General features: G+C 36.2%; 2 protein-coding genes across 2 annotated transcripts; both read left to right on the plus strand.

Moving 5' to 3' along the window:
• The first annotated feature begins 19,807 nt into the window (after positions 1-19,807).
• On the plus strand, positions 19,808-46,024 carry LOC131155318 (bifunctional bis(5'-adenosyl)-triphosphatase/adenylylsulfatase FHIT). The gene is made up of 5 exons (XM_058108360.1): positions 19,808-20,018; positions 20,117-20,226; positions 25,088-25,235; positions 45,518-45,616; positions 45,728-46,024. Exons 1-5 carry the CDS (start codon positions 19,848-19,850, stop codon positions 45,842-45,844), a joined length of 645 nt encoding a protein of 214 aa, XP_057964343.1. The 5' UTR covers positions 19,808-19,847; the 3' UTR covers positions 45,845-46,024.
• A 2,901-nt stretch (positions 46,025-48,925) lies between these two features.
• Positions 48,926-56,618, plus strand: LOC131155698 (probable E3 ubiquitin-protein ligase RHY1A). The gene is made up of 3 exons (XM_058109016.1): positions 48,926-49,362; positions 55,177-55,367; positions 55,975-56,618. The coding sequence occupies exons 1-3, from the start codon at positions 49,102-49,104 to the stop codon at positions 56,408-56,410; spliced, it is 888 nt and encodes a 295-aa protein (XP_057964999.1). The 5' UTR covers positions 48,926-49,101; the 3' UTR covers positions 56,411-56,618.
• Positions 56,619-72,089: the final 15,471 nt, after the last annotated feature.

A 72,089-nucleotide genomic window follows, 5' to 3' on the forward strand; every position in this document is an offset into this window, starting at 1 on the left:
CTCGACAACAGTTGGGAGATGACATGCTCAGGTCTATTATAGTAGGCTTCTTGACCATAAAATAAAAAAAAAAAATTTTAAAAAATTAAAAATAAAAAACAACAACAACAAATCCTAGTTTGCTTTCAAAGAGGTCTACTCAATCCTCAATCCAAGTAAAAAAGAATTTTTTTGGCTTGCTTGGCAAAAAAGGGGACAAATATGCTTTCAAAGAGATATGTTTAATTCATGTTCAAAAAAAAAAAAAATGAATGAAAGGCTTGACTTACGAAAATGCAAAACACAATCCTATCTAATTGCCAATAAAAATAACCAACCCGAATAAAAAAATCAAATATCTACTCATCATGAACCAGTACATTTCAAATCTACTTAGATTAAAAATACAAAAAAAGAAAGTACCATGTATTAGCACTTAAAGTTTTACTTCTAATATATTATATATATATATATATATATATATATATATATATATATTATGGATTTGTCTAGCAATTCTAAAATTTAATAAATTTTGGTTAATTAGTATTGGAGTATTAGGTAGATATCTATTTTATATCAATACATTAAAATAGTCTTGTATAATTAGAGACATTTGTTTTTAAGATTTGGAGAACGACAATTTTCTATATTATTATTCAACATTACATGGGTGTATATATATACATGAGTCAAGGAAACAAGATCCCCAAATTACTCTTAAATATCCACTCTATAATAATTACACAATAATTGGGAAATGGAAAGTGTAGATACTTCTCTAATACTCTCCCTCAAGTTGGAGCATGGAGATCCGTAATGCCCAACTTGCGTGATAAGTCATGAAAATGTTCACGACCCAAAACTTTGGTGAAGATATCGGCAAACTGACTGTGGGTAGGAATATGCTTAGTGAAGAAGAGGCTAGCCCGTAACTTTTCATGAACAATATGACAATCGATTTCTATATGTTTTGTACATTCGTAGAAAACAGGATTTTGGATAATGTGAAGAACCGCTTGGTTGTCACAATATAAGAGCATAGGCTGGGAATGCAGTACACCGAGATCATTTAAAAGAGTTTTGAGCCAATGAAGTTCACATGTAGTGGAAGCAAGTGCTCAGTACTTAGCTTCGGCAGAAGAGCGAGTGACTGTAGTTTGTTTCTTAGTGCGCCAAGAAATTAGACTAGTGCCCAACTGAATGAAAAAACTAGTGGTGGAGTGGCGAGTGAGGGGACAACTAGCCCAATCCGAATCAAAGAGTGTTGACAGTACAAAAAAATGACCCTTGGCTTAGAGATGCCTTAATGTAACGAAGAACACGTATATCAGCATCATAATGTGGTCGTCCGGCCTGGTGCATAAATTGACTGAGAATGTTAACTGGAAATACAATGTCGGGACGAATGATGATGAGATATATCAAACGTCCAACGAGTGAAGAGCAAGAAAGGTGTATATCAGGAATAGGAAAGGGAAGGACTGGAGAGGATGGAGGAGTTGGAGGTATGAGATGATAGGGAAAAATATTTTCTTCAAAAGTGACATCACGAAAGGTAAATTTTTTTTTTGTTTTCAAGATCGTATACACGATAAGTGTAACGTCCTACTAATAAAGTAAAATTTTTCCCCTATTTCAATTCCAATATTAACCTAAATAGCGGAAAGCCAATCATATAAAATAAATCCACACATAATACAATACTAGAGTGTCAAATCAACCCACAATATACAATCATCACTGTTCTCTCGAAACTACCCTTACTAACACCAAGGGTTTACAAAAACTTGCCACCCAAAAATACTCACTCTCAAAAAGGGTAGTACACCAGCCCCTCTACGTGCGAGCCTGCTCCGCTCACTTAGCTGGTTCACCTGAAAAATAATTCAACATGGGGATGAGCCAACACTCAGTAATATGAAACATGCTATTACTAATGTGTGGCTACTGAATTATATTTTCTGGTAAAAATAATCTGATTTAAGAATAGTATGAATAATTGAATCTAAAAATATTGATATTACATAATGTATAATAAAAACCATTAACTACATAACTTAACATGTCAATATGTATGAAATTACTTTTCATAATACTACTACTATTTTTGGAAATCTACTTATACTTATAATATCTGAGAAAATTTTCCTAGATGGCTGTATGTAATGATTTAACCCCTCATGATAGGGTTATGCAACGCGAAGGCGGGACCTATCCTGGCTGGCTGACCAGGGTAAGTCAACTGAACTCTGACAGTCTGATCGGCCCCCTCAATCCATATTTGATGGAGATCCTGTCTCGACGTAGGCACGATCGACCTCATACCACTTATTGTTTAAGTAAAGTGGTTGCACTCTTAACTGAATATTTGTAGCTACGGTACCGTGCTCTGCTGTCTGATCCATCAGGTCTAATACTATATAGGTAACTGATATCTATAATATACTGTTTTTACTCTGGTTTCTAAAATAACCATAACCCCATAGAATTTATCTGAAATTCTAAATAACCTGACTGAAAATATGATTTCTGTATAACTGAACTACTGTCTGAATATCTGTATATCAGGGCGTTATGGTACTGATAAACATATTATTCTAAAATTACTAAAAATGCTTATTTCTGAGTATACTGTACATTGAAAAATTTGTCATTCTATAAACATGCAAATATCATGGTATTTCTGTTAATAACTATAAACATGGTATTCACAAATTTTATAAATATAGTACTGTTCTGTTATCAACTCAAACCACACAAATAAATATTAATATTATCAAGTTTTGGAAACTGTAAATATATATATAATCTGAATAATAATTTGATAAAAACATATAGTTCGTACTGAAATCGAAAGAGGGTTTCCTAGCATAGCATATTTCTCTTATTTGACAATTGAAAAGCCCCTACTATATACTGGTCCAACACCCGCAGGGTTTTCTACTCAACACCCTGAAAACAACATACACTAGAATAGAATATCATTATTTCTTTGTCTCCATCATGTCCTACAACTGCCAGAAGACCAAAAACTGAATAAAAAGCCTTACCCTAATTCTGGGGAGAAATTTGACTCGATCCCACCAACGATTCGCCCCAGCAGACTTGAAGAGAACTCCGTTAGGAGTGTTGTGGTGGCCTCCAGATCGTCTATCCGGCAAACAATGGGGCCAAAATAGAAGAGAGATGAAGGAGAGACCGTAGGAGAGAGAGAGAGAGAGAGAGAGAGAGAGGAAAGTTTGCGTTGAATTTCTGCGATTAAACCAAGTTTAGAGCTATTTATACTACGGCCTTCGTCGATGAGTCTCGTCATCTCGTCAATGAGCTCCAGAAGGAGGTTCATCAACGAATACCACCTCTTCGTTGACGAAATTCAAAATTCAAAAAGTAGCCACTCGGTATTTTGTCATCGACGAAATGCTTCCTTGTCGACGAGGTCCTCATGTAACCTCGTCGACGAATCCCCTGTGTTCGCCGATGAGGCCCTAGGAAAATTCTTGGGTTATTACATTCCAAAATGCAACGTTGTCGATGAAGTCGGCTGCCTCCTTTTGTTACTGTTTCCATTTCCCTCCCCCTTTATTATTTAAATATCATTATTCTTCGGATCGTTACAATAAGCCTTATGATGAGCAAGATAACCTAAGAAAACACATCGAGGAGCACGAGGAGAGAATTTATCGCAATATTGGTGAGCGGCTTGGGCATAACACAAGCACCCAAACACTCGCAAGTGTGTATACGATGGTGGTTTCTAAAAAAGAAGTTCATAAGGAGACTTATGATTGAGGCTGGGTGAAGGAGTGCGGTTAATTAAATAAATGGTTGTGAGAATGCATTCACCCCAAAAAAAGATGGGAAGATTAGCTTGAAAACGTAAATACTGAGTCACATTAAGAAGATGGCGATGGTTATGCTCAGCAACATTATTCTGTTGAGGTGTATCCACACATGTGCCCTCGTGAAAAATGCCTTGATCATGGAAAAAAGTTTGAAGTGGAGTGAATAGAAATTCTCTACCATTATCAGTGCGCAAGTGCTTAATGATGCAATTGAATTGATTTTTAACCATAGCGCAAAAATTTTTAAGGCAAGAGAAAATATCAGATTTCATGCACATAAGATAGACCCATGTAGCACCTGAGTAGTCATCCATGATTATTAAAAAATAATGTGTACCAGAAAGTGAAGTTGTAGGATAACCACCTTATATGTCACATTATATCCGATTAAAATAAAATGTGCTCTTATTTGTATTCAAAGAAAGAGGTAAACAAGTGTGCTTTGCTCTAACACAAACATCACAAGGCAAATGAGAAGAAGAAATATTTAAGGTTTTCAGAATGCACGAAATAGAAAAGGTGACCAAGACGTTGATGTCAAAGAGTAGTGTTAGAAACGCACTGAGAGTGGAAAACTGAGGCGAAGGGAGGTTTATAGTGGTAAAGTTCATCCATACTTCACATGTTCCAATCAACCTCCTCGTTGATAGGTCCTGAAAAACACAAAAGGTACGAAAAACTATAGCAACACAATTGAGATTAGTGGTAAGTTTGATAATGGACAATAAATTAAATTTAAAGGAAGACACATAAAGAACATTAGAAAGAGAGAAATTAGGAGAAAAATGCATAGTTTCGGTATGAGTTATAGGAACAATGTCACCATTTGAAAGCTTAATGGGACATGACTGATTAAGAAATTTAATATTATTAAGAGAAGACAAATTGGAAGTCATATGATCAGGACGCACCAGAATCAACTATCCATTCAGTAATAGAAAAAGAAGCGGAGTGATAAGAGGCAAGGTTACCAGCAAAATTGGTAAAGTTGGTGTTCAAGGGCGATAAAAGATCCAAGAGTTGATGATATTGTTTGCTGATAAGTCCAGGGATAGCAATCTCAGAAGAAATTGAAGAACCTGTGACAGTATTTGCAGCTATCAAAGAACCATATGTGATGTTGGTCATATTGCAGATTAGTTTAGGCAAAGAAAACTGTCTAATCAAGTCAGATCCGATCTCTGTGAAGGACGGCTACTGCTGCTTTCACTGGAGAAGACGATTGGGACGACAAAGGAAGAGACTGCAAAAAAAAAAAAAGTGAAAAACTGTCTCGTTCTCAAGAATTGGCATGCCACGTACTTGGTTGAGACTGTGACACCCCGATTTTTGTATAATTTTTTTTAAAATAATAATAAATAAATATTCACTCGTCATCAACAACATTCACAAATCGGCCACGTCAACAACCCTATTACCATTCAGATGACCCGACCCGCACTGGGTACCAGGTAAAAAGTCATTTTATTTATATAACCTAACAACGGAAGACAGTATATACTTAACAACTAGTATACAATACTCAGAGTATCAACATACATATATAAATACATTACCATCCCATATTGAAAAAAAAAAAAAAACTCAACTCTAGGGGAATTACATCTCCCCTAGTCCAAAAACTCACCCTGTGTGTCAGGGTTTCAGCTCCCTAAGATCTCGGAGCTCTATCGTTTGGCCTATCTCTATTCACTGAAAAATTTAGATAGTTTGGATGAGACATATCTCAGTAACAAGGAACAAATTATTTACAATGTGTGGCCATATAAGTTTAGTTATAACACACTTTACTTTTCAAATCAACATTTCATTTGAGAAAAATACACTGATAACATATTCTCATAATCATATAGATATACAACACAAGTTTTATAAGCTTAAAAACCATTCCTCAAATTCAATCATTTCCAACACATATTTACTCGCGAAGTTCCTGAGAATAGGAAAGATTACCCGCCCATACAGGTAGTTTCCCTCTCCCCTATCATGTTATGCAGTCAAGTATGGCCACATCTGATATCTATCAGGGCACTCACCTTACTCAGTAAGCCCTCAAGCGGAGAGTGTCACTTCGCCTCAATTATTTATATTATTGTCTCACACAGATCCATTTCTCAATTTTATCATTCTCTATTTCTCAATTTCCATTATTTCTTTCATTTCTCATTTTAGCCCATTTTATCATTCTTTCACTTTCCATTTCCATTTTACTATCCGGCTCATGAGTATCCTTGGTATCTAGTACCAACATCGTGTCTATAACTCATGGCTGCCCCGAGGATCTTTCTTTCCACGCCATGCTTCCCCCCATGGTCAAGGTTGTGCAGCCCGAAGGCTGGATCTAACTGCGGTTGGCTGACTCAGTTAGATCAAAATATCATATCACATATCTTGCGTCTATAGTACGACTGGCTAGCTTATAGCCCTGATCCGGACTCAGGGGGCACAACAACTCTACTAAACAGTTCAGTCGACTGTCACGCCACACGTTCCAAGAGTCCATGTGGTTGCACTACACCACTAGCAACGGTACTGTGCTCAATATCACAACCCATCATTAGGGTTTCTATAACCATCCATCAGGGTTATCATTACCACATACTCGCAATCATTATGCGGTATTGGCATTTCATCAATCACGTTTCAATTTTATATTGTAGTATTCATATTTCCCATTTCCACATTTCAGTATATACGTTTCAGAATTCACATTCTCATTTTCACGTTTCAATATTTCCATATCAATTTACATCATTAATCTCATATCAGTATATCTCAATATAAATGTTCTCATCATTTTTGGTGCACATTTCATAATCTCATAATAGTATATATCGTGTTTCACGTATTTTGACATTTCTCAAAATACCTATATCAGTAATTTGCAAAAATCTCATTTTTCATGCAAATCATTCCTTCTCACATATAAATATCATATTTCATTATTTTCTACTAATCACATCAATAATTCTTATATTTCACATTTTTCAATATACATCATATGCCACACAGTTTTCATCTAATATTCATAATATATTAATTTCACACTCCAAAATATCACAATTTAATATTACTCAAATGCCATATAATTTATCTGATATTTATATCATAATAATTTTCAGACAAAATACCATATGCTCATTTTCACCTATTAATTCAAATAGTAGCTCTAAAAATAATGTTATAATTTATTTCCCTTACCTGACCTACTGAGAGTCTCGTTAGAACCCATACCCTACGCCTTGGTGCCCGAAACTCAAATCCTGCAATTTGCATTTTCCCCAGATTAATTAACTCATTTCCCCAAAATAATACCCATATAACCTCCCTAGGCTCCATATACCCCAAATTAACATTTAAACCAATATTTAACACTCAACTTGATTTTCTGAACTATGCATGCGGGGTCCTGAAATTACACCCGCGGCACTCACCCAGACCCTAAATGTCAAATATCCTACTTTAACCTTAGATGCTCAATATTCCAGCATTTCTAAATCAACACTAATTAAATAACAATTAGCCCCTTAATAACCTCTTATCCTAAATTTGGAGTTATGCCTACGACGACCCCACAAGAAATATGCTCCGCTAGATTTATAGAGAATCATCCCTAGATTCTCATGGTAGTGTCCGATTGTCGATTGAACTTAAAATTAGCAAGAAATTGAGCTAAAAGCGGAAATTTATCTTATCCCAAGAGTTACGCCTATGCCACTCCGACAACCAATCCGCTACAGTAGAAATGACGGCAGTGGAAAATGGAGTCTAGCAGTGTATTCTAATTTTCGATCAGGCGAGTATCCGTCACGAAAATGAGGAGAGAGGGAGAGAGAGAGAGAACGCGAGAGAGAGAGAGAGAGAGAGAGAGAGAGAGAGAGAGAGAGAGAGAGCGTGCGAGACTTACAGAGGGGTGGGCGCCTACTTCTCTACAAGATTAAGCTATAGATGCTTCCTAAAAGAAATCTTTGAGGAAGCTTTGTAAGTTAATATAGTATAATATATTATATTATAATAATCTTATATTATATACTTATATATATATATTAATGTTATAATATTTTATTATTTTAATTAATTATTATTTAATTAATTATTAAATTTTTGTTAATTAATTATTATTTTTAAAAATTTTGATTTTAATTAATTACTTTTTTAAAATTTTTTAATTTTTTTAATTTTTTTTAAAAAATCATCCAATTAATCTTATATAACCATTTTTGGGGTTATCACATTCTCTTATCCTTATAAAAAATTTCATTCTCGAAATTTGTTATTCATCACATTTTCATCCTTAAAGGAAAAACACACCAATTTTATTAATTACCTTCACTTATGGCGGAGGAATACCGTGGTTACAAAGAGGGTTCTGGGAGATTACAACTATTCAAAACTCTCCCAAAGTCATTCACGTTTCAAAATTAAAAACTCTATCTATCCTACGTTACACTATACAAATAAAAATACACAATATAATTCCTTTTATTCTGACTATCTCAACTCTAAACTCCATTGAATAAGTGTGGATATCTCTGGCACATCTGATCCTACAGTTCCCAGGAAGCCTCCTCAACGGCATGATTGCGCCATAAAACTTTTACCAGTGGAATCTTTTACGTGCGTAGCTCCTGCTCCTTCCAGTAAAGAATCTGCATTGGCACTTCCTCATAAGTAAAAGTATCACCCAACTCCATTGCTTTATAACTGATCACATGAGAGGGGTCTGGGACGTATTTCCTCAGCATAGAAACATGGAATACGTCATGAATCCTAGACAGGACCATTGGTAATGCCAATCGATAGGCAACTGGACCCACTCTTTCAAGAATCTCGAATGGTCCAATATACTTAGGGCTCAACTTACCCTTCCTCCCAAACCTCATAACTCCCTTCATCGGTGCCACCTTCAGAAATATGTGATCTCCTATATCAAACTCCAGTTCTTGCTCATGAGTATCTACGTAACTCTTCTGCCGGCTCTATGCTGTTCAGATCCTGTCTCTGATGAGTCTAACTTTATTCTGAGTCTACTGTATTAACTCTAGCCCCAATATCTGTCTCTCCCCAATCTCATCTCAGTATAATGGAGATCAACACCTCCTCCCATACAACGCCTCATACGGTGTCATCTGAATGCTGGCCTAATAGCTTTTGTTATACACAAACTCGACCAGTGGAAAATACTGTATCCAATGACCTCCAAAGTCTAACACACATGCTCGCAGCATATCCTCCAGAATCTGTATTGTCCTCTCCATCTTCCCAACTGTCCAAGGATGAAAAGTTGGCTGAACGACAATTGAGAACCCAAGGCCCTTTGCAAAATCTTTCAAAAATGAAATGTGAATCATGGGTCTCTATCTGAAACTATGGACACTAGGACGCCATTGAGCCTAACTATCTCCTGAATATATAACTTAGCCAATCTGTCCATGGAGTAGCTAACTCTGATTGGCAAAAAGTGGGCAGTCCTTGTCAGTCGATCCACCACTACCCAGATAACATCCTGTCCATGCAACGCCAGCGGTAATCCTATGACGAAATCCATTGCTATATGCTCCGACTTCCACTCAGGAATGTGGAGTGGCTATAATGATCCCGCCAGCCTTTGATGCTCAGCTTTCACTTGTTGGCACGTCACACTAATCCACAAACTGGGTTATCTCCCTCTTCATGTTGCTCCACCAGAAGGACTCTCGAAGATCCTGGTACATTTTAGTACTACCTGAATGTACAGTATATAGGGACCGATGTGCTTCCTCCAGAATAACCTTCTTGATCTCAGGGTCGACAGGAACACATAACCTATTACGGAACCTCAAGGTTCCATCATCTGAGATGCTAAACTCTATTTCCTGACCATCCTATACCTTCCCCATAAGCTCAACTAGTTCTGCATCATTCATTTGAGCTACTTTATGTAACGCCCCGAACCTTTAAACCCGAGTCTGGCGCGTTATACCTGATAATATCTTGATAAATCATGATCCATAACATACGCAGCGGAAAATATAAACAAAATCTCCATATAACATAATACCAGAGTTTACTACTTCTAACTATAATCCATAATAAATCATCCAACACCTACATTTCCATAAATACTTAATTCTTAAAACATTTCAGTATTTTCACAATCATTCCTTACTCAACAACCTTAAAACATAAAGACACAAAACATAAATATTTACATACCCCAAAACTAACATAGGAATATACCCTTTTCTTTTTCTACTTCCCAATAATGCTATAAAAACCTCGAGCTTTCAAAGCTCGATCTTGGGGAAATCTTGAAAAAGATAAATAATCATATTCGAGTGAGACACATCTTAGTAAGAGAAGAAACAATATATTAAATACAGCGTGTAGCTAACATGAGGTATATAGATATCATTTTAAATATATTTGCAAATCATTATCATAACATAAAAACCATTTTCTGAACCTAAACAATCACATGCAGAAATTTACCCATGAGATTACCCAAGGATAGGGGTGATTACCTGCCCATACAAATAGCACCGCTCTACTTTGATACTTAGGTAACCCTAAGGTCACAATTAAAACATACCAGAGCATTCACCTTACTCAGTAAGCCTTCAAGTGTTAGATTAATCTCGTACTCACACAATTCAACAATAGTTTACCAGCAAAGGCCCTAAGGATAGGGAAATCTACCCGCCCATACAAGTAGGTTCCCTCTGTCCTAGTACGTTATGCGGCTACTGTCACATCTGTAACTACTAGTGCACTCACCTTACTCAGCAAGTCCTCAGGCGAAAGGTATGCCTCGCCCAATCATAACATGTTCTACGTACATATATATTTCTAATATCATAATACACCATTCTTTCTATCATTATTCAATTATTCACATCCTTTCATGTTCATAACTTAACATTTCATTGTGTTTCACTTTAAGTGACTCTTTCCCATTTGTATCATTCACGTTTCACATTTCATTTCATTGCATTGTCATTCCATTTTCATTTCATTGCATAACATTTTCATTTCATTCCTTCATACTACAGCTGCTCTTTTGCCATCATTTGTTAGTACACATAGAAATGCGTTAGAATCTATTAACATGACTGTCATTCAGCTGTCTTACATTTACATGGTTGCATTTAACATACACAAACAACATTGTCCATATCACATTTTATTCATAATGTCTTACTTACTTAGCCTGCATCTCATACATTTAACATATATTTGCACAAAATCTCATGCCACACAATTTAACAGTAAAATTCATACATATTTCTGTAAAATAGGTCAACCCACATTTAGCATTTAATTACTAAAAATATAATTTCTATTTCTTTATATAATTATCCATAAAATTCCTTCCACTTTGTTCAGTTCATTTCCACAATTACATAACTAAATAAGTGGTCCTAAGCTCAAAAATCATACTTTTACATGGTTGGCATTTTAATAATTCACACCAAAACATACATATAATATAACATAAAGTATTACCTTTAATTTCACAAAATTTGATTTAATATATAATTTCTCCTTACCTGGTTTCTTGAACTACGCCAACAGGGACCCCGAAAAATACCTACGACGCTCACCCGGACCCTAAATCAAAAATCTTAATTCCATTAAATCAACCCTAAATAAAATATTATTTTAATATTTTTTAGGTCCACAAATTCTAAATAAATAAATATACCCTTAAAAATAGCCAAATTACCAAATTTTCCAAATCTCACTCTCGCTTTGGAGTGGGTCTAGAAAATCCCATTTGGAACTTTACTTATGTCAAAATGACAACGACCACGATTAGGACCCTATGGCGGTGCCTGATCGTCGATTCAACAGAAGATTTAACAAGAAATTGAGAAATTAAGGGAAAATTGTCTTATCCTAGGAATGGTGCCTATGCCACTCCCATGACAAATTTGCTCTAGTAGAAATGTCGGTGGCGAAGTTAGGAATCCAACGACACCTTCCGTTTCCCAATCCGCCTCAAACTCGTTGAGAAATTGAGAGAGAGAGAGAGAGATGGCTGGCGCAGGAAAAACTCGGGGGGGGGGGGGGGTTGGCGTTCACAAACTTCTTCCTGAAGCAAAAGCTTCAGGAAGTTTATCTTTAAACACACACACACACACACACACATATATATATATATATATATATATATATATATTTTAAACTTTAACTATTACATATTATATATATATATATATTTATATCTTATTTCAATTAATTTTTTTTATTTCTTTCATACTATTTCTTTTTATTTATTTATTTAATACATTAATTTAATAATGTTTAACTAATTAATTGATTAATAATTTTAATTAATTAATTAACTTTATTTATAATTTTATCTATTTTTTTCCTAATTATTTTAATCATTTTAATTTTTAGGGTCTTTACACTTTAATTCTCTCCTGTAGAGTTGGCTGCAAAACCAAGTTAGCAATAAACGCCTGGTGATCACCCTCTACCAACTCCACACCGAGCCTCTCTAGATCCATCTGGATCGGATGCTGAATCTTTACTGCAGACACAGATGAATCCACTGATTTCTGGCTCAAAACATCAGCAACCACATTAGCCTTTCCCAGGTGGTAGCTGATAGTGCAGTCGTATTTCTTTATTAGCTCCAGCCATCTCCTTTGCCTTATATATAATTCCTTCTGCATAAAAAAATATTTTAAACTCTTATGGTCGGTAAATATCTCACACCTATCCCCATACAGATAGTGCCTCCAAATCTTCAGCGTGTAAACCACCACTACCAATTCTAGATCATAGGTAGGGTAGTTCTTCTCATATTCTTTCAACTAACGTGAGGCATAGGCTATCTCCCTCCCTTGATGCATCAACACACATCCAAGCCATTTATGGGATGCATCACTATAAATTACGAAGCCCTCTTCTCCTGAAGGAATCGTTAACACAGGCGCAGTGATGAGTCAATGTTTCAACTCTTGAAAGCTTTGTTCACATTCATCAGACCACTCAAACTTCACTCCTTTCCTGATTAATCTGGTCAGTGGGCCTGACAGTTTAAAGAAGCCCTCAACAAACCTGCGATAGTACCTAGCCAATCTTAAGAAACTCCTGATGTCGTGCACATTCTTTGGTTGTACCCAGTCTACCACCGCCTCAATCTTACTCGGATCAACCGAAATACCACCCCTAGATATAACGTGTCCAAGGAAGGTAACCTATTCCAACCATAACTTGCACTTCTTGAGCTTCGCGTACAACTTATTTTCTCTCAACACCTGAAGCATTGTCCTCAGATGTTCCTTATGCTCCATTAGGCTCTTCGAATACACCAGTATATCATCAATAAATACTACCACAAATTAATCCAAAAACTAGTTAAAGACCTTGTTCATCAAATCTATAAACACTGCAGAGCATTCATCAACCCAAACGAGATAACCAGAAATTCATAGTGTCCATACCGTGTTCTAAATGTCGTCTTCGGAACATCTTCCGCGTTGACTTTCACTTGATGGTACCCGGAGCGTAAGTTTATCTTCGAAAAGATCAGTGTCCCCTGTAACTAGTCAAACAAATCATCGATATGCGGGAGCGGGTATTTATTTTTGATAGTTACTTGGTTTATTTCCATGTAGTCAATGCACAACCTCATCGACCCATCTTTTTTTGTCACAAACAAAATAGGTGCTCCCTAGGGCGACACACTAGGCCGAATGAAGCCCTTAACTGCCTGTAATTGTTCTTTCAATTCTTTCAGCTCTACTGGTGCCATTCTATATGGCGCCTTCGAAATCAGCGTTGTCCCCGTAATTAGATCAATAAAAAACTCTACCTAACGATCAGGAGGTAGTCTCGGCAAATCCTCGGGGAATACATCAGGAAAATCTCTCACCACTGGGATATCCTCCACCCTCAGCTCTCCTTCTGATACTGCTTTCACACAAGCTAAATATCTCTAACAGCCTTATGATAGCAATCTACGTGCCTGAATAGCAGATAGTAACTGAGGTGGGGTGCGCACACATGATCCCACGAACTTGTACTCCTATCCCTTTAGGGGACTGAATACTACCTCTCTCCGATGGCAATCAATGCTAGCATAGTAAGCAGCTAGCCAGTCCATTCCCAAGATTACCTCAAACTCATGCATATCTAAAACCACCAGATTAGTTGTCAAAGACCTCCCCTGAATACCCACTGGACAGTCCCTGAGTACCTCTCTACATATCCCTACAACCCCAGTCGGTGTAGCAATAGACAGACTAATATCTAACTGCTGAGGTTTAAACCCACACAACTTAACATATTCTCAGGCGATAAAAGAATGAGTCGCCCCAGAATCAAACAAGACAGTAGCTTTAAATGACAATATTGAAAAAGTACCTATCACCACATCTCCTATTGCCTTAGCATCTCCCGACGTCAGTGCATAAACTCGTGCTGGAACAGTATTCCTTTGTTGTCCACCTCGAGGTGCCTGATAGCCTCCTCTATATGGTCGAGAAGTAGCCGCTAGCGCTGGTGGTGCCTAACAGTTCCTTGCGATATGCTCAAGCTGGTGGCCCTAATAGCAGACAACCTCCCTCGCTCGGCACTCTCCTGGGTGCCTCGTTAAACACCTGGGACAAGGAGGGGGCATTTGTCCGCCCTGTACTGCTCGATTTCCTCCTCATTGTCATCATCCCTCTCTACTATCATATCTCCTCCATAGCCCTCAACTGGACCCTGCCTGAAAATCAGAAGACACGGGTCTCTTCCTCTGGCTTTGTGCTGCTGCACCTCTCTATAGGCCGCTCGTAATTACTGCAACCCTGTCTACTATCTCTGAGAAGCTCCGAGCTTGGAAACCTACTACCTGCTCATATAGGTTCTACCTCAAGCCCTCCTCAAACTTCCTTGCCTTCCTCTCCTCATCTGGCACCAGATACAGGGTGAATCAGGACAAATCAATGAATCTCGCTGCATACTACTGCACCGTCAAAGGCTCCTGTGTAAAATATAGAAACTCTAATGTCTTTGCACTCCTGATTATAGCGGGAAAGTACCGTTCCAAGAAAATCTCCCTAAAGTGACTCCACGTCATCGCTATAGGGTCCGGCCTCTGCTTCTCTAATAACCTCACCGACCTCCACCAGCGCTTTGCTTCCCCAATCAACTTAAATGTGGCAAATAACACCCTATGCTCGTCTGTACATGAGAGAACTGCCAATATGTCCTCTATGCCATGAACCCAGTTATCTACTACCAGTGGGTCCACTCCTCCAGCAAAAGACGGGGGTCACATATGCTTGAACTGCTCGATCGTGCAGCTCTGCTCCCCCAAGCTCTTGGCCATCTCAGCCATCACTTGTTGGGTGACGCTACGCAATACTGTGTCAGGGTCTCCACCACCCATACAGGAAGGTCCTACTCCATCACCTCCCGCACTCGTGTTATTGTTCCCTGGATCCATCCTGCAAAGAGAGTAACTAATCTTAACATACAATTACTATCACACAACCAATACATTGCTATAATTCATAAATTACTCTTTCGCGACCATTTATCTTCACATCCTTAATCTCCATTTAAGATTTAGTCCTACCACTTAGAAATAACACCCAGCGATAGTATCCATGGTTTTCCTGGAATCGCCACCCCAGGAAAAACACAGAAACAACCCCGGTACTCCTGTCTCTAGGCCGCAAGATAGAACCCCCTAAATTCTCGCCTCATCCTTTAACAATCACTTAATCACATTTCAATCTACCCATCTCCTATTTCCCTCAAAATCCGCTCCTATACTCTGGTATTGTATTCTGTTGTCTACTAAAGTCTATAGAACCTAGCAACCTAGTCTCTGATACCAAACTGTTATGCCCCGACTTTCGTACAATTTTTTTTAAAAAATAATAATAAATAAATATTCACTCGTCATCAATAACATTCACAAATCGGCCATGTCAACAACCCTATTACCATTCAAATGATCCAATCCGCATTGGGTACCAAGTAAAAAGTCATTTTATTTATACAACCTAATAGCGGAAGATAGTACATACTTAACTACCAGAATACAATACTCAGAGTATCAACATACATATATAAATACATTACCATCCCATACTGAAAAACAATTCAACTCTAGGGGAATTACATTTTCCTTAGTCCAAAAATTCATCCTGTGTGTCAGGGTCTCAGCTCCCTAAGGTCTCAGAGCTTTATCGCCTAGCCTATCTCTGTTCTTTGAAAAATTTAGATAATTTGGATGAGACACATTTCAGTAAGAAGGAATAAATTATTTATAGTGTGTGACCATATGAGTTCAGTTATAACATATTTTACTTTTCAAATCAACATTTCATTTGAGAAAAATACACTGATAACATATTCTCATAATCATATAGATATACAACACAAGTTTTATAAGCTCAAAAATCATTCCTCAAATTCAATCATTTCTAACACACATTTACCCGCGAAATTCCTGAAAATAGGGAAGATTACCCACCCATACAGGTAGCTTCCCTCTACCCTAACACGTTATGCAGTCAGGTATGACCACATCTGATACCTATCAGAGCACTCACCTTACTTAGTAAGCCCTCAGGCGGAGAGTTTCACTTCTCTTCAATTATTTATATTATTAACTCACATAGATCCATTTCTCAATTTTATCATTCTCTATTTCTCAATTTCCATTATTTCTTTCATTTCTCATTTTGGCCCATTTCATCATTCTTTAACTTTTCGTTTCCATTTATTATCCGGCTCATGAATATCCTTGGTATCTAGTACCAACATCGCGTTTGTAACTCATGGCTACCCTGAGGATCTTTCTTTCCGCACCATGCTTCCCCCCATGGTTAAGGTTGTGCAACCCGAAGGCTGGATCTAACCGCGGTTGGCCGACCCGGTTAGATCAAAATATCATATCACATATCTCACGTCTGTAATATGACTGGCCGGCCTATAGCCTGATCTGGACTCAGGGGGCACAATAACTCTACTAAACAGCTCAATCAACTATCACGCCACGCGCTCCAAGAGTCCATGTGGTTGCACTACACCACTAGCAACGGTATCGTGCTCAATATCACAACCTATCATTAGGGTTTCCATAACCATCCATCAGAGTTATCATTACCACATACTCGCAATCATTATGCGGCATTAGCATTTCATCAATCAAGTTTCAATATTTCCATATCAATATACATCATTAATCTCATATCATTATATCTCAATTCATCTCAATATAAATGTTCTCATCATTTTTGGTGCATATTTCATCATATTATAATTGTATATATCGTGTTTCAAGTATTTCGATATTTCTCAAAATACCCATATCAGTAATTTGCAAAAATCTCATTTTTCATGCAAATCATTCCTACTCACATATAAATATCATATTTCATTATTTTCTACTAATCACATCAATAATTCTTATATTTCACATTTTTCAATATACGTCATATGCCACACAGTTTTCATCTAATATTCATAATATATTAATTTCACACTCCAAAATATCACAATTTAATATTACTCAAATGCCACATAATTTATCTGATATTTATATCATAATAATTTTCAGACAAAATACCATATGCTCATTTTCACCTATTAATTCAAACAGTAGTTTTAAAAATATTGTTATAATTTATTTTCCTTACCTGATTTACTGAGAGTCTCGTTAGAACCCAAATCCTACGCCCTTGGCGCCCAAAACTCAAATCTTGTAATTTGCATTTTTCTTAGATTGATTTGCTCATTTTCTCAAAATAATACCCATATAACCTTCCCTAGGTTCCATATACCCCAAATTAACATTTAAACCAATATTTAACACCCTCGCTTGATTTTCTTAACTATGCTTACGGGGTCCCGAAATTATACCCGTGGTGCTCACTCGGGCCCTAAATTTAAAAAATCCTACTTCAACCTCAGATGCTCAATATTCCAGCATTTATAAATCAACACTAATTAAATAACAATCAGCCCCTTAATAACCCCTTATCCCAAATTTGGGGTTATGCCTATGACGACCGCACGAGAAATCTGCTCCGCTAGACTTGTAGAGAATTATCCCTAGATTCTCGTGGTAGTGTCTGATCGCCGATTGAACTTAAAATTTGCAAGAAATTGAGGCAAAAGCAGAAATTTAGCTTACCCCAGGAGTTACGCTTATGTCTCTCCCACAATCAATCCGTTTTGGTAGAAATGACGACATCGGAAAATGGAATTCTGCAGTATCTTCTGATTTTCGATCGAGTGAGTATCCGTCACGAAAATGAGGAGAGAGGGAGAGAGAACGAGAAGAGAGAGAGAGAGAGAGAGAGAGAGAGAGAGAGAGAGAGAGAGAGAGAGAGAGAGAGAGAGAGAGAGAGAGCGTGCGAGGCTTACAGAGGGGTGGACGCCTGCTTCTCTGCAAGATTAAGCTGTAGCTTTGTAAGTTAATATAATATAAAATATTATATTATAATAATCTTATATTATATACATATATATATATTAATGTTATGATATAATATAATATAATATTATTTTAATTAATAATTATTATTTAATTTAATTAATTAATTATTATTTTTTAAAATTTAAAATTTTAATTATTTAATTTTTTTTTAATTTTTTTAATTTTTTTCTTTAGAATCATCCTACTAATCTTGTATAACCATTTTTGGGGTTATTACAGAGACCACTGGGAGCGGTGGCAGATGTGGCAAAAAACAACTGAAGCAATGAGGCAGCAACCACCAACTGAAGCACTGCAAAGACGATAGTCTGACGGGAGAGAGACAACGTTTGAAAAATGCCACTGGAAAATCAAGAACTTTCTGAAAAACGCTGGAGATGGAGAGCGCTGAAGATGAAGAACGGAGAGGCATTGAGAAGCCAAGAAATATCCAAAAACACAATGAGGGAATAATGTTTTTCCCGTGTCTGAGAGATGGTAGGACTTCCGAAGAAGAGGAGAGACCGTCGGACGAGTTTGAGGTTGAGATTCGGTGGGCGACGAGTCAAGAGAGAAACTGAGAGAGGTGATGATGACAGACGTCGGAGGCAAACATTGGAGATTGAGAGATTTGAAAGAGATGCGATTGAGCCGCGATGGAACTGAGAGAGTTGAGCACCGCTGATGAACTAAGAGAGACGAGTGGTGAAAGATAAAAGTCGGAGAAGACGAACAGAGTTGAAACGAGAGAGAGCTAAGAGAGAACTGTGTGCTTGTGAGTCGCTGGAAAATCAAGAAGCTGCTGAGACGACGCCGAAGATAAAACGTAAAATAGATTAGAAAGGAAGAGATGAGAGACTGCTGCTGCTGCCGGAATTAAAAGGAACCAAAGAGGACTGCCACTGTTGCTCTCGTTAGAAAAGATGAGATAACGGGGACGACGTTGGAGAAGATGAGAGACTCGAAATATGCTGTTGGAACTAGGAACAAAGAGGGATTGAGAGAGAAACCATCGGAGCTGCTGCAGAAGACACACCAGCCGAGAAGAGAGAACGTCGGAGAAGAGCGGGACGACCCCGAAAACGGGAGAAAACAGGATATTTGCAAACAATGGAGACGACACCAGAGCTGCAATTGAGACTAGCGAAGGAGACTGACTGAGATGAGAGGTTAGATCAGATTGCATCGGCAAAAACGACAGTTGAGCGGAAGAAGGTCGACGACGACGACAAACAAGGAGAAAAAAAAAAGGTTAAGATCTAGGGCTCTGATATCGTGTTAAGATTTAGAGAAAGACAATTTTCTATATTATTATTCAGTATTACATGGGTGTATATATACATGAGTCAAGGAAACAAGATTTCCAAATTATTCCTAAATATCTGCTCTATAATAATTACACAATAATTGAAAAATAGAAACTGTAATGTTTCTCTAATATTTACTAAAAGATTTGAGAAATTAAACAATTATTTGTATATCTTACTCTAAAAAATAAATCGTGAATTTTATCCATAAGGAGATAGTGAAAATGATGATTTAAAAAACAAAATTAGAATTTAGAAGCAATAAAATAACGTTTTGCTGGCTGCGCCGGTGTCATAGTAATGGTCAAGCCGCTGCTGCCGAATCTACATTTTATCAGAGGCAGCCTTCGAGCGATCACCACCGACGCCGCCGCCGCCGGTGCTGCAACGACCGGCTGTGGCCCGAAGGCGGCGAAACATTCATTCTACGTTGTTAGAACTGCGTTTTCTTCCCGATCTATAACCCCTAAGGCAAGTGAATCAAACCGAAAAAATAATTTTGATTTGGGATTATTCTCCGCAATCACAAAAATCCAATATCACTCATTTCGCCCATACAAACTGAGCAGATGGCATTGGAGTGTTACACGTTCGGCCCTTACAAAATTCACCCCAAGGAAGTATTTTATTCCACCCATCTCTCATTCGCCATGGTTAACCTGCGTCCTGTTCTTCCTGGTATTCTCTCTCTCTCCCCGAAGATATTTTTTTTTGGTTGTCTTTCACTCATCCACACACACCCATGTACTTGTAATCGTTTGGCATTTACATGTAAATGCTCTATCATCGATGCTTTCACTTTTTCTGGTAACAATATCTTGCAGCAAAACACAGACTTAGGGATGGTCCATTTTCTATGTATTCAGCGGGGTGAAGCGACGAGTGTTGATTCACTGGAAAGTTGTAAAATTGAAAGTTCTAAATTCCTAGTAGAATTTTATGGGGTCTAATCTTATAATTATTTATAGTCATGATTGTTAGCCCTTTGGTTTCATATGATTTCGTTCATGACAAAACAATTTATTTTTGCTAGGCACATGGCAAAACATTGATGCAAGGCAAGTGAGACAAACATGAACTAAATTCCACCCCAGCCCTTTCTGATCATAATCAAAATTTATTTTTTCCCTTTTTACATTTATAATTAATCAAGGATTTTGTTTGAGAAAAATAAAGAAATATAAAATAAGAAGGGGAAAAAAAATTACTTTTATTGTTCCCCCTTAATAAGCAAATTCAAGATAAAATGGTAAGGGTGAGAGAGACAAACACATTTATAGTGGGTTGGGCCAAGTTTAGAACCTATATCACTCCCAAGGATCAACCTTGAGGTTTCCACTACATCAATCCTCGTCACGCAGAGATTAAGCCATTTACTCTCCACAAATCACCGAGGTTCCAACCTCACTCCAGGTTCCTAACCTTGCTCAACCCAAGGACTACATATCCTCACCCATAATCTCACTTGTTCACACCCAATTGAAAGTCTTTCCTGAACACAATTTAACATAGAGAACTAGAAAAGCAAGATTTGAAAATAGAACTAACCTCCTGTTTGGTTTACGGAATTAGGGTTTGAATGCAATTGAAATTTTGACCTTGACTCCCATTCTCATGTTTGGTTTACGAAAATGAGGGTGGAATTACAATCCAATAGGAATGTTGAATCCCCAATTCAATGGAATGGTGATTCCTCCTCTTAATAGGTAGGAATCATGATTCCATTTTTGACTCCTTATTTTAGAGACAATTATAATCAACTTTAAATAATAATCCTCAAAACACAAGTTAACTATCTCTTAATCATACCACTGCGGACGAAGATAATAATAATGATGATGATGATGATGATTATTATTATTATAATTCTAATTATTATTAATATTACTATGAAACAATAAAAAATTATAATAATCAAGCAAAGACAGCAACAAATAGTAATAATACTATTATAAAATAATAAAAATAATAACAACAAAGTAATAAGAATAATAATAATTATAAGTATTATTATTATAAAATAATAAAAATAATAATAACAGAGTAATAAGAATAATAATAATTTCAAGAACAATTATATTTATCATAAAAAGTAATAATAACAACAAGAACAATAATAATAAAAAAGGCAAAAAATAATAATAATTTTAAGGAGAATAATTATTATAAAAATATTAAAAAATAATAAAAAATTTAAAATAATAATTACACTAATAATAACTGTTGTAAAAACGATACGAAAACAAAAATAATAACAATAAAATAATAGCAATTTGAGCAACAATAAAAAAAAGTAATAATGGTTTATTATTCTTAGTTTTGTTTACTTTTTAAAATAACAAGAAGATCCAAATGAGAACATTATTTATTGTTATTATTATAAAAAATGTAAAAAAAAATAATTTATGATCTTAAAACTGTAAAAAAATTCAATAAAAATAATGTTGAATTGAAGTCATATATTTGAAAAATTACAAAATTAAATAATTATGTATTAGGACTTAGGAGTACTTATAAAAAAATGGCTTATTTTTCATTCCATCATAGCTGCCATTGAAGAGTACCAAACATTGGAAAGAAATTGAAGCTTTGATTCCTATAGTCATTCTATGTTACTAACCAAATGCAGCAATTGCATTCCAAAAGTGATTTCATTCCTGCCTTGATTCCATTTTCCCCTTGATTAATTTCCTACTTCAATTCCATTCCACAAGCCAATTGGGGCGAGAGCCTAAAAAGTTACATGATCCACTTGGAGTACAAGTGTTGTTGAGGGAATAAAGAACTGAGCTAGCTCAAAAACCATGAAGCACAGATTGTGTGTAATAGTCTCTAACAACTACCACAATGCATGAATTTATAGGCTTCAAACACATGTGACCTTTTTAAGTTCTAATTGATTTTTCCCTCCTAAAAGTTAAGTTGCAAGGTCATACATCATCCAAATCTCATAATATTGTATCCAATTGAGAATATGTTAAGAGTAGTTTAAATTTAAGTACCTAGAAAAATTAAATCAATAGAGCAAATTTTTATTCAACGAATAATTCCAAGAGTAATATACATATAAAATATACACATGATCAACTCTTTCCTAAAAGTGAGATATTATGATCTTTAAGCAGCACGTTGATTTTCTATTCATTAAAGAGAATTGCGAATATCTCTAGTTTCCAACAAATGAGAGAATATACATGTTAGGGTGTTTGATTTGAATGATTTTTGAAGATAGGTAATGTCTTAATTGGTTCAAAAATAAGTGAAACGATTAGACATTAGAGTGTTTAGTGGTGGCTCTGAATTTTTTTAAAATTCCTCTGATAGAACCAAATATGGAAACATGTCTGATTCATTAAGTGGGGAATTCAAAGGTCTCTTTTCCAATTTTATCCCTTATAAAAAAATGAAAATAACAAAAAAACTCAACCCGAGTGATTAAAATTAAAATAATAAAATTTATTTTTGTATAACAATAAATTATATTATTTTTTTAATAATTATTAATTAAATATATGACAAGAAAATATTATTTATGTTAACTTAATTTAATTTATTATTTATGTTGGTTAAGGAGGCCCAAGAGCAGACTTTTGAGTCTATGTTGGTCTTGATTACTATTGCGAAGACAAGAGGTGTGTTTGTGGAGAGGTGGGTTCTTAACTACCTTCTTTCATTCTTAAGTTTTCAAATGTGCTTGAGGCATATTTGTTACACATTTTCTCATCATAGCTCTCAACTCAACTTCTAACAAAGCCTTAGTCCCTCTTGTTTGTGGCCAATTACGCAAGCCCTACTATGCTATTTCTCTATGTTAACCTTATCTCCTTTTGGTCTTTCCGACATCCTTCTTGCACTTAAGTTGATCCTTGTCATTTCCCCTCGTTCATGCAGCTATTGACCTTTGTTGCACATGGCCAACCATTTAACTTATTTCTATCATGTTGTCCACACGTTACTAGGCCTAGTTCTTTGACTAACTTCTTATTTTCTTGACCACACATTTTGTTTTCACCTTTTAATGTAGATTAATGCAAATCAAGGGCATATTGATGAAAAAGGGTAAGGGAGTGAGGGTAGGTGGGCTTGAAAGAGTTGCATGGCTCTACAAAAGAAAGAACCATTTTCTCTCAATGTATGGTTTGTAGATGTTTGTTGTTTTGGCTGTTGAGATACCCCTTTAGAAATCACGTTCAGCCTCAAAATCACTTTTATAGAAAACAGATCAGTTGAAAATTGTATTCTTGTGACAATCTATTGTACTCTTACTCCCCCATTTTCCTTCAGTCTGCCGTTATACATTGTAGCATTCATCTTCCAACTTGCACTCCAAATGTAAATCTTCCCTGTTTTCTAATTTCTATTCTATTTTTGTTTTTTAACACCGTCTTCCTTTCTTCCCTTGACAAATAAAAAATGATCCAGCTTCAGTTTGATCAATCCCTTCCTTTGAAGGACATGGAGAAAGAATAGTTGATGTTACAATTTTGATTTCTCAAATTTGATTTTCTTTTGATAGTTTAGGGTTGGAAAAAGCAACCATTAAATTTAAACCTCACACAGAAATAATCTCAGCTGGTAATGTCTAAGAGTGCTTGGGAGCATTGTTGCTCACCTGGGAAGGGTATGCATTACTCATTCTAGCATGATTGGATGAGGATGGAGAAGGATGAATCTTGACTCTTCACTAATCAGAAATCCCAAGAAAAGAAAAGAAAAAAAGGAGAAAAAGACAAGCTAGATGAGGATGAAATTGCCAAAATTTTTTCAGTTGGATGTCTAATTGGAAACAATGGAGAAATTACAATATTTGTGAATAACGTGTTTATCATTTTATACTTTGACAAAAGTACAAGGATTGGAGGTCATGACATCTTATCCAAAAAAGTTTTTATGCTTGGCCTCATTTTTGTTGCTTCTGGGGTGCTAAATGATAAATTTTTACAATTATTTTTTCTTTGGTTTCTTGTTTCCATATTATAATAGCTTTCATTTTCTAATTGGAATTTATGCCTCTTTTCTTTTGCAGGTCATATCCTTGTTTGGGCAAATTTTAATGATTTACTGGTAACTTAAATTTTAATGTGTGATGTAAGCGCAAAGGTGCTTTAATTTACAGTAACGGGTTGTGTTAGGGCTTGGCAAATTGTCGAAAAAGGTTAATTTTGTAGCAACTGCTGGCCATTGCACTGGTACATATTGAGTCACTCTGTTCCATTTATTAGTGATGATTGTGGAAGAGAAGCCACTTTTGTCCCTCCCTCTGTAACTTCTTCCTTAGCATTTAGTGATAGCCTCTGCATTGTTATTAGTGGAGCTACATCCTTCCACAAAAATACCATATATCTATATATATATATGATAATGCACAGTTGCACACATAATAGTTGGATTTTGATTTTTTTTTTTTTTGATTTCAAAATGCAAGTAATTTTGTATCTATATTGAAAATATGGAAGAGGCTTGTAGTTTTTATTCATCTTATGTTGCCCTGCATATGCTGAACTTTCCCTCGCTTTTAATTGATTGACTTAACACAACATACATGTACTAGTCTGCCCAAGGCGAGAAGTGAAACGCTTCGTTGATTTAACTGCTGATGAAACTGGTGATCTATGGCTCACAGCGCAGAAAATAGGGAATCAGCTTGAACGTCACCACAAAGCATCTTCACTCACATTTACAATCCAAGTAAGATAATCTCTTCTTTTCTGTTTGAATTTCAATTTGCAGTTACATTTTAATTTTATCCATCCTTTTACTAATGTGCTTGTTTTTAATACTTGCTACAGTCTACAATATATAATATCTCCCTCAACCTGTCATTATGATATTTTTGAAATTGGATTTTGTTTGATGCACAGCCGTAATAGATAACACAAACTTGTATGCATATTTAACTCGATATTTTTTATTTGTTTTGTTTTGTTTTGTTTTGTTTTTTTTTTTTTTTTGTGGCGGGGGTTGGGTGGTGGTATTGTAACCTACACTCAGTTTTGTTAAAATGATAGAGTCCTCTCCTAACATTGAAAAATTTACATTTCCTCTGTTAACTTTTAACTTTGCTACAACTTATTGTCCTTCCTCAATCATCTGTTAATAACTTAGAATATGATGGTCTCACATTTTAACTTTTTCAAGAAACCACTTTGACCCCCACTTATATATATTTTTTTCTTAAAAATATTTTGCTATCTTCTTCTTTAATTCAATTTATTCTAAAAACTCCTAGAAGAAGTGAAAGTCAAGCTTATGATTCTAATAATACTGGCCAAACCAAAATCATTGCTTCTAAGAGCTCCTTGATTTGATGAGGAGGCTGGAGAAGTTATGATACAATTTCTAGTTGTTCTAGCCATCTCTTTAATGGCTGTAATGAGTGGATGAGTTTGGGAACAGAAGCTGGAAACTTGTTTATGTCTTCTTCTTCAAAAGAGTTTGTTAGAAAAATGCAAATTTCGAGTGGCTCTTTGTCTTTTTGAATGGTTACTAGCTGCTGCTTTGCTTTTTGCAAACTTACTGGAACTGGCCCTTCTTTCTCCGCTTCTTTTACTCCAAACAGTTTGATAGAGAAATGCAACATGTCACACCGTGCACGACTTGCTGCTTTGCCATTGACTGTAGTGCTAGAATCAGCTCCCTTCATCATCATCATCATCATCATGTTCCTCTTCTTCTTCTTTTGAATGAGTTTGTTGAAAAATGGACAGTTCAAATGGGTCTGTTGTTTTGAACATGCCGCCATTGGAGATGTTGAACGACTATGGATGGAGATATTGGTTAAGTTCAGTGGGGATGTAATTGGTGTGACTCTACTCTTTTACTTTCCTTTTCCCATTTTCTTTTTTCTTCTTTTTTCCCTTGGATTTTGACCATTTAAATCAAATTTGTTTTACATATTGGGGGCTTTTGGTTTGAGGAAGCATGGGGTTATGGAACCCATGCAATAACAACAACGGTTTGAGTAAGGAGTTTTATATATTTGTGGTTGGTATTGGAATTGGGCTTGTTATGGAGGCAGAGGTGGTAGTTGTGACAGTGGTTATGAAGAAGGCTATGGCAGTGAGAATGTTTGTTGGGATTTTTAGTTCTTCTCTCTCCCCTTCACTCTCTCTTACACAAATGCAATGGTGTCAGGTTTGGGTGAGGGCATTGAGTTTTGTTTGCATAACTAAAAAAAGGGGCTAGAATTTCATTTAATTGGTTGACAATGTTTTATTGCTGTTGAATTTCATTTTGATAGGTATCTCCCACAAGTTTGATTGCCTTTTTTTTCCTGATAAAAGGGGAAAGATCCAAAGAGTACAACAAAGGGAGAAGAAGGTCCTCCAAGGAACAAAAGGAAAAAAACCAGAAAAATTATGAAGGTGCTGCCTGCCAATCCCTAACAAGATTGGGTAGTGAAAAACCCCTCAAAAATCTGAAGGAGCAGGCTAGAGAGAGGCCATGCTGCTCTATGTACAACCATTGAAGGTTTTTGCATTCCTTTCTATCCATTAGGTCCATAAAATAGTAAAAAAACTGCGCAACGCTACAACACTTCTCCCTTCTTGTGCTTTCCAAAACCCCAATATCTCACGAGAAAAAACTCACCCACCACTCGGTGTGGCACCAAAGCTTCACCAAAAACAAGAAAAAATGGCACTCCAAATATGGGATGCAGCCTTGCTATGTAAGAAGAGGTGAGCATTTGTTTCATTGGACTCTGGCACATCACACGTCAAGGTTGAAAGCCTTGTAGGGCCTTTTAATTTGAAGCAAACTGTGCATGTTAACACTGTTCAAAGTCATAACCCAGATAAGAGTCTGAATCTTAATGGGCACTTTGCCTTCCAAATGATGTGGCTCGAAGGAAAAAGTTGGGTATAGGAGATTTGAGGAAGATTTGATTGAACAAAATTAAACAAATCGCCTCACCCTCTCATCTCCCTACTGGATGGTGCAAAAAGATTCAGGATATTAAGTATAACAGTAACCTGGTCAACCTTTCTTCCATTGAGATTCCTAAAAAAGTAAAAACCCATTGACCCAAGAAAAAGAGCCCCCCTCAAAAGGGCAAAAATGCGCTGATTGGTGCATTGTGAAGGAAGAAAGTTTGGACAAGTGAGGCACCATCAACGCCAAAGAACCCTCACCCAGCCAAGCATCCTCTTAAAATCAAACCCTGTTCCTATTAACCACTTTGAAATGGGGGAGTGGGAAGAGAAGACTAGGAACCTGACACATGGACTTTTGAGGGCTAGCTTGAGAAACAATGCTGTCACTTCCTCTAGAGTCCATCCATTCCAATGAACTGTAAACTTGCTTTTAGGGTTTATTTGGAACCACTAAAGCAAAAGTGCTTTTAAAAAAGAAGTGCTGAATTTATTAAGTGCTGAACTGAAAAAGTGCTGAAAGTTATAAGTGCTGTTTGGTTGTGTTTAAAATAAATGGTATTTGGATACTTACTTTTTTTATAGGGTACTATATGATTATTTTTAAACATATTTTAGATTACAAACATTAATATTTTTAAATTAAAAATTTCATTAAAAAATATTTTAATTATTCATGATTAAAGTTTAAATATTTTCTATTAAAAAAATAATATAAGATTATTATTTTTAATTAAGAATAATCTTGTTATTAATGTTTATTTATAACATATTACTATCATATTAAATGATGATAAAAATAATATTATTAATTAAATTCAAAATTTTAATTTATTTAATGTTAATTTAAATTAATAAATAGTAATTATTCAATCCAGAATTGAATTATAATAACTAATATGCCATAATACATGGTAAAATAATATGTAGTTATTTTAAAATATATTTTAATTAAATAATAATATTTTTATGACTAAATTTAAATGATAATAATATTAATTTTATATTGAAAATTTTAATATTTTCTATTAACTAAATAATATAATATTCTTATTTATTAATTAACAATAATCTTATTATTAATGTTTATTTATAACATATGATTATGACATTAAGTTATGTTAAAATAGTATTAATAATTAAATTAAAACTTTTATTTTTTTTTAACGTTAATTTAAATTTATAGATGGTTCTTTTTTTTCATTCTAAAATTTAATTATATTTTATTAATAATTAATAGGTTATAATGCATAGTAAAATATATTTTATTAATAATTAATAGGCTATAATGCATAGTAAAATAATAAATGGTTAATTTTTAATTGACAATTTAATTCATAATTATGTTAACTGTAATTTTTAATTAGTATTTAAATATTTTTATTAATTAAGAATAATATAATATTATTTTTTGATTAACAACAATCTTGTTCTTAATTTATATTTATAACATATGATTATCGTATTAATTTATATTAAAATAATATTATTAGTTAAATTAGCATTTTTAATTTTTAATATTATTTCAAATTAATTGATGGTTTTTCTTCTTTATTTCATAATTGAATTATGTTTCATTAATAATTAATATATTATGTTGGTCCTAGGGTCAAGTCTAGAGTGGGGGTGAATAGACTCTTTTGTGTATTTTCGCTTTTCTCTACAAAATATAAAATCTTTGTAAGATACAAATGATTATATCACAATATATAGAATATAAATCATGCACAAGATATAAATTAAAGAGAAGGGAAGAAAAGCTTAACACTAATGTTAACGTGGTTCGGTCCTTGGCCTACGTCCACACCTTGAGTCACACCTAAGGTTTCCACAATCCACTAACACAACGCCTTCACCAGGGGAGAAGCCTTTACACCACTAGAACAAATTCCTCTTCGCTCATCTAGAGCCTTTTAGTAAGGTTTACCAAGAACCCTTGCAATTCAGTTCACGAAGAACTCTTATACAACAAGACGATGAATATGATTTACAAAAGGAAATGCTCTTTGAATGAGCTGATATTTGATACAATCAAAACCTCACACAAATCTCTCCAAGTAATGATTCTCAACTAGATTAAAGAGCAAGAGAGGTTTTGAGCTCAAGAATGATGAACTAAAATGTGATGTGCTTGGGAATGAAACGTAAATTCCTAAATTAATGTTTAAACAAGCTTTTGGACTTGTATTTATAGGAAAATTGAGCTACTAGCTGTTTTATGGTCGTTGGGCTAATAAATTATTTGTTTACTTTGAAAACTAACCGTTTGTAGCCGTTGAGTGTAGAATCCCGATGCAAACCGTGGACGGTTTCCTTCAGGCCAAAATTTAATTAACTCTTTGTCTGAAATCGTCGATGCACTTGGGCTAAACTGTCGATAGTTTGCTCTGTTTCTTCATTAACTTGTTTTTAAGGTGCATGAAAGAGGTTTAAACCAAACCGGGACCAAGTCTTTAAAAGATTTCAATACTAATATGATTTAAAACCTGTCCCATATTAAAATAAATTTGAGTAAACGATATTTTTATAAACTCTTTGTTTTGACTCTGAAAACTCATAAGTACTGAACTTATGACTTGGTGATATCCTATATACTCTTACGAACTATTATGCACATGCAATTTGCTTAACTCTTGCTCAATAAACATGTGTGAAACAATACCACAAGAGTTACATCAGTTCCTACCTCAAATACTCCCTATTACACTATGACTATTGGATGTGCTTGAGTTCTTCTGAGTGATTGTCCGCTTTGAATCCTACTCGAATGTCCACTCGATCCAATCTTTGCATTTGATCCAGTACCTTTATGTATTTGTCATTTGTACCTGTACTAACTTGATCTGCAAAGATATGTTAAACTTGGAACTACAATTAGGTTGATATCATAAAAATACATCGAATATGATTATATAGCCACTAAGGCTAACAATCTCTCCCTTTTTGAAGATGTCTAACCCGTTGAGTATTTACTTGATCTTTGTATTTGAATTTGTACCTGTCATATCTTGATATGCAAAGATTTTTACTTAGAACTACTAATGGGTTGTTATTATCAAAATATGACAATTAGGATCTTGTAGCCACTAAGGTAAACAATCTCCCCCTTTTTGATGATGGCAAACCATTGATGTTCTTACAAGATAAAATTACAAGCTCCCCCTTAATTTATGCATATTGTTGAATAAGATATAATTTTTCTCCCTCTTACTATATGCATATAAGGCATAATTAAAACATTCAACTAGATATTTTATATCTATTGGAGCTATATCATAGAATTATACAAATTAGAAAGTTCATTTTATATTAAGACAAATTAACAAATAAATTGAACCTTCATTAAAACATATTAAGTAACAAATCTGAACTTTCATTTATAATCGTTTTAAGCAACACTACAGATTTGTACTTAATACACCCACTTATAGCATCCAACCTACAACAGCAACCTACTTCTCCCCCTTTGATCATCATCAAAAAGAAAAAAACTATTCTTTTGGCTTAAAATGTTCCAAAATGAGTTAGGGGTTGGTTGGTACATAGTACTGATGTTATGATTAATTTCCCTAAGACTCAATATTTATGCAAGAAATATCCTAACTATGCATATTCATAAGTTTTACCATCATATGTTCATATGACTAGGAAGACATCTCTTGTCTACAAGAGGAAGTTACTTGGGCATGCTTATGAGATTTTAATTTAAAGTGGATGACCTAGGTTGTTTATCTCAGAAGTACAAGGTTTTTCTATTGCCACCCATAAATTTATTCCTAAAGAACAAGCTTGAATAAAGAGCTTGTGAGGGTGTGCATGCTACTTTATCCCATAAACTATAGCCAATACTTTTAAAAGAAATAAACCAATCAGCAAGGATATATACAGTTAAAAGATCATATTGGATTTATCATTTGAACTCATCATATTGACTTAATTTTCTAAAGTCACCAGCGTAGTAGTCAAGTAGTTATTATGCGTAATCTAGGATTTTATACCTTAAGTGCTATTGTGACAAATGTTTCCAATTTTGCAATAAACTTACTTAGTCATCACAATCCCTTTTTACCTAGGTATGGTTAAATATATAAAAAGCTATTTAATAATCATGGTTCTAAGGAAAGCCAATTGTTTACAAGGATTTAGGTAATTTGTTTAGGTACCCATTCTTCCTTGGGTCCCAAGGGGTTGGTTTTTTTAGCTACCCAAGCTAGCTTTCTTTCTTTACCTCTAGCACCTCTAAAGGGGGCAAGAGTAACAGATGTGACATTTCCTTTCACAATATAAGCAAGTCTTGTTTGTATGTAAAGGATTTGTCTTATGAATCATATTTCTATTTGATGAGGCATTAATATGACTATGAGATTTATAAGAGGAACCATAACTCAAGTTCTTTTTGTAAAAGTTGTTTATATTAACTCCTAAGAATTTATTGGAGTTTTCTTTTCCTCTTGTGATTTTGCTAATTGTATTACCATATTCTTCACCTTTCTTCTTCAAGAGAAAATTTTCTTTTAAAATATTTTCAATTTGATCTTTCAAATTTCCTACTTCAGCTTGAAGAATTTCATGGTCTTTTTGAGCATTTGAAACAAGCTCCTCATTTTTATTTTTAAAGGAGATATTCTCCTCTTTTAAGGTGGAACAAAGACAAGGTTCCTTTTGTTTGTATTTAGAAATTTTTTGCTCAAGATTCTTGTTCTACTTTTAACTAAAACTAAAAAAGTGTCACCAATAATTGGGGAAGTATTTACCAATCATCTATGTAGGAGTATAATCATTGTCATCGGAAACTTACCTCTTTGCTAATGAGCCGAGACAAGAGTGTTTGCTTCTTCTCTATCTCATTGTAGGTGGAAATGGAAAGTCCATCTAGTTGTCACAAGTTGTAGCATCAACATCACCATTCTTCTTAAATCGTATGTGTCTTGAGCTTTTCCCAGATCTTCTTTTGTGGGCTTTTAAATCCGCAAATGCGATTTGATACTTGTAATCGCTCAAGCTACAATGGAGACCAATTTTTTTTTTTGAAGTTAAGTCTTGTACTAACCTCTTTCAACGGTTCTGTTAGCACCACCGTGCTTTGGAAACATCTTCATTTTTCTTGGTGAAGGAGAAGTCTCCATTTGAGATGATCTTCCACATATCCAGATCACATGATTTAATGAAGATGGTCATTCTATTTTTCCACGATGGGTAGTTGGTGCTGTTGAACTTTGGGGGTCAGTTAATGGATTGTCCTTGAGAAATTGCAAGAGTGTCCCCACCTATATAAGCATTGGATCTTTCCGCTCTAGAAGTTACTCCGATAATGTGAGCGCCTTACTCTGATACCAAATGTTGGCCCTAGAGTCGAGTCTAGAAGAGGGGGGGGGGGTGAATAGACTCTTTTGCGTATTTTCGCTTTTCTTTACAGAATATGAAATCTTTGCAAGATACAAATGATTATATCACAATATATAGAATATAAATCATGCACAAGATATAAATTAAAGAGAAGGGAAGAAAAGCTTAACATTGATGTTAACATGGTGATACCCAAGGTTTCCACTATCCATTAACACAACTCCTTCACCAGTGGAGAAGCCTTTACACCACGGGAACAAATCCCTTCCGCTCACCTAGAGCCTTTCAGCAAGGTTCACCAAGAACCCTTGCAATTCGGTTCACCAAGAACCCTTATACTTTGGTTCACCAAGAACCCTTCTACAACAAGACGATGAATATGATTTACAAAAACAAATGCTCCTTGAATGAGCTGATATTTGATACAATGAAAACCTCACACAAATTTCTCCAAGTAATGATTCAGAGCAAGAGAGATTTTGAGCACAAGAATGATGAACTAAAATGTGGTATGCTTGGGAATGAAATATAAATTCCTAAACCAATGTTTAAACAAGCCTCTAGACTTGTATTTATAGGCAAATTGAGCTATTAGTCGTTTTATGGCCGTTGGGTTAATAAATAATTTGTTTACTTTGAAAAGTAACCATTTATAGCCGTTGGGTGTAGAATCTTGACGCAAACCGTCGATGGATTCCCCCAAACCGTGGATGGTTTCCTTCAGGCCAAAATTCAATTAACTCTGCCTGAAATCGTTGATGCACCGGGGCTAAACCGTTGATGGTTTGCCCTATTTCTTCATTAACTTGATTTTAAGGGGCATGAAAGAGGTTTAAACCCAATCGGGACCAAGTCTTTAAAAAATTACAACACAAATATGATTTAAAACCTGTCCCATATTAAAATAGATTTGAGTAAAGGATATTTTTATAAAACTCTTTGTTACGAACTAGTATACACATGCAATTTGCTCAACTCTTGCTTAATAAACATGCGTGAAACAATACCGCAAGAGTTACATCGGTTCTTACCTCAAACACTCCCCATTACACTATAACTTTGTTGGATGTGCTTGAGTTCTTCTGAGTGATTGTCCACTTTGATCTTTCCTACTCGAATGTCTACTCGATCCGATCTTTGCATTTGATCCAGTACCTTCATGTATTTGTCACTTATACCTGTACTAACTTGATCTGTAAAGATAGGTTAAACTTGGAACTATAATTAGGTTGATATCATCAAAATACATTGAATGTGATTATGTAGCCACTAAGGTTAACATATAATAATGCATAATAAAATAGTATATGATTATCTTCTAATGTATTTTTAAAATTATAAAATAGCCACTAAATTTTCCTATCTTTACAAAATTGACCCCGCCTATGAACAATGCCACTTATAAGTGGCCAAAAAGCTATCTTAGATTGCTTCTCAAAATTCACTTAAATCTTAAAAAAGTGATTTTGAAAAAACACTTTTTACAATAAGTGTTTGTTGTAGTACAAGCCAAACGTCATTTTTTTGTAAAAGCACTTATTTTAAGTGATAAGTGCTATAAGAACTTTTTTTTTAAGTGCTCCCAAATGGGGGCTTAATAACCTTGTGCCATGAGGTGTTTACATCTAAGGATAACCTCCGCATTTCTCTATTACGATGGTGTTTTTGGAAACCACATTACGAAGTCCCAACTCACCTTTTGATTTGAGTCTTTTGACAATCTCCTAGCCAACATGGTGATCTATCTTGATTTAAGTCTTTGACAACCTCCTAGCCAACATGGTGATCTATCTTCTTCTCTCCTACCTTGACAAAAGAAAGTGACACATCATCATCCTCTCGAGAATCCTAGCAATACTCTTGGGCACTCTGAAAAGAGAGAAAGTAAATACGGATGCTAGCCACGCTAGAGGGGGCAGCACTAATGTGGGTGGCATGCCCCCCTAGAGAAAAATACCTTTTTTTTAAATTTTTTTCCCGTTTCTCTATGTTCTAGCCTCCTACTGACCTTTGTAATCACAAAATTCCAAAAAACCATGGACTTAGTGTTTCCTTTAGAGGGAAGGCCAAGATACAAGAGTTGTCATTCCTCAATAGCACAACTCACCATAGCCTTGAACCCCTCTAATTCCTTGCCTCCCACATTAATGCCCACTGCCCCATTCTTAGACAAGTTGACCTTTAATCTCGAAATCCTTGGAAAATTTTTACTAAAATTATGGATTTTCAGAATTGTCGACATTGTCCTCAAGAAACAGCATAGTATCATCAGGAAACTTGAGATTCAAAAACTCTCCCTCCTCCCTGCCAACAAGAAAACCTTGATCTCCCCAAGCCCTGAGCATATGAGAGCACCTACTTTGAACACATGCCACTGGGGTAAACCAAATGGAGATGGCAAATCTTGTCCAAGCCCTCGAGAAGCTCTAAACCTTTGGGCTTCCCATTGACAATTACAGAAATGCTGGTCAAGCTTAGGCACCCTCTAACCCACTTCCTCTACACAACCCTGAAGCCTTTCCTACCCACTACCTTTTTTAAAAAGCCTCAATTCAACCTATCACAAACCTTCTCAAAACCCAGCTTAAAGTTCAACCCACTTCCTACCCTTCTCCATCATGAGTTACTCGGTGCTTGGCTCAATAATAGCTCAGCTCTTTCATTAAGATAATGAAACAAGCTTGAGCTTAGGTTTTAAGCTCGAAAACTAAATGAGCCGAGCTTGAGCTAGATGATACTTGGCTCGCTAGGCTTGGGAGCTAGCTCGTTTCCAAGTTGGCTTGTTTCAAACATCATGCCAAAAAAGCACATCCTCCCCATTTCCCACATTGAAATGAATGCGAGGAAAAAGTTCTCCCACTCTTTTCTAATGAATTTCCAAAAACTTGTACCATAGCCATTGGTCACCTCTGTGGAAGCCATCACAAGGCCATATTTAGAAGTAATAACTTTTTGCCAAAATAGATACCTATTCACTCTCCAAAAGGTACCAATTCCAATAAATGTCTTTTAAAAGTTATATGTCCTTCTACCTAATCACTCTTTAAAAAGTACTTTATGTGTCTTTTAAAAGTTCTATGTCCTTCTATTTCACCCTCTACAAGGTACCTGTTCCAATAGGTGTGTTTTAAAAGTTATCTCCTTTCATAAGAGATACCTTATTCATGATAAATATCTTCCAGGAGATCTCATCTAATGAAATGGTGTCTCTGTCTCTATATATTGAAATGGAGTTTATACATTTAACACATAACATTTAACACATAAACACAACAATAACACCATTTCTTCTTTTACTTCATCTTCCCATGTTTTAGAGAAGTTCTAAAACTTCTCATCTTACAATTGTACCTTACTCTTTTAAAAGGTACCTATTCCGTCTCTTTTTAAGAGTTACTTCATTTCATTAAAATCTTATTCACTCTCTAAAAGTTATGGATTTCAATTGGTGCCTCTTAAAAGTTATCTCCTTCCATAAGAGATGCCATATTCATAATAAATGCCTTCAAATAGATGTCTCCTTTTGTGAAAGGGTGCCTCTATCTTTATATATGGAGATAGTGTTTACATGTTTGACACAAAAGAACGCAAAAATAATATCATTTCCTCTCTTTTTCTCACTTCTTCTTCCTCTATCACTACAAAAAGGAAGGCCTTTAGTGACGGTTTCAAACCGTCACTAATAATAGCAAACCATTAGTGATGACTTAGTGATGGTTTCGGAGTGGTGACTAAAACGGTGGTGACAACTAATTATTAGTGATGGTTTTGGAAATCGTCACTAATAATAGAGTATTAGTGACGGTTTCATTCCGTTACTAAAAGCCTAAGACCATCACTATAACTTGCACAATTTTTTGATTGAAAATCATCACTAAAGACATATTATTAGTGACGGTTTTGAAATCGTCACTAATAGTATAACTTTTGTGACGGTTTCAAAACCGTCACTAATAGTTTAAATAATTAATTTTTTTTAAATACCCATTAATCCCTGTAAAAACTTGTAATTAAATTTTTGCACACATAATATTGAACCAGAATTAATGAAAAAATCATAAATTGTTCAGATTACTTCATATATACATAACAAATTCTTCAAAAACATCATATATACATGATTTGTTTAGATAACAAAAAATACAAAATAAAAAAAAAGCTGCATCCGACTGTAGTACTCGACATCGTCCTCATTTTTTGTGACAGACTGCAGACCCTACAAAGTAATAATTATACAAAAAATTAGTATACAATTTTTGAATATGTATGTACTATAAGTAAAAATGTTTTGATAGGAAGAATGATTGGACATAGTTAAAAAAAATGATACAATTTTAAATAGCCAAGTTTGATCAGTCGGAATTGACCCCCTGGTGGCGCCTTGTATGTTGACCTTTGGACCACTTGAGTGCTTAAAGCAACTAAGTTTGTTTAGTTAGCTTCTAAGGCATTTAATTTTCAACGGGGAGGATTTTTCGGAGCCGTCAAACTCCGGCACGTGGGTCTCGCCAATGTCACGATTGCGGTGGGGGTTAAAAAGCTCACAGGGAGGTGTTTTTGGGCACTGTTAGCTTTGGTACGTCCAGCTTGTGTTGGGGTTGACCCCACTCGGTTTGGACCTCGTATGCCCGATTTGGACACCTAAGTGCTTAAATCCACTAAGTTTTTTAAAGTTAGTTTGTATTCTAATGTTGCTTTTAAGTGCGTAAAAAGCTATTGAGAAGGAGTTTTTGGGCACCGTCAGCTCTGGCACGTCGAGCTCAATCTCATGGACGTGTCGGGATTGACCCTACTCGGTTTGGACCTCGTATGCCCGACTTGGACACCTGAATGTTTAAATTCACTAAGTTTGCTAAGTTTGTTTGTATTCTAACTTTACTTCTAAGTGCATAAAAAGCTCCCGATAAAGAGTTTTTAGGCACCGTCCGCTCTGGCACGTCGAATTTAATGTCATGGACGTGTCGGGACTGACCTCACTTGGTTTGGACCTTGTATGTCCAACTTGGGCATGTGAGTGCTTAAAATCAACTAAGTTTATTAAGTTTGCCTCTAAGCGCATACTTTTTAATCAAGGAGGAGTTTTGGGTACTGTCTGCTTCGGCACGTCGAGCTCAATGTCACGGACGTGTCGGGATTGACCCCACTCGGTTTGGACCTCGTATGTCCAACTTGGACACTTAAGTGCTTAGAATCAACTAAGTTTGTTAGGTTAACTTCTAAGTGCATAATTTTCAACCAGGGAGGAGTTTTTGGATACCATCAACTCTGACACATCCGATTCAATGTCACGGACATGTCGGGACTGATCCCAATGGTTTGGATCTCGTATGCCCAACTTGGACACCTGAGTGCTTAAATTCACTAACTTTGCTTAGTTTGTTTGTATTCTAACTTTGCTTCTAAGTGCGTAAAAAGTTCCTAAGGAGGATTTTTCGAGCACTGTCAGCTCCGGCACGTCTAGCTCAATGTCACGGACGTGTCGGGACTAACTCCACTTGGTTTGGATCTCGTATGTATGACTTGAACACGTGAATGCTTAAAATCATCTAAGCTTGCTAGGTTAGCTTCTAGGCGCATAGTTTTCAACTGAGGAGGAGTTTTTGGGTACCATAAGCTCCGACACTTCCAACTCAATGTCACGGACGTGTTGGGGCTGACCCCACTCGGTTTGGATATCGTATGCTCGACTTGGACACTTGCGTGCTTAAGTCTACTAAGTTTGCTAATTTTGTTCGTATTCTAACTTTAGTTCTAAGTGTGTAAAAAGCTCCCAAGGAAGAGTTTTTGGGCACTGTCAGCTCCGGCACGTCCAGCTTAATGTCACGGACGTGTCGGGACTCACCCCACTCAGTTTGGACCTCGTATGCTCAACTTGAATACTTGAGTGCTTACAAAAATTAAGTTTGTTAGGTTAGTTTCTAAGCGCATAATTTTCAACCGTGGAGGAGTTTTTGGATACTATCAGCTCCGACACATCCAACTCAATGTCACGAACGTGTCGGGACCGACCCCACTCGGTTTGTACTTTGTACACCCGACTTGGACACCTAAGTGCTTAAATCTACTAAGTTTGCTAAGTTTGTTTGTATTCTAACTTTACTTCTAAGTGTGTAAAAAGCTCCTGAGGAGGAGTTTTTGGGGTCACTCGGTTTGGACCTTGTATGCTTGACTTGGACACCTATGTGCTTAAATCTACTAAGTTTGTTAAGTTTTTTTGTATTCTAACTTTACTTCTAAGTATGTAAAAAGCTCATAGGAAGGAGTTTTTGGGCACCATCAGCTCCGTAACATCCAGCTCAATGTCACGGACGTGTAGGGACTGACGCCACTCGGTTTGGACCTCGTATGCCCAACTTGGACACTTGAATGCTTAAAATCAACTAAGTTTACTAAGTTCGCTTCTAAGCGCATAATTTTATACACGTAGATTTACAGACAAATTGCTTAGATTGTGCTTAAATCAAAGGGAAGTGAATGAAATTGTAAGAGAGTAGGGTGCGATCACAATTACCGCAAATCGTACTTCGCCTAATTGTTTCTCTCGATTTTTACATTTTTGCGTGTTTTTCTTATTTGGTAGTGGGAGTGGACTCAGGGGATCGAGTGGGGGGATCGAGTGGGGAGAGCTTTAGGGGAAGTGGGTCTTAGAAACAGGGGTGTGAGAAGTTGGTTGAGTCGTAGTCTGTGGCTACGTGTGATGTTGGTAGCTAGGAAGAGGAGGTTGTGGAGATTGATGAGCGTGAGTGTGATAGAGAAGGTGTTGGTTTTGTGGATTTTGCTGGGTCGAAGAGTTTGGGATTGAAGAATGTGTGACATGCAGCCACAGACTCTGACTCAACCAACTTCTCGCACCCCTGTTTCTCAGACCCACTTCCTTTAAAGCTCTCCTAGTCCCCACTTGATCCCCTGAGTCCACTCCCACTACTAAAGCAGCCCCCATTGCCCTCCTCTTCCTCCTCCTCCTCTTCCTGTGCAGTTCTTTGAAAATTAGGGCTTCTCGTAGCCTGGTTCTCTTCGCTATTGGCAAGCTATAATCCATCCCCAAGACCCAACCTTCCCCTACAAAAAACCCTGATAAGAAAAACATGCAAAAATGTAAAAACAAAGAGAAACAATGAGGCATAGGAACCTGCTTATGTGGGTAAGCAACTCACTGGGGGTCTCCCCAGCTGATGGCTGCATATCGGGCTAGGTTCGCAATGGCTCACTCGACTGTATCGGGTCCGATGCATGGTCCTGACTAGCCGTACTGGCCAACCTACGCCTCTGCCCTCGAAGACCTCTTGGTGCCATGTCTGCAATATTGTATACAACATTGAATAAGATAAATTGCATATTAAATGGATGCATAGTAAATATAATTTTAGTTATTTATATAGATCAGATACATGGTGACAACATAACATGCTTATCCCCTATGAAATGCAGTATGATTACAAATCCTCAATATTAGTATCATCATCACTTTAACTTGAAGAAGCTAAACAATTTTGATAGACAAGACCTTACAACCCTCCTCTCTCCCCTTCCCCCAACTAGACCTATTGGAATTTATCCAGTATTCCTTAAAACATCTGCCAACCTTAATATTTCAAAAGGAAAAATAAATGTTTCATTAAGTTGACATGCCCCTAAAAATAATATATACTGCTATTAAACAGGGAAAAATAATTTTTGCAATAGTTATAGAACTTACTCAAAACACACTTAAAAATAACATATACCAACCACTAAATAAGAATACAATAATTTGTTAATAAAATCAATCAAATTCACAATTCATCCCAACATTCACATTTTTAATATATAGAGAAGAGATAAGAAGAGAGAAGTGATGTTATACAATGAGATCACATGTGTCTTCACCTTAACGTAGGTTATCATGACCCTAGCAAAATGCTCACCAATATGATGGTGGTATTGGTGACTGACCTACCATACCAGCTGCTAGATATATAGCTACATATCATTTAGAAGATTGAAGATTCAAACACAACATTGTCTTGTTGCCCTACATATGGAACCTAGCTATCTAATCTACCTCACAGATTGATGGAAGAAAATTTATTTAGCCAAAATGAAATGGAAGCTGTTCTTCCTTCTGTAAAATGATATACCAAATTTCCTTGCAGGCAATTCCTAAAATTTTATAAACAGCACAAGCAGAAAACAACAGCAAAAAATTCCAAAAATGCTACCAATAGTTGCAAAAATGCATACAAATAGCACCAAACCATAAGGAGGAGGAGGAGGAGGAACCTTGCAGGCAGTGGTGGGTTGCGGCGGTGGACTCTGGTGACTTACACACGGTAGGTGGCTTGCGGCAGGGTTGTGCAGGGAGGAGGGGTTGTGCAGGAAGGAGGGGTTTTGTGCAGGGGGGAGGGAAAGGAAGAATGGGGGATTTGGGGATTTCTGCGCGAAGGGCTGATGGGACTCCAGCGACTGGGGAAGGAGAGGATTCTGTGAGAGGGGGAGGAGGAGGAAGAATACCTTGCAGCCGGTGATGGATTGCGGCAGATTCCGGCAACTCCTCTCACTCCGGCGACTCGCACACGGGCATGGCGAACTCCAACGATTGGGGAAGGAGGCGATTCTGTAAGGGAGGAGGGAAATCGGGCGATCGAGAGGGAATATTGGGGATTTCAGTGCGAAGAAACGAAGGTAGAAAGGGAGTTTTCTGGGTAAGGGACGAAAATGTTCGTCACTAATACCCAAAAAAGCGTTGCTAATATTTTCTCGCAATAGTTTGAGCGGGAAATCTAGTATTAGTGACGAAAATATTTGTGACGATTTCATTTTCGTCACTAATAATGGGCCATAAGTGACGGTTAATAAATTCGTTGCTAAAGCATTGACTAGTAGTGACGAATTTAATTTTTGTCACTAATGGCCCATTATTAGTGACGAATTTTGCTCTGTCACTAATAAGTTCGTCACTACAAATACCTTTTTTTTTGTAGTGTATTTTAGAGAAGTTCCAAACTTCTCGAAGTTCAGCTAATTTTAATCTTGAAATTTTATTCTTACTATCTATGAGGTATCAATTAGTGTATCTCTTAAGAGTTCTCTCCTTCCATAAGAGATACCTATCCACTCTCTAAAGGTACCTATTCTAATAGGTGTCTTTTTAAAAAGTTATATGTACTTCTACCGATTCATTCTCTAAAAGGTTCCTATTCCAATAGGTGTCTTTTTAAGAGTTGTATCCTTCCATAAGTGATATCTTATTCATGATAGATGTTTTCTAAGAGATATCCTTTCATGAAAGGGTGTCTCCCTCTCTATATGATGAAACATTGTTTACATGTTTAACACACAAGAACACAACAATAACACCATTTTGCTCTCTTCTTTTTCCTTTGTTTTAGAGAAGTTGCAAAATTTCTTCTCATCTTATAATTATACCTATCCCAATTGATGCTTTTAAGAGCCATCTCCTTACATAAGAGACACCATATTTATAATAGATGTCGGAGGTGTTTCCTTTCATGGAAGGGCACCTTTATTTTATGTAAGGAGATAATGTTTATATGTCTATCGCAGAAGAACACAACAATAACATCATCTCATCTCTCTCTTTCTCTTTCTTCTTCATTTTCTATTTTAGAGAAGTTCCAAAACTTCTCAAAATTACCCTTATTTTAATCTTAAAATTTTATCCTTACTCTCTATGAGGTACCTATTTAAGACTGAGGATACCTATTCACTCTCTAAAAGGTACCTAGTCCCAATATTTCCATTTGGTGTTTTTTAAGAGTTATGTCCTACCTATTACACATGCAATGCATATGGCTGTTTAATATAATGAAAATTTTAACAGGATTAGACTTGAATCGTTTAGGCTGATTTAGGCTTTATTAATAAATGAGTCAAACATGAATAAGGCGGAGTTCAGCTCGTTCTTATGAGCCTAGCTCAAGCTCAATTATTAAACTAGCCAAGACTAGACATGCTATAAAGCTTGGCTCAGTTCGGATCGGCTCAATTGCAGCCCTAACCAATCCTGACCGAAGTGGCAGCCTGGTTTAAATAGCCAACTCAGGTCAGGCCCTGGCCTGATCCTGCCCATGCTGGCTGCAGCCGAGTTGAGCCCAGAAAAAGGAGGGGGAGAGCTATCAAGAGCTGTGCTGAGAAAAACAAGAATAACAAAGAAAATTTTGAAAAGAAGAGAGACCCAAGGGATTTTGGGGGATAGATTGAGAATGCAGGGGATTAGAAGTAAATTTGGTTTGCATGAGCATGGGTGAGATGCAAATGTTTGTTGTACAGTCACTAATAATAAAGAAAATTTAAAATGAGAAAGAGACCCCAAGGGAATCTGGGGGATAGAGAGACAGTGCAGGTGATCAGAAGTACATTTGGTTTGCAAGGGCATGGGTGGGATGCTAATGTTGGTTGTAGTCACTCATGAGAGTCCTTGGAAGCTCATTGTGCAGATATCTTTTTTGCATAAAGTATAGGTGGTTCTTCCATTTGTCTTCGGGAGGATGTGGGTTGGGAATACTCTTTTTTTCTATGTTCTCCCCTTATTATGCTTATATGCTTATAGTTCTTTCATTTTTCTTAGTATTATTATGCTTATAGTTCTTCTTTCATAGTTGTAGGAGAGAATAAGGATATCTATCTCTTGGCATTTCATTTTCATAGAAATCATAATTATCATGAAGTTGCAAATATTACATTAGTGCTCAGTTTATTGGTACTTTTTGGTCTTCATATAGACGGTATTCTTGAGTTTGGATCCTGGATGGTTTCTGAATCTTTTCTTGAATCTTTTTTTTTTTTCTCATTTAATTCATTCTCCTATGTCATTTTCTCTTACTAATTGTTATATAGACAGCTAAGGTTCCTTCAAAGGTCAATACAGTTGTTTAGTTGGTAGACCTTAAGAGAGTTGATGCCAACAATCTGATGTAGAGGAAGCATTATGTGTCAAGACTCTTTTTGGTTTCTTCTTCTTCTTCCTCTCTTTTTGCATTGTTCAGCAACTTGAGAGTTCTGGAATTTGATTGCTTGGGTTCTTTGGTTAGAGCTGGTTGTGTCTGAAGTACATGGAGGTTCTGATGTGTATTTCTTTCAAAGGGTTGGGAGGAATTAGGATGCTCAAAGATTGTGGCATTTAGCCATTCTTCTTGTGGTTTGGAATATTGGTTACAAAGGAGTGCAGGCACTTTTTTTTTTAAATGCTTTGGGACAGAATTGGGTTTATGGTGGCTGTTTGGGTTTTCTCTTTTGGATGTTTCAAAGAGACATGAATTTAAATTTATTGTTCAATTAAGCTACCTGTTGTCATGGATGGGCAGACTTCCAAGGCCCAAAGGAATCACCCTTGCCAAGATTTGCCTGAAATTGTCAAGGAGTTGTGCCTGTGCGACAGAAGGACTACACCAAGTACAGTCCAGTCGTACTCATCTTCATCCAAGGAAACACTCAAATGTCTGACTAGTGGTCAAGTCTCACGGCCTCGAAGGCCCTTGAACCAGCTGAGGTTGTCACTGAGGAACCTAGACTCGAATTGTAAGGGAGTTAAATTCACATTCCACCACTATTGAGGATTACTCTTATCCCCACACAGCACACGCCTCGTGTTAGCGTGCCCATCACTTATAGTTGGAGTTGAGGGAAGTGACACCATACACTATTGGAGCAAGATACATGAAGATTTAAGACAACACCCCCCACCCCCACCCTCCCCCCACACCAGCCCCCAAAAAAAATTGTCCAACTAGGTTCTTCGAAGACACCACCCTATAGTATGGTCAATGACAATGAAGGGTGAACATCCAAAACTTTGGGCTGAAAGTACCGCATGACCTCATTCTCAAATGGATTGCCCATCGGGCTCCCAATTTCACATGAAAGCCCAAGACACCCTTTCTGGATGTCGAGAGCTTGCCCCCGAGTTCTCCTCAAGGTGCTCACTTAGTACCCAATAGAATGCAGGGGGAGGTAGGCCGCTCACCTGGTGTTCTCCCCAAAAGTAAGTCTCTGAAGGATTCTCATTCATATATGAGTAACCACTAGGATCTAATGATCATACACCTAAGTTTGAGAACACCACTATAATATTATTAGAATCCACCACAATGTCACAATGACATACTAAAACCATCTCTGTGACATCTCCATAGTCGAATCCTCGTTAACTAAGTTCCCACCAATTTATTTTCTTCTTTTTTTCCTCCTATTCGATATTTCCTATTTTCTTTATTTAGGAGGATACCTTATCCTCCTCTTTGCATCTCATCATCTTTATGTTAATACAATTTCTTGTACTACCCGGGAAAAAAAAAATTTGATGTTTCTAAAATTATTCACTGGTTCAATTGTTAATGACTCCCACTTTGTAAATGATGATTTTTTCCTTTTTCCTTTATTTTAGGGGGGCGGGGGGTGGGGGGCAAAGGGGATGACTAAAACACCTCTGCACCTATCCCATTCAAATCACCCAACCATTTGTCCCTTGATAATAGGACTTGAACTCTTAACCTCCCATTTGGGAGTGGGGCAAGCCATTGAACTTGAGGATTGGTTCATAAACCATAGATTTGTACTATTAGAATCTTTGTTGAGCAAAATTGGTGATTAGATTCCTAAGCAGCGGTCAAACATGCCGTACTTTCATGTATTCTTTTATAGTTTTATTGCCTGTTGTTTCTCCGTCTTCCACCTCTTATGATGTCATGACCTATTTACTTAATCAGCAATTCATGGTTAGAATAGATTGTAATTGCTTAATGTTTGACACCGCAGGACGGACCACAGGCAGGGCAAACAGTACCCCATGTTCATATACATATTCTCCCGCGTAAAAGTGGCGACTTTGAGAAAAATGACGAGATCTATGATGCTGTAAGATACACATTTCATCTCCTGATTTTTTTGAATGTTCTGCTGTGGATGCCAGTCTAAAATTAAATTAAGCCAGTGGCTTAATTGTTTCACATATGGTTTATGGTATAGATAGATGTAAAGGAGAAGGAATTGAAGAAGGAGTTGGACCTGGACAAGGAAAGGAAGGACAGAAGCCCCGAGGAGATGGCTGAAGAGGCAGAGGAATATAGAAAGCTTCTCTCTTAGGTTTGCAGTGATCAAATGGTGTGTTTGGAGTATGACTATTAAGGTCGAGCTAGAAATCTGCATGTTCAAATCCATTTTTCTCACTTTTCCTCATTGATTCATGGTTTTAAGACAATGAAAAATATGAAACTGATCCTAAAAGAAATTTCGTAGTGGATTGTGTAGATCCTCTCACTGGCAGATTTTTCTTCTCCCAAATTTCTTACATTCTCAAATCAAAATTCTTAAAACTCATCCTGAAAGAAAATTGATAACCTAACATACAACATGATTAAAAGAATTAATTGCCAAATTATAATTATTATTATTTTTTTAAAATCTGGAGTTGAGTAAAAAAATGCAAGGTTCTAGTGAACCATTTTGGTATCTAAGGGGTTTTAGTAGATTTTGTTGAGTTAGTATAATTTTGAAATCTAAACCTCAAATTTATGTTTCTTAGACAATAATAAAGCACTTACAATTAAAATCAGTAAGAAAAATTATAAATAATCTCCACAGAAAAGACATAAGCCTGTTTACTTGTCGAATTTATTTTTCATTTTTAGCTTTTCAATGAATTATAAAAATGTTACTTTGTTTTTCAGTTCTCTAAAGTTTGTATTTAAAAAAATAAAATTAGGGGTTTGTTATTGTGAAAAATAATATTTCTTTTTTTATTTTTAGATTTTCCAATAATTACAAAAACATTATTTTATTTTTCAAGTGTTTCAAAATTTATTTAAGAAATTAGAAAACAATAAAAAAAAATATTTAGAAAATTCAAAAAGAAAGTATTTTTGTAATTATTTGAAAAGTTAGAATAAAAATAAATCTGTTTTTTACAAGTGAAGAGTGTCAAAATTTTTTATTATTTTTCAATTTTTTTTTTACAAATGTTAGAAAATTGAAAATAAGTTGGCATTTTTTTTTTGTATTTTTTTAAAAAAATTGAAAATGGTTTTGTGCAATTAAATAGCCATATAACTTAAAATCACCTAGTGTTGTAATATAAACATTTGCCGAAAGGGCACTAAATAGAGGTATGATATAATTTCTAAGGTTTTAAAGCTTTTTTATTATCTTTTTTTCAAGTGAATAAAGTTTGCTATGATAAAATCACTAAGTGTTGTAATATAAACATTTGCCGTGTGAATTTAGCATAGCGTTATCAAACAAAAATGAATGGGACTAACACACCATAAAAATTAAGAGCTAATTAGCTTTTTCACTAATTCGAAAATAAAGAGATCTGGTTAGCAAATCATAGGTTTGATGTTTTGCCCATAATAATTTTAATCTATTCTATAAAATAGACTTTCAAAATTCCAAAGTTAAATTACAAGGAAAGTAAAAAAGAAAAAAAAAAAGTTGGTAACATGATTAATGAATGATTCATTCACTTTTCATATACAACTCAAGAAGAGCATTTTAGTTGAAAAAAAAAAGAAAAAAAAAAGGAGACGCACTATTTCAAAATGAGAATACAAGTTGAGTAGGTGGAAACTCAAAATTCAATACAGATTGTCATCAAAATTTTATTAATGGTTCAGTGTGTGAGTGCTTAGCAAACTTAACCAAAAAGAAACTGAAGGAAAAAAGGAAGCAAATGTATTAAATGATTTATCATTTACATGTAATATAAACAAAATGATTTTATTGTTATCTACATAAAAATTAAAAAGCAATAGAATAAAAGGAATAATCAAAGGGTGCCTGAGAGAGAGAGAGAGAGAGAGAGAGAGAGAGAGATTGATGGCGAAACAAAATGAGTTTAAAATTTTGAATTTTAAGATGAGAATGAAAAAAAAAAAAACCTAGAGGGTGGGAACTTAAAATAAATACCGTTTTCTTTTCTAAAATTTACAGTTACTTTTTATCCTTTTTTTAAATTATTAAAATGCCATCTTAATTCACCTCTTCTTGAGTAAAAGCATATAATAGTGTAGCTAAAATTTTTTAAAAAAATTAAGAAATTATATCATGGCCACTGTGTCTTTGAGTGTGCTCTGGACAAATTTGAAAATAAATAAAACAATATAACTTGATGTTAAAGAGAGAGAAGAATGATGTACGATGTTATAAAATGTACCATCACTTGAATAAAGAAAAACACACTAATACATACATGAAATGAGAAACACAAATTTTTAACTTTCTATTTGTTATTGTCGGAAAATCGAATGACCTTCACGAATCGTTCCTTGATCACGACCACTTGAAAAGAAATAAATAAGAATAACTTGGAGAACTTAGGATGTATCCCCACTCCGATGCCTAAGAGATGAATGAGAAGTTTTGAATTACAACAGCAGAAAAATTGAGTATGAGTGAGATGCTTTATTTTTTCCTGTGACCCTCTTTTTATAGTAGTGATCGCTATCCATGGCTTGACATTCATGAGATACCATTATATTTAGAGGGTTACGAGCAACTTATGAGTTGTAAGTAATTTATGCAAGTAACTTGCAGGCGGTTATGTAAGCCATCAATTACTTGCTTTCGTAATCATGCTGAGAATTATTAATAGTTTAGTGGGAGTTACACGAGATACCCAATGCTATCCAATGCCGACCTTACGGTTACCTGCCTCATATTTGTAAATATGGGCGTATTGATTTTGATTGTATCACTATTTAAAAAAAAAAAAAAGATGCGCGGGAGTGGGAACTTAAAAAGAATACATTTTTATTTTTTTAATTTACAGTTATTTTTTATTTTTAAAAATTCTTAAAATGCCCTTTTAAGTTCACCTCTTCTCGAGTAAAAACCTATATAATAGTATAAATATATTTTTTTTTAAAAAATAAGAAATTGTGTCATGGCCACTGTGTCTTTGAGTGTACATTGGGCTAATTTGAAAATAAACAAAACAATATAACTTGATATTAAAGAGAGAAGAATGAATCACGAATGTCATAAAATGTACCATGCCCGTTCTTTATTTATTTATTTATATTTTTATAAGAGTAGAAGCAGATCACTTCCTACTATTATTTTTAGAAATATTTTTCATAAATGAATTAAATATTACTATATTCCAATAATTTATTAGATTAAAAAATATTATAGTATTTTTTTTTTCTGAATTAACATTGTGAGGCAATGGTTAAGAAAAATCATATGAATAGTCAATATTCCGAGAAGCCACCTCTCTCTCTCTCTCTCTCTCTCTCTACACGTTCACACGCGTACAACTCGTTTCTTTCTCGGACGCGTTCATTTCCAGACTCAAACTCGATCGATCAGATCGCCGGTGGAAGCAGCACTGTGCACGGTGTATGACGAGCGCTTCGGAGCTCTTCTACAACAGGAGGTCTCGTTTGGGCCGTGCCACCGCCCCCGTCGAAGGCCTAGGGTTGGATTCCTCTCCCCACCAACGGACTTTTCACCACAAGTGCAACCGTCGCCACCACAACACCAATCACAACCAAAGTCACGGTCACGATCACAGTCCTCACCATCGCCATGACGTGGACGGCTCCGATCCACTTGCCGGGCCTTTGCACGTCGCGCATTCGCGCCATCGCGCTTCTCATCCGGTAACGATTTCTCGTTCTTTTTCATTTGGTTCTTTTATGCCCCGTTTGGTTGCTGAGAAAATTTTAGAAAATAATAGAAAACAAAATTGCTTGTCTTCGGAAGAAATTAGCCAAATAGTTGTACTGAGATCTTCCTGATGGAATGTTTCGTTTTCCTTGGTCTTAAAAGTAGTGAAAAAGTACATGATATTAGATTTTTGTTCTGCATTTTCTGAGGATTCAAACATGGCCAATAGAATTTTTTTTTCTTATACGGTTCACTTTGTGATTGTTCAACATTGACATTAATTCTTCGTCTAGGTATTTTTTGTTTGTTGAATTTAAAATCGCCCAATTTGAATTTTATTTTCCTGTATGTTTTAGTTTATTTGTTAAAACTTGTTCTGAAAGTCATCCCTCTGTACTCGCCCGATCATGGTTCATTCATTTAGCAAGATAATCTGCTTTGAAGGGATTTTACAACCATAAATTCAGGAATAAAGATGAAATGGAAAGAAAAAGTATTAATTTTTTTTTATTTTGCAAAATTTTTATGAATTAGTATGGATGGTAGGTTACTTTTAGTTGAAAAACTAGATTATTGAAAAATTAGGCAGTCTGAAGCTGGTCTGATTTTTGTGAGCTCATACAAGGTCAGATTTAGGCTGAACTTAGGTTGGTGATATTGGACAGGAAAGGGTGGCCTAGTCCTACGGTTTCAACCCTCACACAAGCACATACATGCTATATAGCTCACGTGTTGAATTTTTAAATGGTGTATGATGCTTTCCAGAAAATAAGTCCCATGAGTGCTTTCCAAAGGAATTAAGTTAAATGCGGAAAGATGCTATTTTAATATTTCAAGAATAAAAGTCCTATGATTAGCACAATAATATTCCCATAATTGATTTAAAACTAGCAAGTATCAATATTGCAATCTATGGATTCAAAGGGCTTATCAAATATGAAATTTCAGATTTCTATCAAAGGCTTACAATATAAAATAAGGGTTCAAATAAGTGTCGAGATTACCAAGAGAGTTGTTTGGATGATTTGACGTTGTTCAACACAAGTCTTAGACCACGCCAGAAAATTCCTTTGAACAAGCTTTGAAACACCGAGATGAACGTAGCAATGTAATGGATGGGAAGTGGTTGTGTGGGGGAGGGGGGGGGTATTTTGGTGTGGCCATGTGGATGCGTTGGAGGATAGTTAGAACTCGTCTAAAGTTCTTCGTGCACACTTTGAAATATGGATATGCATTCAGCAAATGAAATGATGGATTAGTGGCCTTGGGGTGTAACTTGGTGATGATCGTGTGGGTGATGGAGGGAAGTTGTGAAGGTGGGATAGGGATGGAGTCGTTGGATAGAATAGTGGTTTTTCACCACCTGATCTCTGAGGAGAATGACATAGCCTCTTACTACACAATCATAAGGATTGGACAAAGTTTAACAAGTTTCAACAAAGGAATTTCCTTTCAATATCAATACTTTTCTCTCTACATAGTTCTTACAATGAAGGGGTATATATATAGCTAGCATAGGGGACAAAACATTAATAAACTTAGCTAGCATGGGGGAACAAAAACATTGAACAACTAACAATTCCCATACAAGCATGGGAGACACAAATAATAAAGACACCAACTTACTAGACACATTAATATTCACACAACTTACAACACTCCAACTTATAAGACATTAAATACTAAGCACAACTTACTAACACACAACTTACTAAGGACAAGCACATGCTAGCAAGCTAAAATATTACAAATTAAATATAAAGAAAAATTCAAAGGGAGGCCCAATTTGTGTGGGCCCAATGGAGTTGTGTGGGGCCCACAAGGGTCTTGAACTTGAACTTGCTTCGACATCTCTACTCGAGTCTTTCTCATACTGAAAAGTCTTCAAAACAAGTCTTCAAATAATCCATTCAAAATCTAAAAACAATTATGAACCGATGTGGAAATCGTGAGGTTGTCCACGTGTCATCATGTCGGCAAAGGAAATGTGAACATCAGGAGGCCATCCACGTGTTACAACATATGAAAATGACATAGGTAGCGCATGCTGATCCCCATCATCTCCAAGTCACTAGACATATTGACACAATTTCCTAACATACACATGCAAGCAAGTTGTCTTGCATGTTTACAAATTAAATACAAACAAAAGTCAAAGGGAGTCCCAATTCGTGTGGAGCCCACAAGACCCTTGGGGCTCACATGGATTTTGAACTTGGACTTACTTCGGCATCTCTACTCGGGTCTTTCTCATATTGAAAATTCTTCAAAACAAGTCTTCAAATAATCCATTCAAAATCTACAAATAATTATGAACTGATGTGGGCATTGGGAGGTCGTCCACATGTCATCATGTCGGTAAAGGAAATGTGGATATCGGGAGGTCGTCTACGTGTCATAACATCTGAAAATGACATAGGTAGGGCATGTTGATCCCCATCAGTTGGATTCAACACAAAGAAAGGAGATGCTTCACAAGCATCTGGGCTTGGCTACCATCAACACCACCTTCACATATAGATTTTAAGAGTTTCCTTATGGAACCCAAAAGCTTTCATTCTTGCCATCTTCTCAACGGTTGGGCCAAGATTGTAGTATTTTTGAAGTTTGCATGGATTTTTTTTTTAAAGGAGCAGAACATGCATTAAGGGCACTCTCCAAGGACAGAGGATCATGGATGGGATGAAAAATCAGTGAACTCTTCAACTATATACAAATTAGTTATATCGTGCCACTAAATTAAAAGTTCAAAAAGCCTCAACTACCTGTCTTTGACCTTCAAGGCAGTCAATTCCTGTTCTTCACATGCTCACCTATTTTTCTTCCTCTTTACATCCATAAAAGTTGTTAGTTGGATAAAGATATAACTTATTTTCCTTACCTTACAAGAATTTATACCTCCTCCATTCCTGTGATTATTCCTCAATACTTGGCACAATGTCATTTCATGCTGTTCTCGTTATTCATGAAAAATAAGAACAATTTTCGAGTGCTGTTTCCGGACACATAGGTTTCTGAGCTGATGGGAGACAATAATAAGACTATCAATTATTGCAGTCTCTTCAGAGTCTTGGTGTTGTAGTTGGAACCACAGCTTTGCTCCCAACTACCCTTAACAAAACAAAGGTCTCTCTGCCAGCCCTACCTGAGGGAAGAGATTAACTTGCTGAACTCACAAGGGTTATGCCTATGCCTGTTGCACATACTTCAGGGTTGCATCAGCTGTTGACGCACAGATGATACATTAAATTGCCTACAGGCTCAATGGTGCTCATTGCAGTCTTGCAGCTGACTCTGGTTGCGGTCATAATCAAACCTCGAGCCAGTAAAGTAGCTAGCATGTTGGTTGTCCCTAGGCAACTAAAACAGGTTTGGTTTTTCCCCTGGAATAGCTTCATCCTTCTGCTGCAGTCCTTCATGATTGAGGTATACTGACTATTTTGAATCCTACGATATGTTTATATGATTGTGTGCTTTCATTTGCTTTTGAAAGATATATACAACAACAACAAAACCAAGCCTTAGTCCTGCTAGGTGGGGTTGGCTATATGAATCATTTTCTACCAATTTATGTGATTATGAACCATTTCTTTTGATAGATTCAAGGATATTAAATCCTTACTCACTATCTCCTCTCAAGTTATTTTAGGTCTATCCCTACCTCTTCTATTGCCCCCTACAGTAACTAAGTCACTCTTTCTCACAAGTGCACTATGTAGCCTATGTTGCAAGTGTCCATACCATCTGAGTCGTTCCTCCCTTATCTTATCTTCTATAGGAGTTACACCTAACTAACCACGAAAATGTTCATTTCTTAATTTATTTTTCAATGTTATACCACTCATCCATCTAAGCATTCTCATATTGTCAACTTTTACTTTTTGGATATTATGTTTTTTCATCACCCAACATTCTAATTCATATAGCATTACTGGTCTTATAGCTGTCTTATAAAACTTCATTTTCAATTTTAAGGGTATTCTACGATCACAGAGCACACTTGAAGCACTTCTACATTTTACCCAACTTGTTTTAACTCTATGCATTACTTCATCTTCAATTTCTCCTTCAGCATGCATAATAGATCCAACGTATTGAAATCTACAAGTGCTATTTATTTCTTCATCATTAAGTTTAACTTTGTCCCCAATATTCCTTCTATCATTACTAAAATTACATTTCATATATTCTGTCTTATTTCTACCTTTTCTAAAGCCTCTAGATTCCAAAGTTTCTCTCCATAATTCTAACTCAACCTCTACTCCGTCCCTAGTTTCATCAATTAATACAACATCATCTGCAAATAACATGCACCATGGTACATCTTTTTGAATACTTTCAGTCAATTAGTCCATCACTAAAGCAAAAAGATGAGGACTCAAAGCAGATCCTTGATGCACACCTATGGTGATTGGAAATTCTCTAATTTCTCCATCTATAGTCCTTACACTAGTCATTACTCCATTGTACATATTTTTTTAATGACATCGGTATACCTACTACATACACCCCTTTTTTCTAAAATCTACCATAGAACTTTCCTAGGTATTTTATCATATGCTTTCTCAAGGTCAATAAAAATCATATGCAAGTTTCTCTTCTTTTCCCTAAACTTTTCCATTAATCTTCTTAAAAGATAAATAACTTTTGTGGTAGTTCTCTTAGGCATAAAACCAAATTGATTTTTTGAGACTTTCGTTTCTAATTTTAATCTTTGTTCAACTACCCTTTTTTATAGTTTCATCGTATGACTCATAAGTTTAATTCCATGATAGTTATTACAATTTTGAATCTCCTTTATTTTTGTATATAGGTATTAAAGTGTTTTTCCTCCATTCATTTGACATTTTCTTAGTTTTTACAATTGTATTAAATAAATTAGTTAACCATATAATTCCTTTATCACATAAGCATTTCCAAACTTCAATTGGGATGTTATCTGGTCCCATAGCTTTCCCATTTTTCATCTTTTTAGTGCAAACTTAACTTCGTTAACTCTAATTTTGCGAATAAATCCCATATTTTTAGTGTTTTCCTTATTTGAGAATTCTAAGTTTTAAGTCTTCTATTTGCTTTTCATTAAACAACTTACTAAAGTGATTTTGTCATCTTTCTTTAATGTCTTCGTCCTAAACCAAGACAATATCATCCTCACTTTTTATACATTTTATATTTCCTAAATCCTTACTCTTCCATTCTCTAACTTCAGCAAGTTTAAATATATCTATTTCCCGTTCTTTTGTACCTAATCTATCATATAAATTATTAAATGATCTATATTTAACTTCACTAACAGCCTTTTTGCATCTTTTCTTGCCTCCTTTTATTTTTCAAAGTTATCTCTGTTTCTACATTTTTGCCACGTTTTATACCAAATTTTTTTTGTCTTTATGATTTTTTATACATCTTTATCCCACCACCAACTCTCTTTGCTATTCTTTTGAAAGATATATAAGAATTTTTATTCTATGCCCATCTCTTTTGTTGAAAATTTCACTATCCCAGCTTTCTAAATTTTTAAGACTGATTTTCTTGGCCTAGTGGTTGTAAATAATTATTGTTTTTCCTTAAATTGTTTCACTTATGAATACATTGGGCATAACCTGAAGGGCTCCTCTATATTCCTACAAATGAATGTATGAATTAATTCCTGATTAATTCAACATTCCAATAATTTTTTTTTTGGGGGAGCCAACATTTCTTTGCTGATATATGGAAACCAAGATACACTGGATCCCTGTGGATGTGTTTCCACTTTGCTAGGTAATTTCTCAGTAGTAATTATTCTGTCATAATTGGTATTTCAGGAGCGTGAATCAGTTTCACTCAGCCGTGGCGGCAGCCACTGTGGCTCTGGAAACAGTAGTAGTACAGGAACTGTGAGCAGGATAAACAATCAGCTTGGACTCACTCAGAATGGGAGGCTTCCTGGATCTGTGCTACTTGCAAGGGAAAGGCTTCTTGAAAGATTGAGAGGTGTATCCCTTTCTGGAAACAGGTTAGTTGTCAAAGGCATATGCAACTGGGAAATTATTTTTATAAAATATTTAAATATACATCTTAGCTTGGAAGTTATCAACTAGTGAGTTTGTAGGCCTTGATCACAGAATTGTTGATGCATGCATTTGTTGGACTTGTAATTTTGCTTCTCTCGAGTGGTTTGGGTAATGAGTACTGGTGCTGTGTCATAATTTGTTACCATGCTTCAATTTGTGGTACTATTATTTTTTTTTTCTTTTTATATAACGGCTTGCTGTACTACTCTGGCTTGAGGCTGTCCCCAAACCATTTAACTGAAAGTCACCTAACCCTGATATTCATCAATTTCTTTATGATACATTCTTTGATCAAAGATGAGTTTAGACAGTACCTAAAATTTGAAAAATGCATTGCAATTCTTGCCATATAATAGATATGATTGTTTGAATTACTAAATTGACCCTCTCAAAGTATTTGCATGTTTCAAAGAAATAAATACACGTGCTGATCCTGTATAGAAAATGATTTGGATCCATTCCCCACTTCTTTTATTTATTCTCTAATGCAAGTTTCCCTGGAAGTGACTTAGGTAATGTCCTGTGGCCTATTCAATTTCTTTTATTTAGGCGAAGCAGCAGAGCTTCATTGAGCATCTATCGGCATGAACAGACCAGCGACGACTTCAGCCTCATTAATACAGGAGACTGGGATACTGAAAGTTCGATGGTGCAGTCTGCTGGAGGCTTTCGTTTTATCGATAGAAATCTTCAGGGAGACCAGCTGCCATTTTTGCATGAGCCCAGCAACAAGAAGCCACCAGGACTGACTCAAGAGGCCCTGAACTGTTTGAAGGTGGAGGTTTTTAGCTGTAGGGGTAAAGACATTGAAGGGCCAACGTCTAGAGCATGGCGGGAGTGCAGTGTATGCCTGGACAGTTTTGGCGAAGGAGATGAACTGATATGCCTGCCATGTGCGCATAGGTTCCACTCGGCCTGCTTGGCTCCCTGGCTTAGAACATGTGGAGACTGCCCCTACTGTCGCAGGGTAATAGTGTACAGGTAGGTAGGTATGAGGAGAGACAGAGAGTCCTTCGTGAACTCTTGTAACTTCCAGCTGTAGTAGTATCATGGCAATGGATTCGGTCATTGTGACACATGCTTTGTAGCTTAACCTACACCTGTTGTATTGTGGTGTTGACCAAATTCCTCACCCTCTTCTCCCACTACTACTAAGTAGTAAGTGCTCAAATAAGCATGAGAAGTTTATGACAGGGAATTGAGCCGATTGCCTACTAGCTCTAATCAAATTGAGAATGATGCGTAAGCATCAGTCCTTACATTTAGGGTTTGGAATTTGCTTGATATCTGACCTAGTGAAGCATCGTGGGACTCACATTTGGATTCAGAGCAAAGTATGCTTTTGATTTCACTTCTGCGGACCTGAGCATTAGTTGTCTTTAAAAATTTTAAATAAATTTTGAAGAAGATGAAAATAAATTTTCCATATCTAGCCCTAAAGCAGTCTGAACCAGTGCTGCTTAGACGCACCAAAATAAGACGCTCTTATCATTTGGTCCAAATTGAGAGATTCATTAGTCTTAGGACACACTGCGCAGTAGCTCACCTTCTTCATCAAATTCCTAATTTTTTTTCTTTCTAAAATCAGAATGTGCAACCTCAATTTGTGTTTTCTCTGAAGGTGTGCTTGCGCAAATTTTAGGGGCCGTGTACAACCTTTAACACTGTGACGAGCATATCATCATTTATACAATGGACAACTACCATTATTAATTTTAGGTAAATTTCTTAATGTTTTAATTAAATCTTAACTATAGTAGAACTGTACAGCCATACTTCACCTATAGACAAATCATTAGTCTCTTATTACATCCAAATGAAACTCAGAAAATATTAGGGAAAAAAAATGAAAATATCAAGAAATTTACGTTTTCATTATTGAGAAAAAGTGAGAAAGAAAATAAAACATATATAAAATGTACGAACAAAATTTTGATTTTACACATCATTAATATTTAGTTTTTTTTTAATTATATAAAAATAAATTTTTATTTTTAATAGAATTTAATATAGAAGGAAAATGCGTTAAAAAAAATAAATTTTCTCTTTATTTTTTTAAGTAAAATTCTTCATCCAAGCGGACCAAGAATGGCCACGTAGATGGCAAAATGAGTGCTTGCTGTCAATAGCATGCTCTCAACTCTAGAAAACCTAGAACGAAGTGGAGTAAAGCCAAGTACACAGAGGACTCTGATTTCTATTAGAAATGTTTTCTGTATTATATGAATAGTAAGTCCACAGAAGCCGATGAAGAGACAGCCTATAAAATTTAAGTTTAGAAGATAATTTCTTGAAAAGTTAAGAATATAAGGGTTACAATTCCCAATAATTAATTCTTGAATGCTCTCAATCATAGAATTTTGAGCCAAGCATCAACAATCTAAAAGGACTCGCCCAGCCATGCTATGCTTACCTTATAAGGGTGACTAGTCCCAAGCACCAGTGGGGAGACAGTTTAATCTGCGAGAGATGAAGTAGACCGAGCACAACATGTCAAAAAATATTTAAATAGGGTTTCTTATTTGTCAGTTAGATGTTTTGAGTTACATCGGTATGAACCATCCCAAGACCTAAGACTTCATAGATGTCTAGTGTTTTGAGTTTATAAACTTTGATCATGTAATGTGTATATTTTTACCATATATGGACTTGAATTTAGTGGTTTAAGTATAGGACAGCTCAATGTACTAAACTGCCACGTATGCAAGACCTAAAAAAAAAGACGGACCATAATGAATCTAGAGTATGTACCCTTAGCTTATATTTTTTTGCAAGTCGTCGGATCTATTACCTTTAGTAAAGAAAGGCAATGTCTTATATCATTGATTATGATATGACTCAGAGAAAGTCTTCAATCAAGGTGAAAATCTGGGTTAGGGAAGAGTTTCCAGTCCTATTTAAGATGTCATCCCTATTATAATTGGACATGTGAATGAACTAGGGGTTCGAGACTAATATTATAACATATTTGCTTAATTAGGGGTATTAGTTGAAGAGTGATCTATGTCTATGACATAGTAACTGTAGTAAAATAGGCTTCTTCTTTTTTTTTCATTACAATTCTATCTAATTAATTTTCTTTTCATAATATAATGCAAGATGTCACTTACGAATGATGGAGTTTCTGATATCATTAAGAGAATTATAAAAGGTTTTCTAATTTAACCTCATAGGAGTTCTAATTGAGGCTTTTAATGAATATTAATGATATTATAACTATTAAGAACTTAGAATGAATCAAAGAAGTCACATACAAAAGTGGCAAAGGGCAACTAAGGAAAAAAAAGAAAGCTTAAATCCATGACATGCATTAGAGGAGGGCAAAGTTGGAATAAAGAGAAGATGCTTAGGATTAGGGTGGAAGGGGGCGGCGAGACACATGTCCTTATGCTTTCTCTATGCCCTCACCACCATTTAAGACCTGGTAACAATTTAGCACTCATTGGCCACCCACATCTCCATATCTCTCTCTCTCCCTCCCCCAAAGAGTATGCGTGAGAGAAACATTCTTGTTTTAATCCAAAGATTGGTGTTCTCATAATCATTCTTTACCATTTTTGCAATCAAATGTGGTTGGGTCTTAGTTTGTGCACAGGGCTTTGTCCACTCTTGCATACATTATAGTTTAACACTTGGTATTATAGGCTATAGTTTATGTTGAGATGCAGAATGTGGCGTTGTCGGTAGCCACCGTCCCAACTGCTTTCATTGACGTTGGAGACCGGCTGTAACGACCTACTATTTAACTAGGTTTTTTATTTTATTATATATATATACTATAGCATTTAAAATGCTCTGATGCCACATTGGATTAAACTCAATCATCAACCTAAGCAGCAAGAAGCAGAAATCAAATAAACATAACCATATATAATTATATACAATACCAGAGTGCTAATTTGTTTCCCAAAAAATATATATATATATATATATGATTGTTCCCCAGAAATATCTTCAACTGGCTAAAGCTATACAAAAATACCCACTCTAATATCAGGGCAATACTGAGGCCCCTCTATCTGTGAGCCTGATCTGCTCGTCTACCTAGATCGCCTGAAAATTGTTAAAGTAATTGGGATGAGCCAACACTTAGTAAGACGAAATATGTTATTGCTAGTGTGTGACAAATGAGTTACAATACTATGAAAATCTATTGTTATAAAAAAATCATGTATAACTGAACCTGTAAATACAGTACAAGTAATAGAAACCACCCTTATTTTCATGTTGCTTGACATATCTGTAATTTAAGTTTCTACTCAAAATACTTCTAATATAAATAAGTATACTTTCTATCCCTGTAAATCTGTATATACATAATAGTAACTGAAAACTTCCCTGTGGATAACTGTGTGTCATGATTTAACCCCTCATGACAGGGTTGTGCGCAGACCTGGCAAAATGGATAAAAATCCGTTAATCCGACCCACATCCGATCTGTTTTAACCGACTTATCATCAACCGCTTGCTAAATCAGTCGAATATGGTTTTTAATTTTCATATCCGCCTCCTTAGCGGGTCGGGTCGGTTTTATCTGGCAGATATCCGCCAAACCGTTTAAAATTTCATAACTAATTATTAACCCATAAAAGCTTAAGGCCTCAAGCCCAGCAGCCCATAAAAGCAGTGCTCACTAGGCCACTACCCACTGGCCACTGCCCACACGGCCCACGCTCACCAGACATGCACGGTGAAGCGGCAGAACTACAGAAGCCCACACGCCACACCACACGGCCACAACCCACAAGCAGCCCCTGCCCCCCTCTCAAGTCTCAAATCCTCACCTGATTAGGGTTTCATTTTCATCCTTTCCAGCTACGCAGCCACATCCCAGTGATCGGTGATCCCATGATGTCGAGACGAAGGTGATTCCCATTGCCGTCGCTGACTGCCACCCACAGCTGAGCCATGGCCACGACTCACGAGCGGTGTAGACCAGGTCTAAAGCCACCATTCCCTCGCGCTCGCGGCCTCACCAACGCCCAGTCATCTTCGTCTCTCGCCAGCCACTCGGCCTCGGTCGGCCCTGCCCCTCGCGGCCTCGCCCAATCTTCCTTTGCACTTGCAGGCCTCGCCCAGTGTCCCCTTTGCGGCTTGCAGGTTTTAGCATTTTTTATTAAAAGTTATGGTACTAGACTAAAGATTAATATCTTTCTTGATATGATCCAATAAAAAAAAATTTAAAATTCTTTGATGCATTCACTAATAAATGCACAAATATGTATGAATTGCATTTATATGTCATATAGGCAATTATCAATTAGTGACCTTTAGATGGAAAAATATACTTATTTGAATTTTAGCAGGTTAGGGTGAAATAAACAAGTGCCTTATAAGAGTTTTTGAGATCAAGTTAATGAGTTAAAAATTATGTTTTCTTTTCTTTTTTAAAAACAAATCCAAGTTAAAATGCCTTAATAATAAACCCCAAGGGTTGTTGAATAAGTGAATATAATTTTAGATATCAATAGTTTTTGGGAGCATACATTTCTAGGCTTGAATTTGAATTTGTGTTGATTTGTAAGAAATTTAATACAATTTTGCATTATATTTTGTCTAAGTTTACACAAATTCAAATCTAAGACCCGAAACTCATTGCCTCAAACGTAAGATAAATTCTTGGGAATTTAATTGGCACATTTTTTTAAAGATTTATTAAAGCCTAATCTTTTTTATTTTTTAAAAAGATTGATTGTTGGATAGTTGACATATATCTACGAAGATTTGAGTTTGTTAAAAACTTAATTTATATATTTATGAAAGGGCAAGCTTACCAACTTTGATTAATTGACATCTAAAGGTAATTTTGTCCAAAAATTTTTGTACCATGTGCATGGTTAATTTCATTAAAAGTTTAGCATTATTTCTTAATTGAAAAGTTTTAGTGTCAACTAAAACATTTAATCCCATTTCATAATTTTTTGCAGTGCATTACAAGGATTTGGGAAAAAAATGTCTCAGTCAATAGCGAATTCAATTGATCAAAATGATGAAATGAGTGAAGAAGACGTTCAGTTGCCAGATTCATCAAACATAGAACCTACAAAAGAAACAACTCCACAGGTAAAAAAAACTAGGAAAAAAACATCTAGTATTTGGACAGATTTTGAGTTGATTGAAAGTGGAGATAAACAATATGCTCAATGTAAGTATTGTCCTAAGAAATATTTCTACCATAGTAAGAACTCTGGGACATCAAACTTACATTGTCATACAAAAAAATGCATGGGAAAGAAAACTAATGATCTGAAACAAATGCTAATGAGTCAAGGTGATAAAAAGTTGTCTCTGCATACACGAAAACTTGATCAAGTTGTACAACGTAGGAAGTTGGCAATGGCAATTGTGAGACACAATTTGCCATTTTCTTTTGTTGAGTATGAAGGAATTCATGAATGGACTTTAGAATTAAATCCAGAGAAATACTGCAAAAGCTGATGTTATGAGGGTTTTTTTAAAGGAAAAAGAGCACATTCGTGAGCTTTTATTGAATAATTCTAGTAGAATTTCTCTTACTTCGGACTTATGGACTTCGTTAAATACTGATGGCTATTTATGTTTAACTACACATTTTTTGGATAAAAATTGGAAGCTTCAGAAGAAAGTATTGAGTTTTTGAAGCATGCCTTCTCCACACAATGGTCTAGCACTTAGTAACAAAGTCATGGACTTATTGGTGAATTGGGATATAGACAAGAAGCTATTTTCCATAACATTGGACAATGCTACATCCAATGATTGTTTTGTAGAGTATTTGAAGTCTAATCTGAACTTGAAAAATGCTTTGGTAAGGGAAGGAAAATTTTTTCATGTTCGCTGTTGCACTCACATATTGAATCTCATTGTCCAAGATGGCCTAAAATTATCTCATTTCGTTGTGGACAAAATATGAGATTATGTCAAATATGTGAAGCATTCACAACATCGAAAGTTTAGATTTCATGAATGTTGTGAAAAGGTGAGAGTGCCACGTGTGAGAGGATTTCGCCAAGATTGTCCTACTAGGTGGAATTCTACTTATATGATGCTTGAAAGTGCTTTATACTATAAAAATGCTATTTGCCAATTCAGGTTTAGTGAGGAGAATTTCAAGTTTTGCCCAAACGATGATGAATGGAAGGAAATTGAGAAAATTGCTAGTTTCTTGAAGGTTTTTTATGACTTGACAAATCTTTTTTCTAGGACATCTTATCCAACTGTAAATACTGTAAATTTATACTTTCAAGGAGTATGGAAGGTACAAGTAACTTTACTTAATGCGGCATTGGGTGATAATGTCTTTTTAAGGAATGTGGCTACTCAAATGCAAGGGAAATTTGACAAATACTGGTCAGATTATAGTAAAATTTTGGCAATGGCTGTTATTTTGGATCCTTGTTTCAAGATACAATTTGTATCTTTTTGTTTAAAAGAAGTGCAACCAATGTCTTGGAAAGATCGAGTAAACGACATCCAGCGTGAGATGCATTCACTTTTTGATGAGTATGTGAAGCACCACTCCCCTTCAACTTCTAAGAAAATGCCTTCCTTTGAAGCAACTATTAGTCATGATCGTGGTCACATGACACCTATTGCAACATCAGTTGATATGACACTAAAAGTAAGATTTTTTTTTTTTAAGTACAAATTTTATTTTACTTTTATTATACATCTATAGAATTTTTATATTTCTATTGTTATATACTTGTTTTTAGGGTTTTAAAACTTTTGCTAAAGAAGATGAAGAAGCTCCAATGTCAGAACTATAAATGTTTTTTAGAGAGAGGATGGTAGATTGTGATAAAGAATTGGATATTTTGGACTTTTGGAGGAGTCATGAATATAGGTATCCAATTCTTTCTCGAATGGCAAGAGATATCTTATCAATTCCAATATCAACTGTTGCATCAGAATCAACATTTAGTATTGGAGGAAAAGTGATAAATATGTCACGTAGTTCTCTTACGCCTGATAATGCTGAAACTATCATTTTAACTCGTGATTGGCTGTATAGTCGAGGAGGTATGCTTATTTAATTATATTATAATTACTATGTATTATGCAATATTTATTTATTTATTTATATTTTGAATTTTGAATGCAGTTGAAGATTTTGTAGATAAGGAAGAACTTGCTGAAGATATTGCTCAAGCTGAAAGAGCAGGTCGTACCTCATCTAGTGTATCATCTTGCTCTGTTTGACTTTATTTGAATATTACTACACTAGCACAGGCTGTGCAGCTAGTGCTTCTATTTATCTTTGAAAATTATGTAGTCAATAAATTATTATTTGTTTGTTGTTTTAACTTGTAGTGTTGAATAAATTATTTGTAAATTTTTTTCCCAGTTTGATAACTTGTAACTTTTGAGATGCTAATTAATAAGTTCAATTTATGTTATTTGATTCATAACTTAAATTATATTTTGAATTCTTTCTTGATAGGCACACGAGGAGAAGAAGATGAAAGCTTTGATGTCACAAATGAAAGCATTTCAATTAATTCAAGGCATTCAAATGATTTTGAAGTTATATGAAGGATGGATTGAGATTTTTTTTTAGTTTGTTGATTGTTTTATTTTGGGAGATTCACACGATTTGACAATAGTTGTATTTAAAGAAACTCACATGCTGTAAGAATAATTATAATGTTTAGATTTTAGACTCACACGAGTCACACAGTTTGAGTTTTTATTTTGAGTTGGATTGAGATTAATTTACTATGTTTTATTGCTTATAGTTTTACTTGCATGAATTAGGAGTTGTTAATTAGTATAAATGATTGAATGATTGATATAGTTACTAAAAAAGTTAATACACAAACTAATTGCAAGTTATCATATACAATTTAAATTATTATGACAAAAATAAATTATTAATAAAATTATATTTGAGAATGGCGGATTATCCGCCCATCCGCCGTGAATTATCCGACCTGAAACCGCTTAATCCGCCACTTAAACGAGTTGAATATGGATTATGATTTTTTCACCCGATAATCTGCCTTATCCGTTACGGATAAACCGACCCGATCCGCTTTGCCAGGTCTAGTTGTGCGGCCCATAGGCGGGATCTACCCTGGTTGGCCGACTAGGGTAAACCACTATACTCCCTCGGTCTGATCTGCCCTCCTCAATCCATATCTGATGGGGAGCTTGTCCACGTCATGGCACTATACGATTAACCTACTACCACGCATTATCTGAATAGGTGGTTGCACTCTGTAAATTGTATGTAGCTACGATACCGTACTCTGTAACTATATGGTCCAACAGGGTCTGATAGTATATAATATATTTCTATATACAACTAACTGTTTTACCATGATTCTGTAATAACTGTATTAACCATCACACTATAATAAACTGTAACCGTATCATCTGTATTTCTGAACTGAACTGTGATCTGTAAGTCATAGTACTGAAAATTGTGTAATCATGGTTCTAAAAACTGTATAATCATGGTACTGAAAAACTGTATAATCATGATACTGGAAATTGTATAATCATGGTACTGAAAACTGTATAATCATGGTACTGGAAACTGTATAATCATGGTATTCTGTAATTATTATAAAACATAACCACTGACTGTATATTTTGTAAAACTTATCCTGAAAATACTATAAAACATCTTTCTTTATTATACTCATATTCTCAAGCCACACAGAAATTTTAAACATATTATACATAAATGATAACTATATAAATTTCTATCATGAATAATCATTTGATAAAAATGCATAATTTATACTGAAACATAGTAAAATTTCCTAACATAACATATTTCCCTCACCTGATTTCCGCTAAAATTCCCCTACTGTAACAGGTCCTACACCCCCAGGGTTCTCCACTCAACACCCTGAAAACCACATTTGTCAGAACAGAATATCAATATTTCTTGGCTTACATCATTTCCTACAACTGCTAGAAGGCCAAAAATTGAATAAAAGACCTTACCCTGGATTTGGGATGAATTCCAACTTCATCCCACAGACGATCCGCTCTGGCAGACTTGTAGAGAACTTCGTCAGGAGCATCGTGGTGGTCTTAGATCATTGATCCGACGACTGATGGGACCGAAATTGAAGAGAGAAGGGGGATGGGCCGTAGGAGAGAGAGAGAGGAGAGGGTTTGTGCCCAAATTTCTACAATTAAAATCAGTTTAGGGCAATTTATACTGCGGGATCTGTCAACGAGCCACGTCATCTCGTCGACGAGTCCTTAAGTAATTTCGCACAATGAACCTTACCCTTCGTAAACGAAATTCAGAGTAACTCAAATTCTTCTCTTGGTATTTTTTCGTGAACGAGACGGAACCTCGTCGACGAGGTTCTGAAGAACCCTTGTCGATGAAACCCCTGTATTCATCGACGAGGCCTGGAAATTTCTTGAAATTATGATTACCTCCAAAGTTTGATGTCCGCGTTCGTCGACAAAGTCTACTGCCTTCTTCAGTTCCTCTTTCCATTTTCCTCCCTCTTTATTATTAAAATACTATTATTCTTCGGATCACTACATTCTCCCCTCTTTATAAAATTTCGTCCTCGAAATTTACTGTTCATATAATTCATTATCCCTTAAAGGAAAATGGTCTACTTATTTTATTACTTGCCCTCACTTATGGCGGAGGAATACCATGGTTACATGGGTAGTTCTGGGAGATGACAAATATAAAAGAAAATTCTCTCAAAATCGAAATATTACGTATCCTATACACTACATTACAATTCCACTATGCTAAACAAAATAAAATTACTATTACTTTAATTATACATCACTGCTATGACCCACTAAACAAGTGGGGATATTTCTATCTAATCTCGCTTTCAAGCTCCCACGAAACTTCTTCTATTGTGTGATTCCTTCACAGAACTTTTACCAACTGTATCTTCTTATTGTGCAATTCCTGTTCTTTCCTATCTAGGATCTGTACTGGAGCTTCTTCATATGCTAAAGCCTCACTGACTTCCAGTTCCGCATGGCTGATGATATGGGAAGGATCTGGGACGTATTTCCTTAGCATAGAAACATTAAACACGTCATAAAATCGAAATAGAGATGGCAGTAAAGCTAGCCGATAGGCTACTGATATAATCTTCTCAAGTATTTCAAATGGGCCAATAAACCTAGGGCTCAACTTATCATTCTTCCCAAATCTCAAGATCCTCTTCAGTGAAGTTATTTTCAGAAATACATGATCACTCACTTCAAATTTCAGTTCTTGGCGGCAAGTATCCGTGTAGCTTTTCTGCCGACTCTGTGCTGCACTGATCCTGTCTCGAATAAGTCAGACTTTATCGTATGCCTGCTGAACTATATCTGGTCCCAAAACTCGCCTTTCACCCAGCTCACTCTAGTATAAAGGGGAACGACACTTCCTAGCATAAAATGCCTCATAAGGAGTCATACCTATGCTTTCCAGATAGCTGTTGTTGTAAGCAAATTCCACCAATGGCATATACTAAGTCCAGCTACCCCTAAAATCCAAAACACACGCTCGTAACATATCTTCGAGTCCCTGAATGGTCCTCTCCGTCTGACCGTTAGTATAAGGATGGAAAGCGGTGCTGAATGCTAGCTGAGTCCCCAATGCCTTCTGTAAGCTTCTCCAGAATCACGATGTAAAACGCGGATCACGGTTCGAGACTATGGACACCGGCACTCCATGGGATTGAACAATCTCCTATATATATATATATATATATATATATATATATATATATATATATCTCTGCTAACCGGTTCATAGGGTAGCTAATCTTAATAGGAAGAAAGTGCGCTCTCTTTGTCAACCTATCAACTATTACCCAAATGGCATTCTGACCATGCGGTGCTGGCGGTAGCCCCGTAACAAAATCCATGGATACGTGGTTCCACTTCCATTCAGGAATGAAAAGTGGCTGCAACTGACTAGCTGGTCTCTGGTGCTCAGCCTTAACCTACTGGCATGTCAAACACTGCTGCACAAACTGCTATTTTCCTTTTTATGCCACTCCACCAGAAATACTCCCGTAGATAGAGCACGGGATGATTCGAGTATTTCCAAGTCCATTTGAATTGGATGTTGAACTACCGTTGCTAGCTGTGTTCTATCTTCTGATTTACGGTTCAATGCATCAGCTAGTACATTTGCTTTACCTGGGTGGTAACTGATGGTGCAGTCGTAATCCTTAATGAGTTCTAACCATCTCCTCTAGCGCATATTCAACTCTTTCTGTGTAAAGAAGTACTTTAGGCTTTTGTGATCCGAAAATATTTCAAATTTCTCACCATATAAGTAATGTCTCCAGATCTTCAGTGCATGTACAATCGCAACCAATTCCAGATTGTGAGTAGGGTAGTTCTTTTCATACTCTTTCAACTGTCTAGACGCATACGCGACCACCTTACCATGCTACATCAGTACACAACCAAGCCCTTTCAAAGATGCGTCATTGTAGATAACATAACCATCACCTCCCGATGGAATCGTTAGAACTAGAGCAATGACGAGCCACTGCTTTAATTCCTGGAAGCTCTGCTCGCACTCTTCATCCCACAAAAATCTAGAATTTTTCCTAGTCAATAGCGTGAGAGGTCCTGACAAAGCTGAAAATCCCTCCACAAATCGGCGGTAATAACCTGCCAACCCCAAGAAACTCCTGACTTCCTGCACATTCCTCGGCCTGACCCAATTTACCACCATGTCAATCTTTCTGGAATCCACTATTATACCATCTCCTGAGATCACATGGCCTAAAAATGCAACCTTCTCAATCCAGAACTCACACTTACTAAACTTGGCATAAAACTTCTCCTCCTTGAGTGTCTGTAGCACCTGCCTCAAATGCACCTCATGATCCTTAAAACTCCTCGAGTACACCAGTACATCATCAATGAAAACTACTACAAACTAATCTAAATACTGGTGAAAAACTCTATTCATCAAGTCTATAAACCCGGTTGGGGCGTTCATCAAACCAAAAGGCATAATGAGGAACTCGTAGTGCCCATACCTGGTTCTGAAGGCTATCTTCGCGATGTCCTCTGCTTTTACTTTCACTTGATGATACCCGGATCTGAGGTCGATCTTGGAATATACCTATGTACCCTGAAGCTGATCAAATAAATCGTCTATACGAGGTAGAGGATATTTATTCTTAATAGTAACTTTGTTGATTTCTCTATAATCAATACACATCCTCATAGACCCGTCTTTCTTCTTTTACGAATAATATTAGAGCTCCCCATGGCGATATACTGGGTCGTATAAATCCCTTATTCAACAAATCCTGCAATTGCTCCTTTAATTCTCTCAATTCAAATGGAACCATACGATAGAGAATCTTAGAAATCGGCGCAGTCCCTGGAGGTAAATCTATAGGAAAATCCACCTCGTGCACAGAAGGCAATCCAGGTAACTCCTCTGGAAAAACATCTGAAAATTCTCGTACTACTGGGGTATTGTCAATCTTCAATTCATTTTCAAATACTTCTTTCACCAATGTTATAAACCCGTGGCCACTGTCTAGGAGTAATCCACTCGCCTGCATGGCTGACACCAACTGCAATGGAGCACGCACTCGCGAACCAACGAATCTGGATTCATGCTCTCTAGGGGGTCTGAAAATTACTTCTTTTTTATGACAATCAATACTGGCATGATTGGAAGCCAACCAGTCCATACCCAATATTATATCAAACCCACACATATCAAATACAATCAAATCAGCTAGTAACACTTTCCCCTGAATTTCTATTGGATAGCCTCTAAGTACCCTTTGACATCTGATCACTGACCCTGATGGTGTAGCTACTAACAGCACTATATCTAATGACTGGGTCTTACTCTCAGATAATTTAATATAAGATGCAGAAATGAAAGAATGAGTAGCGCACAAGTCAAAAAGAACAATAACTGGATATGATAAAACAGCAAATGTACCTGTCACCACATCTGTAGCAGCCTCTGCATCACCCGGCGTTAGAGCGTATACTTGCGCTGAAGCCACATTCCTCTGCTGGCCACCACGAGGCTCCTGGTATCCTCCCCGAGCTACTTGATGTCCTCCTTGATATTGTCTGGGAGCTGGGACCTAGTATGGCCGACCTGGGCATTCACATACCATGTGGCTGGGTCTCCCACAACGATAACATACACCTATGCCTACCCAACACTCCCCCAAATGATGTCTCCCACACGTCTAACACACCAGGTAAGTCGGCGTACCCTGATTCCCACGGGGTCCTGTCGTTAGTCGTTGATCTCTCATATTTTGACCTCCTCTCCATGGAACCCTACTAGAGCCAGCCTGAAAACTCTGAGGTACAGGTCTCTTCCTCTGACTTTGAGCTTCTAAACCCCTCTGAATACCACTCTCAATGATCACAGCTCTATCTACAACCTCTGTTAATGTCTGAGCCCTGAAACCAATCACCTGCTCAAACAAGTTCTGCCTCAGTCCCTCTTCAAACTTCCTTGCCTTTTTCTCTTCATCAGGTGTTAGATGCAGAGCAAAACTCGACAACTCGATAAACTGAGCCACGTAATACCACTCGAAGAACAGCTCCTTAAATCGGTCCCACGTCACTAGAACTGGAACCGGCCTCTACTCCTCTATCAGACGCGCTGATCTCCACCAATGCTTCGCCTCCCTTGTCAATTTGAACGCCTCAAACACCACCTTCAACTCATCTGTGCAAGGAAGCACAGCCAACGTCTCTTCAATGTCCTGGACCCAATTCTCAGCTATAATCGGGTCATCTCCTCTAGCAAAGAATAGGGGCTTTATCCGCGTAAACTGCTCGATCGAGCAATCACGCTCCCCAGTGCTCCTAGCCATCTCCGCCATCACCTGCTGAGTGACGCTACACAGTACAACATCTGTATCTCCTCCACCTATACTGGAAGGTCCTGGCCTATCCTCTCCAGCATTCGTGCCACTACTTCCTAGGTCCATCCTGAAAATAAGAAACACACTTAAGTGCCTCATCTCCTACATTGACCTATCCTATACCAATTCAAAATTAATTACCTTCCCTGATCTTAACTCAATATCCAGTTCTGTCATCTAGACACACGACCCGACAATAGTTTACTATGATTTTCCTGAAATCGTCACCCCAGGAAAAACACAGAAACCACCACGAAAATCCTGTATCCAGACAACCGAACAAACCTCAAATCCTTTTCCTATACTCTGGTATTGTTTCTACTACACTCTAAAGTCTACAGAACCTAACAACTTAGGCTCTGATACCAAACTATAACGACCTGCTATTTACCTGGGGGTTTTTTTTTTCTATATACTATAGCATTTAAAATGCTCTGATACCACACTGGATTAAACCCAATCATCAACCTAAGTAGCAAGAAGCAGAAATCAAATAAACATAACCGTATAAAATTATATACAATACCAGAGTGCTAATTTGTTTCCTGAAATATACATATATGACTGTTCCCCAGAAATATCCTTAACTGGCTAGGGCTATACAAAAATGCTCCCAAAAATACTCACTCTAATATCAGGACAATACTGAGGCCCCTTTATCTGCGAGCCTGATTTACTCGCTTACCTGGATCGCTTGAAAATTGTTAAAGTAATTGGGATAAGTTAACACTCAGTAAGATGAAATATGTAATGACCCGAATAAAATGGTAGTTAAATAATAAAAAAAAGGGATATGGGAACCGAAAACAAAAGGAGGCCGTCGACTTCGTCGATGACATTGAACTTTGGAAGGACTAAAGGAAAAGGGGGTCAGCAGGGCTTCATCGACGAACACAAGGTTTCGTCGACGAAGGCTTTAAAGATTTCATCGACGAACACAGGGCTTCGTCAACGAGAAAATATCAAGACGGGGTTCCGAGGCAGTTTGAATTTCGTCGACAAATACAGGGTCTCGTCGACGAAATTTGTGAAGGACTCGTCGACGAAGGTCAGCCTCGTCGACGAAATCCTCTGTTTTATAAGTATGAAAAATCCAGAAAAATATCATTTTTAAGAAGCCTCTCTCTCTCTACGACTCTCTCTCCTTTCTCTCTTCATTTTCAGCCCCACCGGTCATCACATTGACGATCCGAAGCTACCACGATGCTCATGGCGGAGTTCTCTCCAAATCTGCTGGAGCGGATCATGGGAGAAAGCTAGTTGGAAATCATCCTAGAGTTGAGGTAAGGCTTTTTGAAGCTGTATTTGGTCTTGCGCTAGTTAGAAGAAATGTTGTGCGCATGAAAATACTGAAGTTTAATACTAGGGGTTTTCAGTTTCAGAGTATTGGTCAGGGAACCCCTCAGATGTTAAACTTGAATGCTTTTGGGTGAAAACTTTCTACTCAATATTTGAGTTTTTGGTAGTTGAGGAAAATATTGTATGCTTCGAAATACTGAACTTTAATTCTGGAATTTTACATTTTCAGGGTGTTGAGTTAGGAACCCTGCGGGTGTGGGGCAGTTTTATTAGGGGCTTTCCAGGAATCAGGTAAGGGGATAAACTAAGCTAGTTTACATTTTTGAGAAAATGCTTATACATATATATATATATATATATATATATGTTTTATATTTGCAAAATACTTTGAAAATGATTGTATATTGAATATGTGGAAAATCTACTATGTGGCATGAGTAAAAATGTTGTGAAATGCTGTCTTTTGGGAATGTGGATGATATGGATTTTTATGATGGAAAACTGGCGTACGGG

This window comes from Malania oleifera, chromosome 5 (assembly GCF_029873635.1).
Source record: "Malania oleifera isolate guangnan ecotype guangnan chromosome 5, ASM2987363v1, whole genome shotgun sequence".
Classification (NCBI taxonomy): Eukaryota; Viridiplantae; Streptophyta; class Magnoliopsida; order Santalales; family Ximeniaceae; genus Malania; species Malania oleifera.

Excerpts from the sequence above, each read along its gene's own strand:
- LOC131155698 (XM_058109016.1), top strand. The coding sequence starts at position 49,102 with ATGACGAGCGCTTCGGAGCTCTTCTACAACAGGAGGTCTCGTTTGGGC. Across the intron at positions 49,363-55,176 it reads GCCATCGCGCTTCTCATCCG|GAGCGTGAATCAGTTTCACT; the intron begins GTAACGATTTCT and ends TTGGTATTTCAG. Across the intron at positions 55,368-55,974 it reads GTATCCCTTTCTGGAAACAG|GCGAAGCAGCAGAGCTTCAT; the intron begins GTTAGTTGTCAA and ends TCTTTTATTTAG.
- LOC131155318 (XM_058108360.1), top strand. The coding sequence starts at position 19,848 with ATGGTCAAGCCGCTGCTGCCGAATCTACATTTTATCAGAGGCAGCCTT. Across the intron at positions 20,227-25,087 it reads CTGCGTCCTGTTCTTCCTGG|ACATGTACTAGTCTGCCCAA; the intron begins TATTCTCTCTCT and ends TTAACACAACAT. Across the intron at positions 45,617-45,727 it reads ATGACGAGATCTATGATGCT|ATAGATGTAAAGGAGAAGGA; the intron begins GTAAGATACACA and ends TTTATGGTATAG.